The sequence below is a fragment of the Camelus bactrianus genome, chromosome 9 (genome assembly GCF_048773025.1).
Source record: "Camelus bactrianus isolate YW-2024 breed Bactrian camel chromosome 9, ASM4877302v1, whole genome shotgun sequence".
Taxonomy (NCBI): Eukaryota; Metazoa; Chordata; class Mammalia; order Artiodactyla; family Camelidae; genus Camelus; species Camelus bactrianus.
Window position 1 is genome coordinate 19,584,445 of NC_133547.1, and position 70,706 is coordinate 19,655,150.

Below are 70,706 nucleotides of genomic sequence, written 5' to 3' on the forward strand. Positions count from 1 at the left end.
GGGGGGGGGGGCGGAATTTGGACCAAGGAAGAGGGCCTAGAGCCTGGCACCTGCTGGAGCCTCGGGCAGGGGAGGGGGGCCCTGGTAGAAACCAGTACAGGGTGCCCACTCTGCACCCCTGAACTCCTGACCTACATACACTGCCAGAGGTAATACATGTCCACCTCTCCAAACCGTCACCCCCAAGCCCGCCTTCCCAGGGCCTGAACATTGGGGTGAATGGAGGCTCTTCCACCTGAGCTCCACAGGTGGATAAGCACTGATGGCAACCCAAGGTCGAGTCTCTGCTTTCCTAATATAAAGGGCGCCCAGCCAAGGGGCCAAATGTGTGCAAAGCAGATGCCTTTCCCCACGGGTTCCATCCTGAAGTCAGGATTGTGCTCCCCCGAGGCAGTTGACATTGCGCAGTAGGCAGGCAGGCTGTGGGATGGGAGTGGAGGGAGGGGAGGAGGCAAGACCCCAGAGACCCACCTCCCAGTGCTGTGGAGCCTCAAAAGAGCGCCTTGAATGTCAAGGCCCCTCTCTTCTCGGAGCTCCAAACCACCTGACTTGTCTTCCATGTTGGAAGATTCCCTAAACATTTTCCTCTCTGTTTTTCTCCATATTTGCAATGTATGTGTGTTTACTTGCCTTCCCCAGCCTTCAAAGGCATTCAGCACCCAATGTTCAGTGTCCCCGACCCACAGTACCCTCCAGGGGCTCCTCCCTTCCCTGCTGGAGAGTGTGCTGTGGGAAGAGGCTGGGAGGCCAAGAGGTTCAGAGCTTTGTTATGATCCTGTTACTAACAGTGTAACTGTGGGAAGTTACTTCCTCTCTGTGTTTCTTGGAGAGCCTAAGAAATCATCTGGAAACCCTAGAGCCTAGATGATCTGAGGTTTGTCTAGTTAAAGACTGTGACTGGGGATCCTCTGTTTTTCCCAGGGCCCAGGACTTGTCCCCCCATCAGTAGTTCTGGACCCTAAGCTGGAGAGTGTGTTTTACCAGGACTGTGTGGAATTGATGGTTAAACTCGAAGGCAGGGCCTGGCGATGCTGGACCTGTAGGCAGGTATCTGGGGACTTTCCATAGTCCTTAAATCCTTCCATGTGAAAAGGCCAACTGGGCCTAGAGCCCCACCTGACGTCCAAGACTTCAGAATCACCCTTTCCAGAGGCGAGATCCTCCTGCGGGCTGAAACCACCACATTGGAGTCAATAAACATGCTTCCAGACGCCGGCTCAGCCACACCAGCTGGGGACCTGAGGCCAGAGAATTAGCCAAGAAAAACTCCAGCCCCTACACTTCTCCCCTAGTGGGGCTACCATCTGAAATAGGATAATTGCCTGGCCTCACTGTGCCTGAAGTTTCAAGTTCTCTCTTGTCATTCTCAATAATATTATTTATTCCTTCTCAAAATATTAGTTTATTAACTTCATTTAACACAAGGGCTCTGGGAATTTCTTCAGCAATAATAATAAAAGTTATGCAGTGCTATGGACTGAATTGTGTGTCCCTGAAATTCACAGGAAGCCCTAACCCTCAATGTGACTGTGTCAGGAGACGGGATCCATAAGGAGGTATTAAAGGTTAAATGAGATCATAAGGGTGAGGCCCTGATGTGATAGGATTAGTGTCCACATAAGGAGAGACACCAGAGAGCTGCTCTCTCTCCCTGTGGGTAGGGAGACGAGGTCACATGAGCACACAGCAAGACAGCAGCTGCCTGCAAGCCAAGAAAAGAGGCCTCAGGATGAAACTGATCTTTGCTGATCAGTTTCAGCAGTTGCTGATCTTGCTCTTGGACTTCCAGTCTCCAGAACTGTGAGAAATAAATTTCTGCTTGAGCCACCCAGTCTGTGGTATTTACTATGACAGCCTGAGTCTAATGCATGCAGATATATATAGAACAACCTACATGACACTTTAAAAAAAATTCTGTGCACCACATTCAAAGAACAAACAAACCAACAAACACACACCAGGGGTAACTTCTCAGCCACAGCGTGTACTGGAGCAAAAGAAAACATTCTCCCATTGAACAAAATCCCAAACAGACTAAAGTTTAAAAAAAAAAAAAAACCCCAAAACCCAAAGCACCATTAAAGTAAAAACTATTTGGGAGAAAGAATTTCCATCCTATGAGCAATTTGAAATAAAAACTTCAGAATCATAATAGTGACTCTACCATAATTTTCTGTAATAAAACATCTATTATAACAGATACGGCAATACAATAAAAGTCCTATTGTTCCAGAAACTGTATAATAACCGAAACAGGATAATTATAGAAATACTTGCATGAGAATTGCATGTTCAACAGAACCACTGAAAATCATTCTTCTCAGACTGAAAATAAGTCTTCCGGGTACAGAAGAACTCTTCAGTGAGGTCTGAGATGGAAGAGAAGGTGGATTTTTTTTTTTTAAATCTTTTATAGCAGCATAACCTTCCAAAACCTCCTCAGGGCCATCTGTAACACATCTCTGAGGGCCCATCCGGCTCTGAGTTCCACACTTTATTTGGAATACTAAAATCTAATAGTAGATTTTGAAAGCAGGGCATCTCTATATTCTTTCAACAAACAGATTTTAGGGTGCATCTCAGTTCTGTCGAGTTCATTTTGTAAATCCTAACTTAGCATTTCTGGCAGTTTAGAACAGCTGACCCCCTGAAATGTTTTGCAGAAATCCAATCATATGTTGAAGGCACTGCTGGCACTACCTGCTTTGTGGTTTGCAAAGCACTTGTCCACTCTCTTCCCCATTCGGTCCTCACAGGAACCCCAGGTTGTTGAGATCAGGGATTCTTACCCTCATTTTGTAGTTGAGGAAACAGGGGTTTATCTGGATGGAAGCAGGGGCAGGGAGATTTGTCTGGAAGCCGTATTTGCACGGTAAGCACACCGTTTTTAACTTAGCTTGTCTGTTTATTTGATGTGGCTTTGGGGAAACTGACATAAATGACAGAGAAGCAGGGAGCCAGAGCGCCTGCAAGCCATCCCTTGTCACCCCTACTGACTTCTAATGTTCCATGCCTGGGAACTTGGCACTTGATAGGCTATGCACCTGGAGGAAATTCACACAGCGATGATGGCAGCTGAGGGACTAAGGGAGTGCGCCTTGAGGAAATAATAATAATAATAATAATCATGACAATGAGGATCACACACACTCAACACCACGGCAAATATGTAGAGTGGCGCTAAGTGATGACTAAAGGGATATGATAACTGTCTACAAATATTTGAAGGATGTAAACACCAAGGAAGAAGATGAATTAATTATTTAGAAGAACAACGATGAAGCCTGGGAGGAGCTCATTACCAGTCCCAAAGCCACCTTGTCCCTCAACAACCCTTTTGGAATTAAGCTGTCCCTAGATGGCCCCCCACACACAAGGCGTGGCTGAGACTGGTACTCTTATCATGCGTGCACGCACCACATGCATGGTCAGATAATCATCACAGCTGGCATTTGCTGAATACCTGGTGTGATGGAGTGAATTGTATCACCCAAAAAGACCTGTGAAGTCCTAACCCCTGGTACTCGTGAGCATGACCTTATTTGGATACAGGGTCTTTGGAGGTGTGAGTGAGTTAAAAAGAGGTCATTGTGGGGGCAGGGGAGGGACTTGACTCCAATATGACTGGTGTCATATAAGAAGGGGGAAATTTGGATACACACACACACTGAGAACATCATGTGACAAGAGAGCAGAGATGCAGCTGCAAGACAGGGAACACCAAAGGTTGGTGGCTGCCACCAGAACCTGGAAGATGCAAGGAAGGCTTCTCCCCAGCCAGTTTCAGAGGCAGTGTGGCCCTGCCAACTCCTTGGACTTCTAGTCTCCAAAACTGTTAGACAACACATTTCTCTTTCGAGCCACCCAGTTTGTGGTATTTTTTTTTTTTAAGGGGCACTAGCAAACGAATCACCTGGTATGTGCCAAAAAGTGTGCTGCCAACATCACAGGTGAAAGGAGTGGCAGGCATCCTGGGGGAAGGACTGGGGGCTAGGAGATCTCTGCCTTTGGGGCCAAGGACTCAGAGGCCCTTAGGAAGGGTGTCCTGGGCCCAGCATGTGAGGTGGACCTCTCCTGAGCCCAAACCCTGGCCCTGTGAGTGCCCTGGGAAAAAGGATTGGTTGCAAGGCTGGATCAAGACCCCATGGAATCCCTAAACACCACACAGACTATGGTGCCTCCTTAGAGGTAATTTAAAATAAAAAAGAGCAATCCCACTCCTAGGCATATATCCAAAAGGAACTCTAATTCGAAAAGATACATGCACCCTAGTGTTCATTACAGCACTATTTACAATAGCCAAGTCATGGGGGCTAAATGTCCATCGACAGGTGACTGGATAAAGAAGTTGTGGTATATTTATACAATGGAATACTACTCAGTCATAGAAAAGAATAAAATAATGCCAATTGCAGCAACATGGATGGACCTGGAGATTGTCATTCTAAATGAAATAAGCCAGAAAGAGAAAGAAAAATACCACATCATATCACTTATATGTGGAATCTTAAAGAAAAAAAAGGACACTAATGAACTCATCTACAAAAGAAAAAGACTCACAGACACAGTAAATAATCTTATGGTTAACAGGGAAAACGGGTGGGAAGGGATAAATTTGGGAGTTTGAGATTTGCAAATGTTAACCACTATATAAAAAAATAGATTAAAAAACAAATTTCTTCCATAAAGCACAGGGAACCATATTCAATATCTTGTAATAACCTTTAAATAAAAAGAATATGAAAATGAATATATGTATATATATGCATTAAAGGGACATTATGCTGTACACCAGAAATTGACATATTGCAACTGACTGTACTTCAATTTAAAAAAAAAAAAAAGAGGTTGCAGGGGTTTATGTGTGTGTGGCCTGCACACATGATCATCCAGCCCTTAGTTTGGGTGGGTTTATCCTGAAAGAGCTGTGTGAGTTAGGAGCTGGCTCACTCAGCTTCTGGAAAAGGGGAGGGTGGGGGCACTGGCCTCAGAGGACCCTGCCTGAGTTCTGGCCCCAGCTGGCTCTGTGAACACTACCTAGCACCCGGGGAGACTCAAGGCCCAACAGGAAGAGGGTACATTGTGAAGGCTGGAGTAGAACTGGATTTCCTGCCACACTGAGCATATGAGGCTCATATTTGGGACTTTGGAGATGCTGTTTATTTTCATACCCTATGATGTAAACAAGAATAATCTAGATTCCCACATATTACTGCTTTTAATCTTCACAATAGTCCTATGAGACAGGCACTATTATTATTGTCATTTCCCAAATGAGAAAGCTGAGGCACAGAGAAGTTCAGTAACTTTCCCAAGGTCATCCAGCCAGACCTTCAGATCGCTAGCATTATGAAAGCACAAGCTGGATGCGGGGCCAGTGCAGTCACCACACCAGCATGGAGACCCCACTGTGCACCTCGTTCCTGGGACTCACTTTGCAGAAGTCCCGGCTGCCATCATGGGGATGCGGTGCCTTGTGTTACCGTGATGGGCTTTGGTGTGTGCATTTTATGACTTTATTCATACCAGCATGAAGGTCCCAGGTTGCTGATGGGTTAAATGTTTGCATTACTTCTCTCAGCTAGCTTTCTCTAGAGGGCTTGACCTTGAAGTTTCCTTCCTTTCCAGAATCTTTGCTCCCTCCCTGTCCTCTCCCTCCCATCTCTGGGGAAGGAGCGAGCAGGCCCAGTTCTTTAATGTACCACCAGAGGGAGCTGCCTGCAGAGAAACAGGAGAACTTCACCCAGGCCCTGGAGACACCCTAGGGAGCTGGGCTATTCTTAACCTCAGTTAATTTTCACTCTTGAAAGTCACCCAAACTCAGGCAAATCCCCTATTCTGGAACAGAAGGGGTTATTTCACTCTAGCCAGGAGAACTCTGGTTCTTTTTCACAATGGGGACAGAGGGGAAACAGAAGTAACAAAATGATGAGAAAGAACACAAAGTTTCAGTTAAATAAGATGAAGTTCTCCAAATCTGCAATACAACATAGTGTCTACAGCTAACAATGTTGTATTGTACACTAAAGTTTGTTAAGAAGGCAGATCTTATGTTAAGTATTCTTACCACCCCCAGCTGCCATGCGCATGCGCACACACACACAAACGCTAATAATAATAGAGGCAGCAGGAGACATCCAGAGGTGATGTATACATTTATGGCCCTGATGGTGGTGATGGTTTTATAGGTATAAACTCATCATAAGTACAACTTTTGATATGTCAATCATACCTCAATAAAGTGGGATTATCTATCTATCTATCTGTATCTCACACACAGACAAACCCAAAGTACTTTCCCATTCAAAATAGATGAAGAAGAAGTAACCATATTGTTCTGGCAGTGTGAAAGAGGCCCAGCCCCTGGGTGCCCACAGCACCCCAAGAAAGCAAGGCAGAGCGCTGGTTATAAGCCGGGGCTTGGAGCAGGTGGACCCAGACTGGCGTCTGGACCTTGATACTTGGTGGCCTGGGCTACACCAACCTCTCTGCCACTTGGTGCCTCCCTTCTCCCACCTGTAAGATGGCAATGTCCACGCGGCAGGACTGCCGTCAGGATTGAGTGAGACAGTCCATGGAAAGCCACCAGAAAGAAGTCTTCTTTAAATTTGAGCTGGTTCAAGGCCAGCGTTGGGGAAGGGGGTTCGGGGAAGATGGGGGGACGGCTTCTAGGTAGGCCCCTTTAAAGTCTTCCCTGGCCCTTCTGTTACCCGCACCCCTCATGCCCCCTCCCAAGAGGCTCCCCAGCCTCAGCTTTGCCTTGAAACTGGACCTCCCCTTCCCCTGGAACAAAGGCGGCGCTTGGCCTTTTCAAATCTTTTCAAACCTTTCAAACCAGAGGCTGCTGGTGCCGCCACTGGGACCCGGTGATGTGTGATTCTGCCCCATTCACCGAATACTTGCCAAGACCCGCTGTGCGCTCTGCTCTCCGGCGCCGGGCCTAGGGAGAGGGAGGGGGTCCCCGGGTCCTGAGTGGAGGGTCAAAAGGAGAGAGGGTCTCCCGAGAGGCCCGCGGGCTTGAGCAAGGTCCAAAGGAACCCGACCTAAAACGAGTGTGGGGAGGTGGGGGGCAGGGGTGCGTGAGAAGGCGCGCGGCCTCGGAGCCCCAGTACCCGGGTCCAGGCACCCCAGCGGGCCGGCCGCTCCCGGAGCCGGGCGGGGGCGGGGAGCGCGGGGAGCGCGGGGGCGGGGAGCGCGGCGGCGGCGGCGGCGGCGGCACCGCCGCGACCCGGTTGGTGGGAGCTCCCGGAAGGCCCGGAAGGCCCGGCGCGGCCGAGCCGGAAGGCGGGAGGGTGGGGTCTGCGCCGCGGCCTCGTGTCGCGCGTCTGCCGGCTTGTGACCTCGCGGCGCCGTCCTCGCAGGTAAAGGGCCTGAGCCGGTTTGGGGGCGGGGCGGGGCGGCGCTGGGCTGGAGCGGCTGCGGGGAGGCTCGCCGCGCGCTTGGCCTCTCCGCTCCTGGGTGGGCGGGCGCTGTTAGTGCTTTCGTTTTTCAGATGAAGAAAGGGAGGCACTGAGAGGTGTGTGTGAGTGTCACCTCCCGCAGGAAACCGGTGTGCGTGCGTGTCATCTACCGCAAGAATCTGGGTGCGCCTAGGGCCGGGCGGCGCAAGGCGGGGCACCCCTGGCCTTGCCCTCTGATCTGGACGTTGGTTTAGAGATGATCAGAAAGAGATGTTACAGATTTAGAGGAGGGAAGGTCAGTTTTGTAGGAACTGGTAGCTTCTTTAGCCTTTTAAAAAAGAAATAGGAATAATTTGAGAGGTTGTGAAGCCACCTGTTCACGGGCCAGATAGGTAGGTCGAGGTGTTCTCCGCTAGGGCACTGCTCAGCTCTGGCCTGGGCTGCTGCAGAAGGTGGGCCCAGTGTGGCTTGCTCTTTTGCTTTTTCAGGAGAAACCAGAAATCTGAAGTGTATGTGAAATCTCTTGATTTAAACACTGGCACCTAACTTAAAGTGCCAGTCTGTGGGCTAATCTGACAACGTTTTGCTGATGGGATCTGCTGTGGACACAACGCGGCGGGTGAGCCGGGGATGGGCCGGTGGCGCAGATAGCTAAGAGAATGTACCAGAGATGAAGGAGAATAGTAAAGGCATTTATTAGGGGTACACTGCCCTTGACAACAGCGGGGCACACAGAGGAGAGGTGTCTGTGTGAGCACGGGGCGAAGAACAAAGGAAAAGTTTAATAGTTACGCTGTTGTAGGCAACAGCGGGCCACATAGGCAAGAGGTGCCTGAGTGAGCTCAGGGAGTCGGCTGTTGGGGTCTTTTATAAGGTAGGGCCTCAAGGTGCCTGATCCGGTTGTGCACAAGTCTCTGATTGGTTGTAGGTGAGATAAGAAGTTGAGGGTCATGAAGGGCAGTAGGGTTGATGACTCTGATAAGGTGGGCTGAAACAAGCCAGCCTGAGCAATTGTGAGATTAGGCATTACCTAGGGCTATCAGTTTGTTAGGGCAAACATGCCGGGTAAAGAATGTACTTTATCTATTGAGGGATTGCAGGCTGATATCTGAGAGCCCAGAAATGGAGGTTGTTGGACTTTGAAGGATGTCAGTTGGCCCCACAGGATCCACCTGCAGCATTTGCCCTGGAGAGGTGAGAAGACACGATTTATAGGAGCCACTGGGCACAGTGGAGTTTTGTAAATTCCACCAGAAAAGTATAAAGTACTGAGGATTCCAGGTGAGTGCGATCACTCTGATTCTTAACGAGGCTCTGCTTTTCTGATTGTTTAGAAGAACCGTGTTCATGGAGGTCTGTGTTAGCTCTGGAGCTTTCCTCTCCCTCATCTCTCACAATCTGGTCCATCTCAGAAAGCCAGGCTGCAGTCCCAGGGACAGGCTTATCTCCCTCTCCCCCAAATCCCTGCTGTAATCAAGCAGACCAGCCTGGGTGCTTGCAAGAAACCAGGGCTTCACATTGGCATTTGCCTTCCCTACGGCTGGCAGATGGGCTTCCTGTGGCCAGAGCCTGTTTCATGGACAAGTCTGATTCTGAAATAGGTGTGATATGTATGGGGGAGGGGGGGTGAGGGAACACCCCCACCCCTTTGAGGTCTGTTCCCCTCAGAGTGCTCCTTCTGCCTCCTCCCTCCTCACCCACTTCTCTGCCACTTACAGACAGAGGCAGCCGGAGTGGGAGAAGGAGGGGCAGGACTGGCTTCTCTGCTCAATCTGGCAAGCCTGGAGAAGTGAGGAGGGGAAGGGGCTGCAAACCTTTCTTTGACAACAAGAGTCTGTTGATGCTCCAACTTCTAAAATGATTCTTGCAAGGAAATTAGACCAGCGTTCCCTCAGATGGAGGCAGCCACAGTGGCTCCTCTTTACTCATGGTGTGAAACCATTGGACCCAGCAGGAGCTGGGCCACTTCCTCCCACACATCATGATACCTGCTGGCCCTCTGGACCTGCAGAGCTCTGGGCTTATACCTTGTGGGGGCCCAACTGGGGCTAAGTGGAGGTTGGAGGTAGCCTTTGCACAATAATGCCTCATTAGCCTCTGTGGGTTTCAACTTAGCCACTCAGAGCAGTTTGGAAGCTTTTTTTTTTTTTTTAAGACAGTAGAGGATGAAGTGGGTTTGTATGTATGTATCTGTTTCTTGCCTCTTTTACGTGCATTTTCTTGCTGTGCAGAAACTGTTTCGAGAGTAATTCTGCAGAAGGTTTGTTTTAGGGGTGGCGTCTGGGCAGAGTGCACTGGTCTGGAAGCCAGCCTCGCAGATCAAGCGTAGTGAGGCTCAGGGTCTTCATGCCCCTGGGAGTGGGAGGCTCATTGCAGCCTTCCCAGGACCTCAGCTGCATCTCCCTTTTTATCTCTCTTTTTTCCAGCATAATTGAGAATTAAAAAGCTGGATATAAACCAGAGCTAAGCTAGAAGGTGATCACTTTACAGAAAGATTTTTAGCTTTTTGAAAGGTTTTACTGTGAAATTAATTCCTTTGGTTTATCTTAACACATATTTGAAATTAGACATTTTGTTTGTGTAGCTTTACAAGACCAAGGCTATTGGGCAAATCAGGTTACTCCCCACTCCCCAATTTCTGAGTGGCCTCTGTCACGTGCAGTTCCTTCGCTGTTACAAGGCTATAATGTGATCTTGACGTTTGTGCCTGGACCATTCTTGACCTCTGGAGGAGTGGAAGGGGGTTCTCTTGCAGGGAGGAGGAGGGGTCATGCGCTCTGTCTGAACATGGTGACCACTGGTGAGCAGAGGCCCCTGGAAGCCAAGAGGCATTTTGGTACCTGGGAGCCAGAGCAAGGACAAGCACACCTGGATTCTCCTCCAGTCCCTCGGGGAACCCTGCAGGGCTGCCCCTCTGCTGCCCCTCACACCCGACTTGGTGAATTGACACATCTAGAGGATGTCTCTTTGCAATTTCTGAACTCGAGGACTGAGTAACAGGTGTCAAACATCTTGCTGTCCAAGGTGAGGGCAGAAGACCACCTGGGGGCTGTAAATACAGAATCTCACTCCATCTATACTGGCTGCATTGAGCAAGATAGAATCACTGATGTCAAGAATATCAAAAAAAATAAGGGGAAATTTACAGGGGCTGGAGCACAGGGTCCTTCTTACTTTTCCTGGGGCTAGAAGGAAGCTCTGACTGTGCTGATATGGGAGGTCCACAGATTCGTTCTCAGTGCTCAGAATTCTCTTGGGATTGGGGGAATGATTTTACATTAGAGACTAGTTCCGGATTATCCTTGGGTTAAAAAAGAAAGCTCATATATCCAAAAGATACTGAGCAATAGGGTCTGCTCCAAACTCCCACAGTCAAGTTCCTTTAGTGGATGTTTGTGTGTCTCAGCCTTGAATGAAAAGAGGAGTGTTGGTGAGAAAGAAGAGTGCCCATTGAGCCTTGGGTCCAGCTGAAGCCAAAGTGGAAGCACCCACTCAGTGCCGCTTTGATTTTACTTCCTACCCTTCCAGGTGGCCCGTCAGTGCCGGGGCTCTCCATTCCCACCAGCCCTGGGGCTGACCCCGCCCTGGCCTCACCCTTGCCCCTACCTGGCATTCTGCCAGTGGCAGTTCCCTGACCCCAGAGTACTGTTCTAAAGATTATTGTTCAAAAGTCCATCCGTCTGTCATCTATCCATCCATATGCACACCCCTAGAACTCTCTGATTTCTTTTATTCTCTGGTTGTTTCATCATACTATGTCATCCTATCTCTGCCTTTGGTGTCCCATGAGTAGAATGGATGGACTTTAGAAGTGGTTGCTTGTAGGAGCCAGTGGTGTGTGTTAGGAACAGAACATTGGTTTAGAGACATCGTATCTGAGAGTCTACAGTGTTCCAGGCTTGCTCCAGGCACTTTGTATCCATTCTAGTTACACTTACAAGAATCCAGCCTGTAGGTGGCTTATTTCCATCTGACAGGTAAGGAATCTGACACTCTGCTCGGGGTCAACCGGTGGATACAAGGCTGTGTGGTCGCAGAGTCCCATGCATTCCCCTTCTCTGGCTTGCCATGAGCTGAGGTGCCCTGTCTCACAGAAGAGGACGTGAGGCTGGAACTTTGCACGCTCAGCCAGGCTTTGTGCTCAGAGTCTGCCTGACCCGGGTGAAAGGCCACTGCACTGATGCAAGAGAGCGCGGACTTGCTTCACTCGTGGTGAACTGGTGGAGCATGTGGCCGGGGTTCCTCCTTAATCAGGCGTAGATCAGAAGTTAATCAGAGGGCAGAGAAGACCTTTCATCCCCTTGGCTGATTCTGTCTGCTTATTAACTGAACGCTGCCCTGCTTTCTCTGTGACAGAGAACTTGTCACGTGACTGTGGGGGTGCCGTCCATCGTGCGCATGACAGAGCTCCTATTTACCAACCATGGGGACCCTTCCTTGGAACTATAGGAAGAGTAACATTTGGGTGGATATACCCTTCACTCACTGAAAGTGCCCTTCGGAACGCTTCCTTCTAGGCCTGCCACAATGCCCGTCGTGGTAAAGGACATCATGAAACTGCTGTGTTCCATCTCCGAGGAGAAGAACATGAAGGCAACCATCAGGCACTCCGGGAGGGGCGCCCTGGTCGCAGGGGCCGTGGCCTTCGTTGGTGGTTTGGTTGGCGGCCCACCAGGAGTAGCCTTTGGTAAGTGCGAGGGTCCCGCAGGGACAGTTGTTGGAAAAAGGCCTTTGAAACCACAGGGACCTCATGAAAGCCTCTGCCCTGTGTGGGAAGTTTGTTGAGCTAAGGTTGCTTCTGAGAAATGGTCTTTGGGAACATATATAGTCCTGTTAAAAACACAGGCTTCTGTGTGAATGTCTCAGAAGTGAAGGGTGCCCTTGAAAATGGCATTTATGTCACACAGACCTGGAGGACACTTCTCCCCTGCCCCAGGGATGTGTCCCAGGGTCTGACGATTTCAGGGTGTCCCAGGTCCCTTGAACAGCCTCCCTCCCCCATCACCACTGCCCAGCACCGCAGAGGGGAAGCGAGAGGAACCCGGGACTGGCCCAGCACCTCCTTGGGGCTGGTGCTGTTGGGCCATTTTACATAAGCTCAGTCACAGAGCACTTCCTCGTTCTGAAAGCAAGCAGTCCGAGGTAGGAACAGCAACAAGCAAACTCCTAGAGGGGTCATCCCTGCCCCCTGCTTTTAGCACCCGCTTCTGTTTGGGAACCAGTTACTGGCAACAAATGAAAGTTTGACTGATTTTTTCGCATCGTTCCTTGGAGCTAGAAGTGATGTTGCTTTCTTTGGCTGAGGAGCAAGAAGAATTCCCGTGTGGCCCTGAACCACGGGCTAGGGGTGGTGTCAGAGAGCTGGCCGCTGTCCCGACCTGACATAGGGGAGGGGACAGATAAGGCCTCCCTTGAGGTGCCTCAGATGGACCCTGTCACACGGGGGCATCAGTGCAAAGCATGGGCTCAGCAAATATTTACTGAATGCCTCCTCTGTGCGGGGCAGCCTGTGCTGGGGATACAGGGCCAAGGAAAGCCCACAGTCTGGTAGAAATTCTTCCTTGCAGTCTTCATATGAGTACAGGCTGTTCTTCTGAGGCTGGCTTCTGTGTCCCAATGCACTGGCAAGGCTTCTTGCTCCCTTCTTGCTCTGTTCCTCCCTTCGGTAGCAGGATTGACGTTCAAGGATGTTTTATTAAGCTGAGGCCACACTGGGGAGAAAAAAATCAGTTTGGGGGGTGGCCCCAGACACTCCATCTGTACATTTCCATTTCCAAACTCTATGCATTAGTGAGTTCTGGCTTCCACTTCTTGCCATCCAGGAAGTGGCCCGTGGGGGAGGAGACAAGGCCATCGCCTTCTTCCTCGGTGACATCCCGTATCTTTGTCCTGCCCCATCTGGTGTGCTCAGGGAGGGCTTGCTGCGATCATTTATTGTATAGCTGTGCCCAGATGCCATTTGAGGGGCATATATTTTGTTCAGATTGAGGAAAAGCTGATAGAGAACAGGATATCTGCAAAGAGAACCCAGGGGATTCACTCACTACTTGCAGCCCTTGGTCATGGCCGGGAGCATCATTTTACCCAGAAAACAAAGGAATTTTCTCTTCTCCAAAGAGTTAGTAATTTGCTGGTCGATATTTCCTGGCGACTTTTCACATTAAGTGCTGCTCTAAATCAAATATTGATGTTCTCATAAAGGTTTAGTGCAGATGAGTGCAACTCTTGTCGGCTCTAAGCGTTTCACTGGTGTCATGAGGAAAAGTTCAGTAAAACTTGCAAATGACTGGCTCTGCCTCCCTGGAATGCTGCTTTCTTTCAGAGTGCGGGGCAGATGTCTGTCCAGGGGCAGTGTTCAGCCTCCGTGACCCGAGGCTGGCCAGCCCGGTCCCCACGTCAGAGGAGGTGTGTGCTTCCAGGTGCCTCCACACTTGGCTTTCTGAGATAGAGCAGGATTTACTGCCTATCGGCCGAGTCCAGCCTACACATTTGGGTTTTACCAGTTTTTGCATTAATGATCTTTTTCTGTCCCAGATCCATCCCACAATACCACGTTGCATTTAACGATCATGTCTCCTTAGTCTCCTCTGGTCTTCTTTTTTTTTTTTTTACAGCTTTGATAGTTTTGAGGTGTACTGGTCAGATATTTTGTAGAATGCCTCTCAATTTGGCTCTGCCTGATGCCCTTCTCATGATTACACTGGGGTTATGGATCTTTGGAAGGAGTGCCACAGAGGTGAAGGACGCTTCTCATAGCACATTTCAGGGCATCCATGGGACCTCCCTCGTGATGCTCGCCTTGAGCACCTGGTTCAGGCCAGTTTTGTCCACTGCAAAGTTACTGTTTCCCCGTTCCATACTCTCTTCCTCCAAAGAGAGTCACCAAGTCCAGCCCGGCTGCATCTTTTAAGTATCTGATTGCCAATATTTTAAAATTGTGGGACTTTTTAAAGATACAAATCTGGCATTCCACGTAGCAGCAGTTGGCTGGCACGGGGTAGCCACTGCTCCTTCGCACAGAGACCCAGCTCTCCAGGTCACCACAGGCCCATGCAGCCCACCTCACTCCTTTCGGTTACCTGCCCGGCTCCTTGAGTGTGAGACCCCTGCCCTAGGACATCTTTCTGTAGCACACTGTACCCGACCTGGTTAAATGGACCTTTCCATTGATACAAGGTCTTCAGGTCCTTAAATAGCACGCTTTTACTTTGATGATAATAAATTTACATTTAAAAATAATGCTTGTGCCCGTCTAGGTAACAGAGAGAGAAATAGTTTAGTACATTAAATTTGTTATCTATCATCGTACAACTTCGGAGGGGTTGTGTGAAAATGTTTCAAGAGAAGACACCTCCTCATCTGTCCCCAGGGTCTCTTCACCACCTGATTTCACTGGGAATTTCAAAGTTCAGGGCTGAGGAGCCACTCACTGGAGGGAACAGGCTCACCACTGAGATGGTTCTCCTTGAAAATGTATTTGCTTCTCAGCCCTCTCCTTTGAGATGAGAGAAATTTTTATGGGAGGCGTGGAAACCTTCATTTCAGCCCATGAAGAGGATTTTAGCTAGCACAGCTCTGAGGTGGGAGGTGCTTCACATTGCACAGTGAGTGGAGAGCTTAGGGGAGGGCACCTTTGGGTGTCAATTATCTGAGCCAAATGGACCGCAGACCACGTAAACCTTTGCCCTCCGCCTTCCTGGAGGAGCAGATACGAAGCCGAGCCCGTTCTGACTCGCTCATGAATGTGCCCACTCGTCAGGCCAGAGGACAGGTGCTCACTGAGAACCTGTGGCCATCATTTATGAATAAGGCCGACTAATTGACTAATCCTCTTTTCTAGGGGGCGCCGTTGGGGGTCTATTAGGCGCGTGGATGACGAGTGGACAGTTTAAGCCAGTTCCTCAGATCTTAATGGAGCTGCCGCCTGCCGAGCAGCAGAAGCTCTTTAACGAGGCCGTCGCCATCCTCAGGCACCTGGAGTGGACGGACGCCGTGCAGCTGACCATGCTGGTCATGGGCAGTGAGGCCCTGCAGCAGCAGCTGCTGGCGATGCTGGCCAACTACATCACCACGGAGCTCCAGGCGGAAATTCGGTACGACGACTAGGCCGCTGCTCTGGGGAGCGGGGGTCCGTCCGAGGTGATTCCCCCCATGGCCCTGGCTCATGGCAGGTGACCTGGGAGCTGGGGGAAGCCCCGCATCGTCAGTGTGTCACCCTAAACTGGAGCGAAATCTCCTGCTGGAGTGGCTGCTGCTGTGACCTGTCATGTTCTGGAAGTCATTTATGAAGACACTGTGTTCTGTGGCTGTGTGCTCCACTGTGCCCTGACAACCTTTCGGCAGGGAAGATGGTGAACGTCACATTGAGCCTTCTGATCTTGTGAAGATGACGCCTGTCCAGGCACCCTTTGCACAGCCAGCCCCTCTCAGGGCCTGGGTCTCGGGACCTCAGAGCTGGCCCAAGCTGGAATCATGTTTACCTCTTGAATGCACCTTCCCCCCCGCCCCTGGTCCCCCAGTGACTTCTGAGTGGCCTCACGGAGGGGCATTCGGCCTGCTGAGTGAAGCCACAAATGTCAGTGGCACCCAGCCCCTCCCCCACTAGCTGTCACCTGGGCTCTGGCCCCTCCCAGGGGCTTGCTTTCCCTATCTGAAAAATCACCGTACTTCTTAGGTTCTGCTTTTTAATTAAATATTTTCAGTAAAAAAGTACTGCTCTTTCTGATGGGGTAGGATCGTAAACTCTCTCTAAGAAATGTACCCACCCTAAATTTCCCCTAATACTGTTTTTGCTTTGCTCTCAGAACCGTAACTTGACTGACAAGTGTCATCAAATTGCAATAAATATTTTGTAACCAGTCCTTTTTGTACCTATTTTGTGTAAAGTATCTCTAACATTCGAAGTCATAAACAAGGGAAGGTATGGGATTTGTGGCTTTAAAGAATGAAAGAAAGCTCTGAGTTCCAGTGCCTGAGACCTGCCTTTCAGAAATGCTCTGGCTCCTGTGCTGCAGGTGTGTGGACACCGCCCTGAGCCTCCCCTAGCAACCGCAGAACATCTCTTGGGTCTCCAGGGACCAGGACAGAAGCAGCACTGGCCTCCCTGGGGTGCAGAGGGAGGCATGCCCGCTGAGGCGGTTCAATATCCCACACCTCCGTGTGTGGAAAGAAAACTTCAGGGTGAATTGGAACCCATGGTGATTAAGGAAGGATCGAGCTTTTATCTCAGAAAAGTTACTCTTCATCTGACTAGCACAAATCAGGTGTCCGGGCACAGGCCCCGGCTTGAGGAAGCCACTTCGGTCATTTGCACTGCTTGGGTTTGGGGAGGTAGGGCGAGGCCCATTGAGATGATTCTCCTGACTCAGAAGGTGACTGGGGGGTTGGGGGAAGCCCTACCCATTCATTTCTCGTGTGTTGGGTCCTACTATGCCAGGCCCAGGGGACACAGGTGGTCCCAGCTCAGAGGTCCTGCATCTGTGACCACTGGAGTCCCTCCCCTGGCCTGCCTGCCTTCCCCCCTGGGAAAACCACTCCAGGGAGGAGATGGCCCGACTGCTGGCCAATTTGGCATTGGACAGAGCAGGCCTTGCTGAATGAAGCCACTAGCTGGGTCCTGGGTGACTTGCAATGGGCTTTGAGTCCAGACCTCAAGTCTTGTCTCCCCCAAGAGCTGAAAGCACCTTCTTTGCTTTCTCCTTCAAACAGCTATGGCTTTTGTATTTCCATTTCTGTATCTTCTTTGAAATTCTTCATTTATTTTTGAATAGGTAATACCAACCTGGTACAAAACTTAGAAGATAACCAAGAGATCCAAATGGATAAGGAAGGTGTCCTCTTACCCTGACCCCAGCTCCAGCCCCTCCCCAGATGCAGCCACTGGACCAATTTCTCATGCACTCCTTTAACTATGTTTTTAGATAATCTTTGAAAACTATTCCTTTCCTTTTATTTGTCAGTGTTTATTGCTGAAAACACAGAAAAATCCAACAAAATAAAAACCACTACAAATTTCACTGCCCAGAAAACCACTATTAATTCATACAAACCAGGGGGAGGGTGTAGGTCAAAGTGCTATTGTGCACGCTTAGCATGCACGAGGTCCTGGGTTCCATCTCCAGTACCTCCTCTAAAAAATAAATAAGTAAATAAACTTAATTACCTCCTTCCATCCCCCGGAAAAAAAACTAAAAAAAAAATTCATGTAAACCTTTTAATGCCATGTATGTGTATTTCTGATGTGTTTGCATCCTTACTGTTCAGACCTTTTTGAACACTTTTACCAATTAACGTAAAACAACACTTGTGATTTGAACCCCCTTGTAAACGTGTGTAATGGCTTTATACTATTCCATTGCACTAAACCGTGTACCTGCTGTAGTTTCCTTTGTAGGCTTTTACTGTTACGGTGCTACAGTGAACACTTCTCTGCTAATATTCTTTTCCTATTTTGGGTTATGGTAGTCTTTAGGGTAGATTTCTCAAAGTGAAATTGCTGGATTAAAAACCATGCAGTGTTTTTTAAGGCTGTTGTTATATTCTGTCAAAACGATTTCCAGAGAGACAGTATCAATAATTTGCTCTCGCAACAAAAGGTTTTGGGGCGTGCTTATTTTGTCATATCCTCACCAAGAAGTAGTAGTTGGTGATGCCTGACATCTTAGTTTGATTTGTTTTAATTTGGATGGGGCTGTTAACAAGGCCAGGGGGAACTCCTGGTGGCCACCTGCCCAGGCAGTGCTGAGAGCCCCTGGGTCCCTGTGGCCTGGGCCCAGCAGAGGGAGAGGGGGCCCTGGCCTGAGCTGGGTCCTGGCTGGGAGGTGGCGGCCGTTTGGCCAGGGGACAGCAGGGGAGCACCAGGGGGGTAAGGAGGAAGCTGAGGAAGAAGCCTTTTGGGGGGGACCCAGTAATTATAAAAAGGAACCATCTGCTCTGGGCGGGTTATTAACCTGCTTTGGGTGTTGACATGACAGTGCCGAGCGAGATTTTTCACAGACAGATGGTGTATTTTTAGCTAGAATGAACTTCCTTATTTATTTTGTTTTTTGTTTTTGTTTCTTGAGAAGTCTGGCTTAGAAGTAAACAGGGCCAGGTGTGTTGCAATGCGGGAGGCTGGGAGGACTGGGGCTCAGGGTGTGGAAGGGTCATCTTCCCCATTAGTTATTGACAGGTGCCACCTAGTGGTCAAGAGGGCACATCCTTTCTCCTCTTCCCTCTGAGCCGGGCCCACGGGGCCTTCTCTGTGTCTCCAGCCAGGCCAGGATGTAGCTCTGCAAGGATGCTGTTTTATGCCCTCGGAAGGGGCTGGGGCCTTCCTGAGGTTATAAGAAGCCATGAACAGAACATTAGCCCTGTCTCCTGCAACCTTTTTGCATATAAACCAGAATGTCTCTCAATCCTGAACAATCGACATACGGCAATTAAGAAATGCCAGGATTCATCTAAACCACACAGGGCCAGGGGACTGTCTGATGTGTTTTCAGTTTGTTGGGAGGAGATAAATGGCTTTATTAGCTGGAGGTGGCTTCTCAGACCATTCTGATAACAAGTCAGGAGGCAAATCTTGGACCTGGCCAGTTGCATCGCAGCCTCGGGGCAGCTGCGGGTGCCCCAAATGCTGGCAAAGTCAGGGAGCTGAAACACATTTCTCTAAACTATAGAAGTGATGGCTATTTATTAAATTTCTGTGGGCTTTAAAGAGAGGACTTTACTCTTTCTCATTTGCAATTAAGCAAATGCAAGGATAATATCTAGGCGATATCTGTTACACACCAATTAATTAGTATAAATAAATAGAAATGATCAAACCCAGAGCTGGCAGGGCTGTGGGAAAACGATGTGTACACGTCCACACACACATATACTCCACTGGAGAAAATGCACAGTGATACGATCCCTTGGGAAAGTGATTTGAAGGAAAAAAAGTCACAGGAACCATAAAATTGTATATACTTTCCAGCCAACAATTTTCACTTCAGGGAAAACATTACAATAAAATAACTCAAATGGAAAAAAGATAGATATTCATAGCACTGCTGTTTATGATAGCAGGAAGACAGGAAAACAATTCCAACGTTGAACAACAGGGAAATAGTTAAACCATGTATGTGGGCAATATAATGAAATACTAATAGCCAATTTTAATAAGTAGTAAATGGGGGTGTGTATATGAAAGTCAGCGGAATTGCTCCATATGCATTATTTACGTTACAGCAATTTCATGCTTATGGGCTTGGGGGGGACACATAAAGAAAAAGACAAGCTGGAACTGGTGCTGGCGACCCCACAGGCTTTTGATGCCCTGAGGGTGTGTGAGGGAAAGGGGCACAGGCCAGGAGAGAATCTCAGACTGTGGGCATCTTGTGCTTGAGGGGATTCTGATGTTTAAAAATGTGAATTGCCTTCCTGTCCCCAAGCCAAACAAGGGCAAGCCTGGTCCCCAGCTCCCTGGGGCTGCCTCCCAGGGACCGTTCACGGCCACTTTGGCTGGAGGCAGCATCCTCACTAGCCTACTGTGGTCCTGCCTGCTCAGAGGCAGGGTCCACTGCGGCGTGAGACTCCAAAGCACAACACCTGCCCACCGACCAAGGCCGGAGGGCCAGCCCGGCTGGGGGCTGTTTGCATATAGGGTCTTCTCTCTAGAGTCTGTCCAATGGAGATATTAATACAAACCACAAATATAATTGTACATTTTCTAGAAACCACATTTTTTAAAAGAAGAAACAGATGAAATAAATTTCATAATATATTTTATTTAACCCAATATAGCCAACCTATTATCCACATGTAATCAATATAGAAGATTATTGAGATGTATAATTTTTTCGATTTTTTATATTAAGTCTTTGAAACTCAGTGTATATGTCACACATACAGCACATCTCAAATCTGACTAGCCACATGTCAAGCCACATGTGGCCAGTGGCTACCACATCAGGCATCATCACTTGACATATAAGATACATCATCGAAAATGTAAAGATGAAAGATTTTTCTTTTCCACTTGGGTTGCCAGTGATACAGACGTGTCCCTGAAGGGCCGGGAGCCTCTTCCTGTCCTGAAGTTCAACATCTGGGCTTGTTTGAAGTGTTTGTTAGAGGATGGATGGTGCTGTGGACTGAATTGTGTCCCCAAATGTGTATGCAGAAGCCCTAACCCCCACTGTGATGGCATTTGGAGATGGAGCCTTTGGAAGGTAAGCAGAGTTAGATGAGGCCATGGTCAGAGGGACCCCCATAATGGGATTAGTGCCCCCTTATGAGAAGAAACACCAGAGAACTTGCTCGCTGTCTCTGCAGGGTGAAGACACGGGGAGAAGAGGGCCGTCTGCAAGCTGGAGCCCTCACCAGAACCCGCCATGCCGGCACCCTGATCTCCAGCTTCCAACCTCCACAACTGGGCGTCACACATGTTCACGGTTAGGCTGCCCTGTCTGCAGTGCTTTGCTGTGGCAGCCCGAGCAGACTGCGGCAGGTGGGGAGCTGGGAGGGCTGAGGGCTTCCTGGGGACTCCCCTGATCCCTGCACTGTAAGCTGCTTTAGGGCCAACAGCATTTCTCTCCCTGCCTTGAGATGACAAGTTGACCTGGTGTGTGGAAGACCCCCTGGATGAGCCCGAACATCCTCAGAGAGGGGGCTGCTTGCTGCAGCCACTAAGAAGCAGCCCCATCCTTCTGCACTAGGCACAGGTGGCCCTCAGAGGCCTGGGAGGAGGGCACCCCGAATCTCCACTGACCTCCCTGCCTGCACCTGCCGAACTGCATGTGGCTAAAGAAGGCACCTGCCCACGCTGACCCGTATCACCACGGCTAAGCTCAGTGGGGCTGCAGTGCTGCTGGCGAGAGTCCTGTGTTTTCCAGTTCACTTCCTCTCCCACTGCCTCTTCTCCCTCAGCTCCCCACCCTTCCTCCTCTGTCTTCCCTCAGGCCGTGACCTTAGTTCCTGTTTCACTGAGAAAGGAGATTAATTGGAAGAGAATGTTCACTCCCTACATCTGTGCCCATCTTTCCTCCGGACCTAAATGTAGGAGCTAAAACTATGAAATTCTCAAATGAAAACATAGGAATAAATCTTTATGGCCTTGGAAAAAAAATTCTTTATGACCTTGGATGAGATAATGGTTTCTTAGATAAGACACAAAAACATAAGTGACAAAAAGAAAAACTAGATAAATGGGACTTCGTTAAAATAAAAAAATTTCTGTGCTTTGAAGGACACCATCAAGGAAGTGAAAAAAACAAATCAGAGACTGGGAGAAAATAATTGCAAACCATGTATCTGATAGGGGACTAGTATCTAGAATATATAAAGAACTCTCACAACTCAACAATAAAAAGACAACCCAATGGGTGAAGAATTTGAACAGACATTTCTCTAAAGAAGATATTCTAACAGTCAAAAAGCAGAGGAAAGACACACTCAGCATCATTAGCCATCAAAACCACAATGAGATACCAGTTCTCCCCTACTAGGATGGCTAAAATAAGAAAGACAAAAATAAATGTTGATGAGACCGGGAAGAAACTGGAATCTTTAAATGTTGCTGATGGGAATGTAAAATGATGCAGTCATTTGGAAAACAGTTTAACAGTTTCTCAAAATATTGAACATAGAGTTATCATATGACCCAGCAATTCCACTCCTAGGTATATAGCCAAGAGAATTGAAAGCATATGTCCTAACAAATGCTTGTAGGTGAATGTTCATTAGCATTTTTTAATAGCCAAATGTGTTAACACCCCAAATGTCCATCAGCTGATGAATGGATAAACAAAATATGGCACATGCATTGTATGGAACAAACAATGGACTATTTTATTATTCAGCAATAAAAAAGAATTAGAAACTGATATATGCTACAACATGGATGAACTTTGAAAATATGCCAAGCGAAAGAACTAGTCACAAAAAACCACATATTGTATGATTCCATTTATATGAAATGTCCAGAAGAGGCAAATCCATAGAGACAGAAATAGATCAGTGGTTGCCAGGGGCTGGGGGAGGGGAGGAATGGGGCATGACTGCTCGTGGATATGGGGTTTCTCTTTGGGGTGACAAAAATCTTTTGATGCAAGAAAATGGAGATGGTCGCAAAATCTGGTGAATATACTAAAAGTTACTGAATTGCATACATTAAAGAGGGACGGTGGGTTTTATGGGATGTGAATTATAACTCAATAAGGCTGTTTTAAAAAACTTTCTTTGATCCTGCACCCCTCTCTAGCCACTGCCCCATTTCTCTTTTTCCCTTTGCAATGGAATCCCCACAGGAGTTTTCCACGTGCGCTGTCACTAACCTGTCCCCTCTCATTCTCTCCATCCTCTCCAGCAGGTGTCTGCCCCTCCCACCACACTAAATGGCCTCCTAGCAGGGGCACCACTGCCCTCCATGTCACTAAACCCAGCTGTCAGTTCTCAGCCCTCATCTGACCTGACCCACGCGCAGCATGTGGCACAGCTGAGCACCGCTCCTGCCTGGCCTCTCTGACCCCATGCTCTCCCGGTCTTCCCCCTGCCTCCCTGGCTGTTCTTTCTTGATCTTTGCTGCTTCCACATCTGGTCCTGACATGCAAACACTGAAGCGTCCAAGGCTCATTTCCTGACCCCCCTTCTCTCTCCCTCTTTTTTTTTATTAAGGTAAAATTGGTATATAAAATTATATAAGTTCCAGGTGTACAACAATGTGTCCATTGCCAAGTGGTCATCACCAAAGTCTAGTTACCATCCATCACCATTCACTTGACCCATTTCACCCACCGCCCCAAAACCCCATCCTCACTGGTGACCACCAATCTGTTCTCTGAGTCTACGAGTTTGTTTTGTTTTTTGTTTGTTCATTTGTGGGGTTTGGGTGGTTTGGGTTTGGGGGTTGCTTTTTGTTTGTTTGTTTTATGAGGGGAGGTAATTAGGTTTATTTACTTATATTTGGAGGGGGTACTGGGGATTGAACCCAGGACCTTGTGCCTGCTAAGTATGTGCTCTACCACTTGAGCTATACCCTCCACCTGGTTTTTTTGTTTTTGTTTTTCAATTCCACGTATGAGTGATATCATACTATATGTTTTTTTTTTTCTTTCAACTTGTTTCACTTTACATATTGTCCTCAGTGGCCATCCATGTTGTCATAGATGGCAAGGTTTCATTCTTTTTTCTGGCTGAGTAGTTTTTCATTGTGTGCATATAGCACATCTTCTTTATCCAGTCTTCCATCGATGAACACTGAGGTTGCTTCCGCAGCCGGGCTCACCCCTTCTCTTTCCTGTCTGCACTCACTCCCCTGGGGCTCCCATCTCACTCACAGCTTGCTCACTCATTGAAGATTCCCAAGCGTGTTTGCCAGCTCAGTGTTTCCTCCTGCACTTGAGTCTCTGAAGGACAACTGCCCACTCAGTGTCTCCGACTTTCCATTCTGAAACTGACTCCCTGATACCCATACTCCCCACTCCTCAAAAAAAGCACAACAAACAAGCAACACCGGCAACAAACAGCTTCTGGATCCCAGAAACCAGGAACCTAATGCCTCCTTTTTCCTTCTCTCACACCCACATATCCAACCCATCAGTAAATCCTGCTGGTTCTTCCTTCAAATACATCCATAATTTAATCTCTTCTCAGCACCTCCACCTGGGCCCTGGTCCACACCATCATCATCTCCCCCTCCACAGCAGTTTCCCAGCTGCCCTCCCTGCCCCTTTGATCAAGCTCAAGGCAGCCAGTGATTCTGCTAAAAGGTGAGTCCGATTGTGCCACGTCTCTGCTGAAAGCCTTCCCATGTCTCCCACTGTCTCAATCCAGCCCAAAGGTAGAGAACTTAACGGTGTCTCCAGGGCGCTCCATCCCCACCCCCTCTTACTCTCTTCATCTCTTCATCTCTTGCTCCAGCCACACTGGCCCCTCCACGCTCCTGGACCCGGCCAGGACATTCCCACCCCAAGGCGTATGCACTTTTGCCTCCTTCTCCCAATATCGGCCTCATTTCCTTCGGGTCTTGACTCAAACTGACCTTTTCTGGGAAGCCCTTCCTGGCCACTGGATCTGAAATTGTAGCTGTCCAGCCCTTGCTGCCCCCTCCCCGGCCTTGCTAATCATCTACAGTGCTGGATACCTACCATAAAAATAGACTCCATTCAAAAAGACAACCTACGGAATGGGAGAAAATTTTTGCAAATGAAACCGACAAAGGCTTGATCTCCAGAATATACAAGCAGCTCATGTGACTTAATAAGAAAAAAACAACCCAATTCAAAAATGGGCAGAAGACCTAAACAAGCAATTCTCCAAGGAAGACATACAAATGATCAATAGGCACATGAAAAAATGTTCAATATCAGAGAAATGCAAATCAAAACTACAATGAGGTATCACCTCACACCAGTCAGAATGGCCGTCATTCAAAAGTCCACAAATGACAAATGCTGGAGAGGCTGTGGAGAAAAGGGAACCCTCCTACACTGCTGGTGGGAATGCAGTTTGGTGCAGCCACTGTGGAAAACAGGATGGAGATTCCTCAAAAGACTAGGAATAGACTTACCATGTGACCCAGGAATCCCACTCCTGGGCATATATCCAGAAGGAACCCTACTCCAAAATGACACCTGCACCCCAATGTTCATAGCAGCACTATTTATAATAGCCAAGACATGGAAACAGCCTAAATGTCCATCAACAGATAACTGGATAAAGAAGATGTGGTATATTTATACAATGGAATACTATTCAGCCATAATAAAACCAGGACAACATAACGCCATTTGCAGCAACATGGGCATTCCTGGAGAATATCATTCTAAGTGAAGTAAGCCAGAAAGAGAAAGTAAAACACCATATGAGATCGCTCATATGTGGAATCTAAAAAAAAAAAAAAAAAAAAAAAAAGAACATAAATACAAAACAGAAACAGACTCATAGACAGAATACAAACTTGTGGTTGCCAAGGGGGCCGGGGGTGGGAAGGGATAGACTGGGATTTCAAAATGTAGAATAGATAAACAAGATTATACTGTATAGCACAGGGAAATATATACAAGATCTTACGGTAGCTCACAGAGAAAAAAATGTGACAATGAATATATATATTTTCATGTATAACTGAAAAATTATGCTCTACCCCGGAATTTTGACAGAACATTGGAAATTATAAATCAATAAAAAATGTAAAAAAAAAATAGACTCCATTGCATGGGCGTTTTCCCCAGTTGAGAGGATCTGTATCAAGGAGAAGAGGGTTGAGATAATCTTTTCAGAAAACAGAAGGAAAAGCACATCGGCAGAGCTCAACTAACAATGGGCAGGCATGAGCATTTCCAAATAGTGTGGCCCCTCCTGGCTGGGAATCTTCCTAGTATCGGAAAAGACACCAGAGATACAGTGTAACATACTTTTAAATGGGAGTTCGAGATTTTCAGATACTGACAGGTATATATAAAATAGGCAAATAAGTTCAAACAAGTTTATACTGTATAGCACAGGGAAATATATTCAGCATCTTGTAATAGCTTACCGTGAGAAAGAAGATGAAAATGAATATATGTATATTCAAAAAAATAAATAAAATGTGTAAAAATTGGGGGGAGGGTATATCTCAGTGGTAAAGCACATGCTTAGCGTGCACAAGGTCCTGGGTTCAATCCTCAGTACCTCCATTAAAAGATAAATAAGTAAACCTAATTACCACCCCACCCCCCAAAAAACCAAACCAAAACAAAAAAAATTGAAGGAAAAAAAAAAAAGAAAGAAAATTGTGTTTGTCTCTCTTCACTAGAATGTAAGGTCCAGGAGGGGAGGAATTTTTGTCTGATTTGTTCAGAGCTATATGCCTAGTGCTTGCAGGTAACAAATACTTTTTTAAAAATAGACTTTATTCTTCTAGAGCAGTTTCAGATTCGCAACAGAATTGAGCAGAAAGAAAATACGGAACACTTCGCAAATTCGCGTGTCATCCTTGAGGAGGGGCCATGCTAATCTTCTCTGTATCGTTCCAATTTTAGTATATGTGCTGCCGAAGCCAGCACCAGGTAATAAATGCTTGAATGAATAAATAAAAAATTTAAAGCTAGCTTTCTGGGGTTCCTCCCACTTCATTTTACACCCCATATGCACCCTGACTGCTTCTCACAGGCCAGGCTTAACTCCCACACCACCTCCATCCCACACACCCACTCCACCCAAGTGAGAAAGGAAAGGCCACCTCCCGTGTGCCTGGCGAGGCCACCTCCAACGTCAGGGCAGTGTCTGAGGCCTGCATGCCAAGTAACCCCCCAGAATGACGGCAGAGAGGAAGACAGACCCCACCAAGTGCTGGTGTGGGGTGTGGAGCAACTGGAACCTCACCTACTGCTGGTGGGGGTGCAAACTGGTTTAACTCCGGCCGAGAACTGCTGGGCAGCATCCGCTAAAGCTGTGAGTACATAGGTCCCATGTCTCAACAATTCCTCTCCTCGTTATGTGCCTACGAGAAATGAGGGCTTGTGTCCATCAACAGCCCAGCGGTAGGACAGCTTATGTATCTTCATTCATGACAACGCCAATGCCTGGCAACAGAATGGATAAACAATTGTGGCGGCGTCCCCAAATAGAACACTCCACCACAATTAAAAAAAAACAACTACAAAGACCCACATGGGAGAATCTCACAAACATAATGTGGAGCAAAGAGATCTGAACAAAAAGATACATACAATGTGATCTATTTATATCGTTGATGAAAAATGAATCAGTTGATCTGAGAAAGAAATGGAAAATTTTATTCGAACAAAATTGAGGATTATAACCTGGAAACAGCCTCTCAGAAAGCTCCCAGAACTGCTCTCTACTTGTTAGAGATCAAAGCACAGTGACATAAATTTTTGAGACAGAAGCCTGTACATTTAATGACATATTGTTAACAGTCTACACAACTCGATCTACGTGTACAAAGCCAGTAGTCGTTCATGGGTCATCCTGGCCCCTTGCAAGATTAAGAAGGAAGATTATTATCTAAAGAGCTGTGACCTTTGATGAGGTTAAGAGGGACTGTTATCTCCTCAGGAGGTCTGGTTAATGCAACTGCACAACACACACTAATGGGAGGAGGCCCAAACAGGCGAAGAGCATTTTTATGTTTAAATTTTTCTTGTCTTGCCATAAAATCTGAATTTTGTTTCATCAGTATGAAGTTAAAAAAAAAAAAAAGGAAAATATTATGGTGACAGAAAGCAGAATGTCAGTTACCCTTGGAGGCAGGAACTGCTGCGAGGGGCTGAAGGAGTCTTCTGGGGGCTGGAGATGCTCTGTATCTTAATCTGGGTGGTGATTATATGTGTGTGTGTGAGTGTGCGAAGTCTCACTGAGCTGCACACTTGAGATTTGTGCACTTTTCTGGATGTAGGTTAGACCTCGATTAGAAAAAGAAGAGAAGTCTTGAAGGGTAACTCAGACAGCTGACTGCTCGGGTTATGTATCCAACCTCGCGCCAGCTTCCTCCTTGTAACGCTCTGAAGACTTGCTGATTTCCCTCCCCGCTCACTCCTTGACCTTTGGAGAGGAGGCTGATGTGCAGAAGTACCCTGCACCTGATCCTGGAGGACACGGGTGTTTTCACAAAGCACATCCTTGAAGAGCTTGGTCTCTCTGCATCATTGCTCTCCGAACTGGAGGAGGGCTGGGCAGGCTTTGTTTCTCCAAATCAGATTTTCATCTGAATTATGTTTGTTCTTCCACTCATGTGATAATCAGCTTGTGAGACAGCAAGACTGCCTGCGTGAGATGTCGCCTTGTTTTTGACTTGAATAAAGGAAAACAATTGCTGTGAATGTTCTGTTTTCATGTCTTGGAGCTGTTCATCGTCGTGTGGTTTCCTCCCTAATTGAATTGAAATCTGCAGTGTCTTGGTGACAGTCTCATTCTGGGGGTGAATCTGGGCTCCAAGACCCTCACCTGGCCCCTTTCCCTGGACTCTCCTGGGAGGTTGGGCTGAGACCCCCTGTCACATGACTCAGGACCAATCCTCTCTGTGCAGGTGGAGGAAGTGGCTGTGGACCCTTGCAGTCCTCAGGAGGTCTGTTTACTGAGTCCATGATTGCACTGCTTGTTCCAACCCATGTCCTATGACCATTTCTAGAGCCAGAATGTGGGTGAATGAGCTGTATCAAAGCATGTGGCTGAACGTAAAGAAAAGGGCTTCCCCAGGGGTGTGGGAAAAACACTCCACGATTTCATTTGCTCTCATGCCAGTACACTCACAACACTCCTGACACCAGATGTGCAGGGTTTCCCTCCTCCGCACCGAGCGATTCTCTGTGACACCACCTGGATGTCCTGCAGTTCAATTCTATTCTGACACTGACTGGTGTCGGTGCAGCCCCCATAGGTTGCGAGCTCAGTCCCACAAGGCTGCGCCCGGCTCAGGTGCCAATCTCATATCCCAGGTCGTCACTTGTACTTCTGATGGACCGACTATATATAATCAGGGTTCACAGGATCCACTCCTTGGGTTTGATAATTTGCTAGAACGTCTCACAGAACTCATGTTTACTGGCTTATTATAAAGGGTATAGTGAAGGATACAGACGAAGAGACGCACAGGGCGAGGTGAGTGGGAAAGGGGCGTGGAGCTTCGTGCCCTCTCCAGTGCGCCATCCCCCCACCCACCCCAGCACCTCCGCGTGTTCACCAACCTGGAAGCTCTCCAAACCCTGCACTTGTGGGATATTTATGGAGCTTTCAGCATGATTGATCACTAACTCAGTCTCTCCCCTTCCTGGAGGATGGCGAGGGCAGGGGGACTCTAAGTTCCAAGCTTCTCATCTTGGCTTAGTCTTTCTGCTGTTGCCTCATTATGAAAAAAGACACTGTCCAGGAAATCCCAAGGGACTTAGAACCTCTGTGTCCGAAATGCTCCTAGCGCTCTTTTGTTGTTGTTGTTTTAATAAACTTTGTTCTTTTAGAGCAGTTTCAGGTTCACAGCAGAATTGAGCAGAAAATACAGAGAGTTCACACATAGCCCCTCACCCCCCACACATACATACTCCCCTACCCTCAACATCCCCCATCAGTGTGGCATGTTTGGTACAATCAATGGACCAACATGGGCACATTATTATCAACCAAAGTCCATAGTTACATTAGGGTTCACTCTTGATGTTGTACATTCTGTGGGCTTTGACAAATGCATAATGACATGTAGCCACCACTACAGTATCATACAGAATAATTTCATTGCCCTAAAAATCCCTTTTGCTCCTTCTGTTCATTCCCCCCTCCCTCCCTCTCCCCAAACCCCTGGAAACCACGATCTTTTTATTGTTTCTGTAGCTTTGCCTTTTCCAGAATGTCATTTGGTTGGAATCGTACAGTTTGTAGCCTTTTCAGACTGGCTTTTTTCATTTAGTAATATGTCTTTTAAATTTCTTCTATGTCTTTCATGGCTTGATAGATCTTTTTTTTTTTTACTGCACATATATGTTTAAATTTACATGTATGTACTGTTTATTGTTTCTAAGACCATTTAGAGCTTTAGCTTTTTAAACTTACATAGTTATCAAAGGAATAGAGCCAACCACAAAATAATAATTAACTGAAAAAGATACATACACCCCGCTATTAACGGGAACATTGTTTATAATTGCCAAGATATGGAAGCATCCTAAATGCACATCAATAGTTGAATAGATACTAGAGATGCAGAAAATATATATATATATATATATATATATGTAATCGAATACAACTCACCCATAAAAAAGTATATTTTGCCATTTGCAGCCCTTCATTCACTTTTTTTTTTTTCACTTCAAAAACCAGAATTGTATAACTGGCAGAGACAAGAAATGCTCCTAGTGCTCTTATGACTTAGGAAATTACAAAGGTTTTAGGAGCTTTGTGCCGGGAACCAGGGGCAAAGACATCTATATGTGTGTGTGTGTGTGTGTGTGTGTGTGTGTGTAGTTTTATTTCACACCAGGGAACACCAGAGTGTGACCACAGAGGGAGGAACACGCACTCAGGTGAACCACAGGTGCCCACCTCCCCATGAACTCGCTCCTGCAGCAGGGGGCAGGGAGTTGCGAGCAAAGTGGTGTTTCCAGGTGAGGACACAGCATGAGTGCAGAACAGAAGGAGCGTGGGGAGCCTGGGCTGGTCCTGGGGGTGATGCTCTGCACGCCCTGCCCCTCCCAGAGCTGGGCCCCCTGCAAGCCCTGCATCCACTGTTGTGCTCCTCGACAGCCCCCTGCCTCTCACTGAGCACCTTTGCTTCAACTCCAACTCCTGCTGCAACTCCGGTCTTGGGAAAAGAAGTTGTCAGCAAGTGTCTGGCTTGGCCCAAGGCTGAAAAGGTTCTTCTGCTTCCTGGGTTGGGGGTGGGGACTCCAGCAGGCTTGGTTGGGATACAAAGGAAGGCATTTTGGCATTTTAGAATGTTGGTAATTTGCAAACTGCATAAAGTGTGTGTGTGTGTGTTCCAGAATCCTGGAACGTTGATTTCCACAGCCCTGGGTATTGCTGTGGGCAGCCAGAGGGTCATGTCAAGTGTGGCTGTGCTGAGGAAGAATGGGCCCCATGGATGGCTGGCCTTAGGCCCCCCACTCCCATCACTCCCTGCTTGGTGCGCAGGAACCAGTCTCCGGAAAGCCTGTTCTTTGGGGTCAGACGTCTGGCAGGATCCCTTAGCTGACGCTCCAAGGGTTGAAATTTCCCCTTGTTTTTGCCCAGAAACGTCTGGCTCCGGCTGCCCATCCCCTGTTCTCCCCCTCCCTGCCTGCTTGCCTTTCTGTTTTCAGCGCTGGAACATTCCGCTTAGAGCTGGGCTCTGTGGCAGGGAGGGGAGCCAGCAGGCGATTAGATCTGGAGGACTCAGGACAGTGCCCTGGCCACGGCGGCTGGGCTGGCACTGACCCTGACCTGCCAGTGTCAGGGACATGGCTGCCCGGGGACCTGTGAAAGGAGAGGGGAAGAGCCCCCAAGAGCCTCCTGTGGGCTTCACTCTCCTTCCCGGGTGCCACCGCCCTGTTCCCACTCTGTTCTTCCCTTCTAGACTGATCCAAAGCCAGTCTGAGGTTTTGAGATGGGGAGTCCAGGACGGGGAAAGTGAGAGGCGGGCCGAGAGGGGCTGGAGGTGTGTGTGTGTGTGTGTGTGTGTGTGTGTGTGTGTGTGTGTTCAGGGCTCACTCTCCTTTGGGTGAAGGACTCCACCTTGCAGTGTCCAGTACAGACGGGTCTACACCCACCTCTGTGGGCCTCGTTGGAACTACTCCCTCCATGGCCCTAAGGAAGCTCCTTTGGGGCCTCGGTGCACCACAGACTCCCTCAGTTTGGACCTGGGTTGCCTGGAAGGGCATAGGAGAGTGGGGGACAAGTAAGGGAAGGGCCAGGAGACACCCCAGTATGTGGCTAGGAGCCTGAGTGCAGGCACCAATGGAGGTCAGACCAACAGGTTAGGAGAAGCAGGTCAGGGCAGCTGTGGATGCAGGAGCTGTCCCTGTGAACCTGGCATCTTGCCAATGGCCCCCAGGAGCTAGGGGAAGTCACAAGGCCACTTACTCTTAGAAAAGAAGCATCCGTGGAATGGCCGTGGTGCAGGGCCTGGGTTGGGACCTGTGGGGGCCACAGATGAATGATGACTGAGCTGGCCCCTGCCTTTGAGTGACTTGGACTTGAGGGCCAGCTTTGATGGACACAGGCCCCCTCAGGCACCTCCTGGAGGACAGAGGGTGGGGAAGCCAGAGTAGGAGCTGCAGGTGCTCTGGGAGCATAAATGGGACAGCCATGCTGACCTGGGTCATCCCAGGAAGGCTACAGAGTGGAGGTGGCAGCTGCACTGGGGTCCACAGGAGGGCCAAATTCACGGGCAGAGGCAAAATGCCAGCCAGAGTCAGCCCAGAGCCCAGCTCTGTCAGGCTTAGTGGGGCAGGCCTCTCTCCTCCCACCTCTGGCATCCACCCCACGTTCTGCCCTCTGGGCACAGGCCCCCTGAGTCTGCTCAGGGCTGAGGTCGAGCACCCACGTGCTCAGGGGGGCCTTGGCAGATGGGGGCCTGGGCACAGAGAGAGGCAGGAGCCAGCCAGCGAGCACTGAGGAGGGAGGCGTTGGGCAGCCTAGACCCTGCTGGTGCCACGTGTGAAAAGCCCCAGACGCAGAGGCAGCCCCTCCCGCCCACAACAGCCCTCAGGAAGGCCACTTCCTGCTGGCTCTGGGGCAGAAGGGGGCCAGCGGAAGCGGCTGCCTTATTTGTGAGTGTGGCCTAAGAGACCCCGGGTCCTGGCTGAGAACTGGGTCAGCCTCGAAGTCCCACCCTCCGCGCCCAGTGGCTGAGCCCAGGAGTGGCCCTGCTTCCCCCTGCAGCCTCTTTCTGGTTGAGTCCCAGACAACAGACAGGGGCAGGGGGGAGGCCAGGTCAGCAGAAATCCTCAGATGCCAACCTGGATGCCGTCCCCAGGGAAGCGACTGGACCCCTGCAAACTAGTCTGATGTCATCTTTCCAGAAAGCTCTGCCTAGGTGGGTGTCGGTGGGCACTTCCTGCCCTGCCTGAGAGGGCAACAGTCAGTGTCTGAGGGAAGGGGCTGGTCCCCAACCTCCAGATAGAGGCCAGGGTTCTCATCTAGCACACTGCCTGCAGGCTCCTTCCATTTCCTTGCCATCCTTTCTGCCCCAATGCCCTCAGTCCATTTCTTACTTGATTCATTTATTCAGTCAACAAATATTTAATGCCAGGGACAGGAGGGGATGATTAACAAAAAGACCCAGGCTTCCAGGCCTCATTGCAACTCCCATCCTCTCTGATAAAGTCCTGCCGTCCTCTGAGGCTCAACCAAACACCACCTCCTCCAGGAAGCCCTTCGTCTTCACACAGCTGTCCCGGGAGCTCTGTTTACTGGCTTTGTCTATCCCCTTCAGCCTGAGGATGGTCTTGTGTGACCTGGCTCTGCCTCCCTGGGACCAGTGCACAGATGGGTCTCAGGAAGTGGCAGCCACTGCCCCCATCAGCACCAATATAACCCCTCCCCCATCATCAAAGTGGGATAAGATTCATTGGGTCCCGTGAATCCCTTGCCTGCCTGTGGCAGACAGCACCCAAATGTTATCAGCGCACATGTGGTGGTCCCTGTTTAAGAAAACTCAGTATCTGAAAATCCCAGCAGCCAAAACTTACAGGCTGGAGCCACTGACATACCCCCGAGTAGTTCTCCCCTAATATCTGAGTCCTGCAGGAACTCTGCACTCCTGCCCAGGGGTGGGCTAAACTTGAAAGGGAGGCCTGCCTGTCAATCAGTCCCAAAGCGCCCTGTGGTCACCGCTGTGAATTCATCCATCTGGCCTGATTCCAGTAAGAGTGCTTCAGGCAATGCTAAGGGGCTGGGGGGCTCCACTGCCCCTCAAATGCTTGGGCCTGGTCCTCAGGCTCTCACACATCTGCATCTCAGAGAGGAAGGGCCTAGGCAGGCCCCTCCCAGGGCCCAAAGCCTGTTAGCAGCCTCGTCCTCTGGCAGGGACATGGAGTCCATGCCCAGCTGAAGGGAAAGATTCCTGGGTGGTGGACAGGAGCACATGGCTGGCAGGACAGTGAGTTCCCGTGCCCTTGCCAGGCCTTGCAAGTGAAGCCCCAGGAGAGGGTGTGAGGGCCTGGATGAGGCCCTGCAGACCCAGCCCTGCTGCCAGACCTTACGCATCATTTTGGGGAAAACGGAACACCCACAAGGAGTGAGGCACTGATTCGGCCTAAAAATGCCTGACCTCCTCCAGGTGTGAGGGCAGCATGGTGGCCAAGGGCAAAGGTCAGCTGTGTGTCCCTAACTGGGGTAACTCCACAGAGTCCTGGATGACAGCACCTGTTAGGGAGGTGGCAGAGGTGAGTGCAGACTCGTGAGGCCTGGTTGGGCAGCAGGCCCCTTTTGAGAACAGCAGGGGGCTGTGGGTGGAGGCAGGACCTGGCCTGACCCTTGACCCAAGCCAGGCTGGCGAGGTTGTCTCTGAAGGGAAACAAACCCATAAGGACTCAGAGATGGATCTCCCGAGGCAGCACCTTCCTTCCCTGGGCCCACTTCTTCCACAGTGGGGGGTCCTGATTCCTCCCTACATCCCTCTCAGTGGCCAGGGGCAGTGATCACCGCTCCACCTCACCCTCAGTCCAGGGCAAATGTTACACCCATGGCATTAACTTTGCTTCCCAGCCCTATCTGCTGTCATCAGAGTGTCTCAGAACAAGGCAGGGGCCAGCCCGCTGGGGGAAGGTGACAGCAACTAAGGCTTGCCTTCCGCCACCCACTGCGGCAGGCAGATGTGGCCTTAGTGGAGCCTAGGTCCCACCTTGGGGATCCCAGGGGGAGCAGGAGGCTGCACAGCCACTTCCCCCGCCTCAGCCATCTGTACACAGCCCTGAAAGCAAACAGAAAACCTGCTACCCTGCTGAAGGCTCCGGGGGCTCCCAGTGCATCCAAGCGGCACCCCCCCCACCTCTCTGGTCTATGCCCAGCCATGCTGCTCAGAACACTCGGGTTCCTCCTCTCCTCGAGGCCTTTCACTTGCTGTCCCCCGGTCTGGAACACCGTCTCCCCAACTGGCCTCACTCATTCTCCCCATTCAGGGCAAGCTCTCCTCTGTGGAGCACTGCCCTCCACCTGCACCCCCCATGCCCCAGTCCATGCCGCCGTCACAGCCCACACCAGGACCACGCCACCTGCTCCTGTGCCTCTGTGTCTCCCCCACTAGGCTGTATGTTCCTTGAGAGCTGTGACCTCGTGGGTCTGACTCCGGCTGTGTGTCCCCAGCCCCCAACCTGGCATATGGCAATGAGTGAGTCTGCATGAATGAAGGCTCAGGGATGCCACAGCCCTGTCCCAGCCCTTGGGGTCAGGGTGTGGGGAGTGAGGGCGCGAGGGAAGCAGCTCTGAGGATCGAAGGCTGAGGACTGAGCCAGCCCTGGCAAGGAAGGCACAGCCTTCAGCCAGCCTGCCCCACCTGCCTCTGGTTCTGTGCCCTGTGCCCCTCTGGCAGGCAGCCATGGAGAAGGCTGGTGGTGCCTGGGATCAGCTGTGGAAATCGTCTCTCCTGTCCCAAGGAATGCTGTCCTAGTGCTTCTAGTCCCCCTTCCCTGGGCAAGGGAGGTTCCAGGGCAGTGGGGCTGTCACCAAGAGGCCAGTGGCTAGAACTGGGCACTCCCTGCTCCGGCACCAGGCCTGGGTGAAGGGACAGGGCTGCCTGGCCCGGGCTTCCAAGGATGCCTGATCTGGCTGTCTTCAGTAAGTTGCCCTGCACCCCACAACCTGCCCTGACCTGAGTCCTCTGCCCAGGCAGAACCGCATGAACCAGTTTGTGTGGCTCAGAGAGCCCAAGGGCTTGTAAATTCTTGGAAGCACCTCTGATCTTCCCCACCGGGTCCCTCTGCCCTGCAGGTTAGGCCACAGGCCGGCCCGAGGCGCCTCACACTTTGCCCCTCCCACCCTCCCTCAGGGGGGTGGCCCAGCTTGCTGGGTCAGCACTCCAAGGAGATCCTCAGGGTTCTGCCTGCATGTGAGCGTTGGAGAACCGGGCAGAGAGGACAACTGTTCACCCAGAGACTGGAGCTGGTGGGGTTTCAGGCAAGTGTGGGCTGGGGAAGCTTTCCTGGCCCCAAGGTCACCAACTCTAACTGGCAGTGATCCCTCTCTCTGCCAGTCAGGTGAGAGAAGGAAAGACTGGTGCAGGAGACCGTCCTGAAGGACCTGCAGCTCCGTGGCCAGGTGTGGGCCATGCACCGGGAGGCTGTCATTCAAGCTCCAGCCCCAACACACACTTGCTCTGCACTTGGGATGCCCCCACTCAGTGGCACCAACCCTGGGGGCAGGCCTGGGCCAAAGGCCACGTGGGAGAGCTTTAAACCCAGACGGCCCCGGCAGAGCAGGACAAATTTCTCCTTATTGGCTTTACTTGCTGTCCGTCCGTTTAGATAACTCATACCAGGTGAATGGGGCTGCAGGTGCCAGCCCATGGTCAAGCATCTGGATGGACAGAGCTGTGTGCTTGGGACCCAGCCAGGGTGTGGTGAGAACATCTGACCCCACTGGAACTGCCGGTGTTCCCAGGAACACCCAGCATGGTGGACGGTTGTTGACATTTGCTGTTCAGCATGGTTTCAATCCCCAAACACAGAGCTGTGTCTGAAGCAAGAACGCTCCTAGGCTTTTCAACCACACGAGACAATAAACTTTCTTTTTATTATTAAGTCAGTCTGGGTAGGGTTTCTGTCGCTTGCAATTAAGAGTCCCAATGGAAAAATACTGCTTTCCCCAGCACAGGGAGGGATGAGGACAGGACTGAGAGGCCTCAGGCACCTGGAAAGATGGGAGATGGGGCCAGTGGCCTTGGCAGGCTTCCCTGGACTGTGGGGAGCTCAGGCTGCAGTCCCTGGGCCTCACAGGCACCCACAGCATGGCAGCCTCTTGCCTGGCTCTGAGTGAGCCCACATACCTGACCTGAAAGGAGGGCAGGGAGGCGCTGGTTTCCCCGAGGTCTCTCAGGGCCCACAGTCTTCCCTGCAGGGGGGCAGGGCCAGGTGCTGTGGTTCAAGGCTTCAGAGAGGAGGGGACCTCACTCCAGTCCTATCTTCTCTCTGGTCCCTAAAGGTGCCTGGGGTCGTCTGGAGCTAAGGCTCATAGGGCTGAGAAATGGCGTTTGTTCCCAAGAAGCCTAAGTGTTTTTGGTTTGCTAAATGAAAAATTACCTGGAGTGGAACTAGAAGGACGCCCATGTCCAAACAAAGGCACTGAGGGTTCAGGGAAAAGGAGCCACTCCCTCTATGCCCGCCACCCATGGGTTGGGTGCCGTGGAGTAGTCTTAAGGGCACTAAGTGGCTTCGGGAACTCTGCCCTCTTAGGGGCCTGGGCAGTGGCATCTGCTTAGATGCCAAAACGCATAGGGGAGCCCTCCCTCAGGTCTGCAGACCCGGCGTCAGCTGTGGAAGGATGACCAGGAGACGCCGGAGGCGTAGAACTCCACGCGGCTGGGCCAGTCTCCGTCCCCACTGCCCTCCTTGTCCTCGTCCGAGTCGTCATCTTCTCCGCTGGACGCCCCGCAGACGGCCCCTGCCAGGTAGGCTGGCTGCCCGGGGGACCGGGAGCCCTGCTCCTCCTCCTCCTCCTTCCGCTTCTGGGCGGCCAGCTCACGGAAGCAGAGGCTGCAGACGCGCAGGGGCTTGGGCGAGAGGCGCGGCAGCAGGAAGCGCTCGCGGGAGCACTCGGCGCAGACCACGAAGCCGCACTTGCGGCAGTGGTGCCGCCGCGTGAGCGCCGAGAAGCGCGTCTGCGTGCAGCGCATGCAGATGTCCGTGGCCTTGTCGGGGATCCAGGGCGCCGCGTGCTCCGTGCTGGGCTGCAGGCCCGTGGCCAGCAGCTGCCGCCGCACGCACTCCTCAATGTGGCTGATCCACTCCTGGCGCTCCGTGGCCGAGGCGGCCGACACCACGAAGGACTTCTTGGCCGTCTTGATCATCCAGCGGTTCTTGGCCTGCAGGGTCTCGGGCAGCGGCTCCAGCGTCACCTCCTCCAGCGGAATGATGTGCTGGCTGCGGTACTTGCGCTTGTTGAGCACGATGCTGCCGTACACCAGGATGTCGTTGAAGAGGAAGAAGATGCGCGGTTTGGCCTTCTTGCGGCACTCCTTGGTCAGCACGCCCTCGCCCAGCAGCACCCGCCCCGGCAGTGCCAACGGCTGCCCCGACGCCCCGAAGCAGCTCTCCACCGCGGCGATGCGCTGGCTGTTGATCTCCGTGTTCGCCAGGTAGTCCACCATCTTCGGCCACTCGGCTGTCGGAGGAGCAGCAGAGGAGGCGTCAGCTGGCCCAGGCACTGCCAGGGTCAAGACCACCTACCAACCCCCAGCTCACTAACCCATCCGCCAGAAAACCCACTTACTATCCCACTACGACCCAGCAGGCCTAGATGGCCACTCAACACAGGAAACTTGCTGTCCCAGAAGCCCACCTTAGACAAGGAGTTACTGGGAGATGGGGGTGGGGGCGACTCCCCAGCGAGACGCCTGTGGAAGCCAGCCAGGGATGGGGATGGGAAGGCAGCAGTAAAGATGTGTAGCTGGGCAGTGGGGGCTCAACCTCTGGGGAACATTGGAAGACAGGGTAGAACACACCTCAACACCATCTATCCAAGGGGGAAGGCTATTGAGCCCCAGCTCCCATCAGGGGCTCCTGGGAGCATGAACTATCCAGCGCTCTGGGCCTGCGCCAGGCAGAAGGGCATAGGTGTATGTACCCTGATGGTGAGTGCTGGATAATGGGGTGTCTGAAACCCCAACCCATCACTGACTTCCCCATTCCCCGAGCCAAACCATCACAGACCCTGCAACCGCTCACTCAGCCATGAGCCCAGAGCCCCGCCCTGTGGTCACCACCCCCATCATCACAGGTACCGTTGCTGAGTGTTTCTCCGTGTCATGCATGCCTATTCATTCAGTCTTCACACCAACCCTAAGTAGAACCCCCTTCTTGACAGGAAGGAAACTGAGGCTCTGCTGGTAAGTAGGCAGCCAGAGCTTGCACCTCCCCCTGCCCCCGGAGACCGAGCTGCTCAGCGCCTTCACCCCTGGAGCATGAGGCCCACTCTGTCCTCCTCTGCCAAGTGCTCAATGCTGGTGACCCCAGATCTCACCCGGGCCCCCTATGCTCTGTCCACACCCACACCCTCTGACCAACCAGACTCACAGCTTAAAGACCACCCAAACACTGCTGACTCCCCAAGTCAAGCCTGCAGTCCCGGCTTCTCCGCTGCACTGCTCCGTGATCTCCCACCTGCTCATCTAAGGTCTTCAAACTCAACATGCCCAACACAAACCCGGCTTTTCCCTCCAGCTCCTCTCCTTTCCCGGAAACAAACCATCCTTCACCCAGTTGATGAAGCTTAAATCTAGGACTTACCCTTGAATCCCCTCCCTCCTGTACCCCCAGCTTTCAACCCCTGAGCAAGCCCCATCATTTTTCTGTCTCCCACCCAGCTCCGTCTGCCCACTTCTCACCACACAACTACCAGTGAACTGAGCAGGGCGCCACCACGTCTTGCCTGAAACTGACTCTCTCCCTTTCAGGAAGGGTCCCTTTGACAATCTCAGTTCAGGCAGCTTCTCCCCCTACCCAGGGCAGGGTCAGCCAACCATGGCCTCAGGGTCACATCTGGCCTATAGCCTGGTTTTGTGAATAAAGGTTTATTGGAGCACAGCTCCACCATTCACTTGTGATTGTCCACGCCACTCTCCTGCTGCCATGGCAGAGCTGAGAGCTGTGACAGAGACCACATGGCAGCAAAGCCTAAAATATTTACTGACTTTACAGAAAAAGCTTGCTGACCCCTTCTCTGGGATATTACCCTATTTTGTTTTTTTCTTCACAGGGACCTAGTCTTTGCTTTTCTACCCATCATTTGTGTGAGTGTTTTCTACTCTCCTCACTCAGTTCTAAGCTCCCTCGGAGCAGGAGCCTTTTCTCATTTGCTGCTGTACCCCCGATGCCTGGGACAGTGCCGAGCACACAGTAGGTGCTTCGTGAGTGGTTAGTGAATGAATAAGCTGAAGCTCCCAAGGACCCACTGTGGGAGGAAAGAGCCACCACCTCCTATCTCTGAAGAGGAAGCAGATGAGAGCTGACCCACAGCCACAGCCACCACCACCACCATGTGCACACAAGTGTACAGGTGCACACAGCCCACCGCTGGCCAAACTGATGACACACATGGTGTTTCTAGGTCACTGCACTGCAGTTCTGTCAGTCAGGCCACCTGTGGGAAGCCGATGTGGGGCTCAGCACGGGGGCTGGATGCATTATACAACAGGGGTGCCTGGCCCCGAGTCACATATCACTTGCCGCTTTCAGACCACAAGGCGTCTAGATAAGTGCTGTGCACACCACCTTATGTAAGAACCGCTATTTTTAGGTTGCTGATCTTGGCTGCATGTTGCAAACCTAGCTCATTATCGGTGACAGCCCTGAGCCATCCTGCTAGGACCGGTCACTGGGTCCTTGCCGTGGACAGTCTGGGAACATTCCAGAGGTCACCCCAGGACCCCCTGGGCTCAGTGCTGGGCCCCAGGCTGGGCGGGACGAGGGCTCTGCTGGAGAAGCTCAGAGTGTAGCAGAGGAGGAAGACACATAAGAGCAGTGACTTTGGGACCTGCAGCAGAAACAACAGAGATCTGGGCAGAGGCGGGAGGGCAGAACACAATGGGCTACTGTTGGTGGTCACCACGACTGCACCCAGTCTGTGCGCGTCAACATGGGCTGACAACAGACCTCAGGTGCAGAGTGGAAAAAGCAACCTGCACAACGGTCTGTGTGACACTGTGTGTGCAGAAATGATGCAATATCTGAAAAGTCTTCAAGAACTCTATCTGTGAATAAAAATGGATAGGATGGAACCTCACATCCATGAGGATGGCTACTCTCAAAACCCAGAAAATAAGGGGGGAGGGCATAGCCCAGTGGGTTAAAGTACATGCTTACCATGCATGAGGTCCTGGGTTCAATCCCAAGGGCCTCTGGTAAAAAAATAAATAAATAAACTTATTACTACCCCCTCCAAAAAAAGCCCCCTGGAAAATAAGAGTTGGCATGTGGGAAAACTGGAATCCTGGAACCTTCTTGCACTATTGGTAGGAATGTAAATTGGTGTAGCCAGTGTGGAAAATAGTATGGAGGGCTCTCTAAAAATTAAAAATAGAACTACCATACGATCCAGCAATCCACTTCTGGTTATTTATCCAAAAATATCAAAAGTAGGATCTCCAAGGGGTATTTGCACACCCATGTTCATACCAGCATTATTTACAACAGCCCAGAGGTGGAAGCAACCCAAGTGTGTCCACCGATGGATGAATGGATAAACAAAATGTGGTACAGACATACAATGGAATATTAGTCAGCCTTAAAAAGGAAAAAACCTCCTGTCTCATGCTGCAACATGGATGGACCCTGAAGACATTATGCCAACTGAAATAAGCCAGTCACAAAAAGACACAAATACTGTGTGATTGTACTAATACGAGGTATCTATCGCAATTGAATTCATAGAAACAGAAAGTAGCAAGGTGGTTACCAGGGCTGGGGGTGGGGGAGGAGGAAGAGAGGGGGAAGGAGAGCTGTTACTTAATGGGTGTAGAGTTTCAGTTTAGCAAGATGGAAAGAATTCCAGTGATGTTTCACAACAATGGGAATATACTTCACACTACTGAACAGAATGTATGCTTAAAAACGGTAAGACAGTTACAAAAAAAAAAAAAAAAAAAAAGACACTAACCAAAATCAGGAGAAAAGTGGCCTGGGGGAGGCGACCTGAAGGTAACCAGGAAGTAGGGCTTAAGTAGGATTTCACCTTTATCTGTAATATTTTATTTCTTTTATTTAAAAAAGGCAGCAGCAAATGTGATAAAATCCCAATTCTGGGAAGTGGGAACATGAGCTTTTTCTTTCTCTCTTTCTAAATTTAAGGTCCTCGAAAAGAAAAGAATTAAGGACTTTGCCTGGGTCAGGAGCTCGGGGCTTTCCCGGCCTCGCAGTGGGTCACCGCACAGCATCAGGGCCCGGGGCCTCAGGAGATGCAGGAGGAACATCTGAGGTTGGAGCTCCATGTGTTCTCTCCAGCACACCTGTGTGTCAGCCACCTGGCAGAACTGGATGATAACCCAATCTTGCAGCCACAGAGCCCTAACAACACATTCCATGCTGAGACAGATGGACTGAAAGAAAAGCAGGTGGCCCCTACCCAGCCCTGTTGGGTTGAGTGAGCTCTGGAGGCTGACTTGCCCAGGTCCACCCCTGACTAGATGCTACCCAGGTGGGCAGCATGGAGGAAGTGAGGAGCAGTGCTCAGGGAGGGGAAAGCTTTGAGCAGGGGAGCTAGCCCCCCCCCCCCCCCCACTGACAGGTAGAGGGAAGGCTCTTGTGCCCCTCCTTCATGGGCCTGCAGTGGGGAACCAGGTTGAATGAAGGACCGGCAGACAGCATTCTCCTGGGGACTCCCCCAACATCTGCCTACCAGATCTGCCACGGCCAGAAATTCACTCCTAGCTTAACATGGCCTGGAGATTTTCTTGGGAAATGCAACAGCAGTCCCACCCCCCACCCCCCACCCCTTGCAGCTGATAAGGAATCTTCTTTTTAATTGTTCTCACCAGAAAAGTAAACCTTCCTCCCTGAGGATGGGGGAGGAGAGAGCTGAGCCCCCGCCCACTCTTCTTGGCGCCGTCTGCCTCAGGACAGCCTGTGCTGACCCCGTGTGGTACCCTAGGTGCTGTCAGAAGGTGGACACTCCCGAAGGGCCAGCATCTGGGAGTGGGCAAGTGAACAGATCTGCTCTTTCTTGGAGGGTTCAGAAGGGCGACAGGCTCCTGGGCTAGCCCTCCTGAACACGAGTGCTCCCATCACCTGAGCTGGGCCAAAGTGCTCTCGGTGAATGAGCCATTCCTCGAGTGTCACTGGGTGGCCAGGGTTCTGTGCCTGACAGTCAAGGTGTCACATGTGATCTACACCAGGGCTGGCAAATTTATACCAACTCTGAACCATTGCCAGGCTTTCTAAATACAATTTATTGGAACAGAGCCACACGCGACAGAGGATGGTTTGCACAGCCTAAAATATGTACTGTTTGGCCCCTTACAGAAAAAGTTTGCAGACCCTGATCTATACCACCACACACTGTCAAATGCATAACGCATCCACTCCAGGGACGTGTCTGTCAAGAACACGATTCTTTCCTCTGCTTGGACACAGACTTTGGGATTTGAAAGAGATGTCTGGAGCCCCAAAGTAGGGGAACCCTGTAAAGTAGGAGCTGAGAGGGGCACCCAGGTCTACCCTTCTATTAGAGTTACAGCTGGGGACATTGCCTATCAGAGAGGGAGGGACCTGGCCAAGGTCACAGAGGGAGTCAGGATGTTGGCCCTTGGGATTATACCTGGCTTCTCCCGATTGGGGCAGGGTTGATTTATCACCCACCCCTCCTTCCCTCTAGCTGCAACCAGGCCCACCCAGCTTCCATGCTTGCTTGATTTCATCTTAGGAGTATTTACTAAGGTTCTACCATGTGCCAGGCACAGTCCTACTGTGCTAGGCACTGGGTTATAGCAGGAGCTAGGGACCACACCCTTCAGTACCAAACCACCTGGTGTGAAAGCCAGACTACGAAGTAAATCAGCAAGGTGATTTCTGATCGTGAGTGCCATGAAGAGAAAGGCTGATGAGCCGGGCAGGGCTGGGATGAGGGTGGTGGTCAGGAAAGGCCTGAGGACGAAGTGACCTCGCAACAACCTGAATGTGAAGGAGCCAGCCATGCAAAGGCCTGAGGGAACAGCTCAAGGACTTGCCTGTGGAGGCATGAGGAGTAAGAGTAAGGAGCCAGTCTTGCAGGCTCATGGGCCAAGAGGAAGATCTGAGTTTTTCTCCGAGTGCACTGAGAGGAGAGCCATGATCCAAGCGTCCTCTCTGCCCAGGTGGGCTACCCCTCAGCCTGTCCATCCCTATGCTTCCTGGAAGGCCCTCCTCCATGAAAAGAACGGTAATAAGGAAAACAAGCCAGAGGCGCCATTAACTGAGAACTTACAGCTCACCAGACACAACAGTAAGCACGTCACAAGTATTATCTCACTCAATCTGCACAAAAGCCCCACTGGGAAAGGTGCTGCCTCCATCAACAGAGTCACTGCCCAAGGTCCCAGCTCCAAGACAACCATGAGCTGCTGAAGGCTGCTCTGGACCAAAGACAGAATCAGAAACCTCAAATTCAGAGAACAGGGCCCCTCTCCAAATGCCTGACCTCTACCACCCAGTCCCCCTCCCCAGGTCATGGGGCCCCTTGCGGTGGCCTGAGCAGGTCTATTAGCTTGGCTGGGCTGCCTAGCCCTCTTCCTTCCTTGGGGTGGGCCGGATTGGGCAGGTCCCTTATCTCAGCTGGGCTGCCCCAACTCCCTGTCTTGGCAGCCCTGAGGGCTGATGTATGCAGGGACACAGGCTGAAGTTAGAGTCAACTCTCAGCTTGCACAGACCCTAGTGGAAATTACAGGCCCAGGAAGACATCAGCACTAAGTAGAAATTATGTGCCAAGAATGACCCCAGCAAAGATCCTCTCATCCTCCTTGGCTTCTGACCTTCTCTGGTGGTGAGATAACAGTGCTGTTCAAATTCCAAACAAAAATATCCCTAATCAAGTTTCAGTCACTCAGAACGTCCATTTTCCCACCTGAGAAAGGGGCTGATGACAGCTCTCCCCTGCACAGCTCTTTGGGTGTTCGGGGAGAGAGGGGAGGAGATTCCAGGTGATTCCAGGCTGGGAAGGAACTGCCACCTCTCTCTGGGCCTGCCTCAGTTACTCCCTCTGTGAAAAGGGAGAGTAAACCCAGCCCTGTTTCCTTTGACAACTCCCATCGAAAGTCATAAAGTCAAACGCTTCAGGGGCCAGGCGGTTCCTAAATGAGGGAGATCAGAGAGAACCCAGGCCACCCGGAAGGTGCTGCCACCCTCCCTCTCCCACCCCCTTCGCTGGGGCAATTGTCCCAGCCCACTTCTCCAGACCCCCACAGACTGGGACCAAGGAATGAGGCCCCAACGACGGAGGAATCCGTCGAACTGGAGTCGGGAATCTCCGAACCATCTTCAGACTGCGGGAGCGCTGAGATCCCTGCAGCCCCAGGGCTCAACGCCCACGGGAGCCTCCAGACATTTTCCGCCCTCACGTCGCGCATTCCCTGGGGACCGTGCCTCGACCCCCGCCAAACCCCCTTACCTGTTCCCACCCCGCTGTCCCTGGAGCCCCAGCAGACCCCACCCCGCCTCCAGCCCCGCTAGCCAGCAGGAAGCGCCCTGCTCCGCGCCTCTGCTTGGGGGCAGAGTCCGGGATGGCCCGGGCTGCGCGCCCGCCCCGCCCGAGCCCGGAGGCCACCTCAACGGGGCAGCCCGGGGAGCTTGAGCGCGGCCGGCGGGAAGCCCGCCTGCTCCGCTCTCCCCAGCCCGGCCGTGGCCCCTCACCTCCTCGGCCGGGGACCCGCGCGTCCCGCGCTCCGCCGACAGTCGGTCCACCAGTCGGCACTCGCCCGCCGCGTTTCACTAGCCCGCGGGGTCCAACTCGGGTCACCTCAGCCGCCGCGTTCCAACTCTCCCGGACACGCCCCTCGCGGCGGCTCCGCCAATCGGAACCCCGGAGCACGGCGGGGGCGGAGCCTGGACGCCAACTCCTGGAGCCCAAGTTCCCCAGAAATGTGCGCAGGCGGAGCGGCTCGAGTTTGAGTGGGTCGGCTGTGTGCGCCCGCGTGGGCCGGGCCTTTAACTTCTCGTTCGTTCCTGGGGCTGACTCTCCAGTCTCGAGCCCCGACCCTCCCAGCGTCCCTTTCTGTTACCGTGCTCCTCCCGCTGGCAGCTCTCGCCCCACGGGAGACTTCGTCCTCGCCCGACTGGGGCCTGCGGGCCAGGGGAAGGGGAGGGAGGCGGTGGCTTTTTGCCTTGTGCCGCCTCTGGCGGGCTTCCCTGCTGCTAGCTGGCATCGTCATCTCTCTGCAACAGAGAGACTGATAATCATAATATTAAAAATCAGCAGTATTTTATCTGCTTTGTAATTTAAACTTTTTACAGTGGAAACTTTAAAACATACGCTGTAGGAAAGAGACTAATATAATGGACTCCGTGTACCCATCACCCAGCTCCAACAATTACCAGTGAGTTATGTTTCCCCACCCTTGACACTGAAATCAAAGTCCAAGCCGCAGCGCTCCGCGGCTCAAGGGCTGTCTCAGCCTCCCTCTGGCCTCGTTTGAACATTTCATCTCCCGCGAGCTTCTTCCTGTTCTTCAAAACCCTAAGGTTATTTTCACCTCCGGGCCTTTGCACTTCCTTTTTGCCTCCAGATCTTCCCATGGCTGCATTTTTGGCATTTAGGTCCAACTCAAACTGTTACCTCTTCAGAGGCTTCCCTGAGCCACCCCATCACCCTCATCTACCTCACCCCATTTTATTATTTTGTAAAGCACCCTCTCAACCTGAAGTCATCTAATTAGGTCACTTGTTTATGTGTTCATGCCATGTCTCCCCGACCTAGGCTGTGAGCCCCGTGGGCTGGACTGTATTCATCTTGTTTGTTCCATTCTCTCCAGTGCTGAGAACTGAGTTCAGAGTTCAGTGAATGTCTGTTGCACAGATGAGTTTGTCTTGCCAAATAAGGCAGACCTGGGCACTGTGAAGAGGGGCTGGCTCAGGCTAGGGCAGTGCCTGCTGGGCCAGGGCCAAGGCAAGAGACAGCAGCAGGAGGAGCGCTGATCCTGCTCCGGGTGCCTCGGTCCAGACCTCTGACTCTGCCTAGGGCTCAAGCCTGGAGGGCCGGTGCTGGGAGGCATGAGCTGAGCAGTGGTGACCTGCTCTGCTGGGCGGTGTGGGCAGAGGCTGTGAGGTGGGGCACGCAGCCCAAGTGGAGTGGGGCCAGGACATGGGCACATTCCCACAAGGGAAGGGGATGGGGCAAGACAGGAGACAGCAAGGAGAGGCCAAGAGAAAGAGGAGGGATGGAGGCAATAGGCAAGTGAGGGGGCCACCAGCCATGGCCTTGGAGAGTCCACATCCCCTGCCATCCCCCTACCTCCACCACTTTCACGGCTATTACCCTCACCCAACAGAAGCCTCAGCCTCACAAAAGTATCTAAACGTTTGTAAAATGCATTGTCAACACTTCATCTTGAGAGATGACACACAGATATAAGGATTTTCAGCTTCTCTTAAATCAGAGGACTTCAAGATTCTGGTCCCCTATCTTCACACAGAGTTGTCCCCTTTAGATGGGACACATATTCTCCCATTCACCACAGTCCCCACCATTCTCCGTGGTTTTTCTCTCACCCTACTTTACCCAGTTTTGTACCTGCAGTTGAATAAGCATTTGAATTTATGAATTCCGATGGTATAACGGGGCCTATACACCAGACAGAGGAGAGAGAGACAAGGCCCCAGGATGCCAGAAGCTGAGTTGTAGCCAGGGAGGTCACTTGGGACATTGAGACACTGGGAAATGCCATCCCAAGTGTACACATGCTCATTGTGGGCAGGGGGAAGGGGTGGGGGTGGGGGATGGAGGGGGACTTAGAGCCTAGCCTTCAAGGCCATGTTCCAGTGCCAGATCCCCCACCTATCTAGCAAGAGGGAGCTTCTCCAGGATGGTAGGCCCTGCCTGGGGTGAGGTGGCCATGGGAAGGAAGCTGGAAAGCCCTGTGAAGGCTTGTTCAAGACAGCTCTCTGGCATCTAACTCTGTGCCTGGCATAGACCAGGTATCCAGGAAACAGAGGCCTTTTCATGGTTCTGGAAAATCAGAGAGAAAATGCATACCTGTTGGTCCTGGAGTCAGAAGACCCCAACTAGCTTTGTCTCACTGCTGGTCCAGGGCCCACGGGGGCCTCCGTCTCCTCGTCTGTCCTTCCCTCCGGGGCTGACATTCTATGGAAGTGGGTGGAACTCTGGGAAATCCCCTGGAAGCAGCGCAAGTCTCACCCTCGAGCCATCCACCCCTTCCCACCAGAGACCAGCCGTGGGCGGAGAAGACCTGGGTGGAGGGCTGTGCTCCTCCAAATAAGAGGAAAAACTCGTGACTCAGGGAAAGGCAGAAGTTGAGTCAGCCAAGCCACAAGCTGTGGAAAAAATGAGGTCTCCCTGAGGCTTTTTCTGTTCCTTAAGTAAGAAGCCCTATCTGAGGGAAAACTGGTTTCCAGACTTTGGGAACCAGGCTCTCAGGAAAGCTCCGAGGCTCAAGGTTTTCAGGTTAGAGGTTCCAGCAATCACCTCTGTGGAAAATGCCAGAAATTTGTACTGGATTGATTGTTACCTTTCTGCCTGAGTGCTAAGCACTGTATGTTAAAGATTACGTATCATCTTATCTCTCCCCAGGCTAGACCTGTCATTTCCAGCTCTAGGCTTAAGACAGTGAGACAGATGCTAAAGCACCTGGGGTGAAGTATTGAGACCAACACAAATGTCTCAGCAAGAGCAGAGAAAACGGGGAGCGGGGTGCGGAACATTAACAGTGGGTGATTCTAGGGCAGGGGTCAGCAAACTTCTTCTGTGAAGCAACACATAGTAAATATTGTGGGCTTTGCGAGCCAGGATCTGTGCGGTAATTACTCAATTCTGCTGTTACGGAGCGAACGGGGCGTAGACTGTGTGCGGGCGCTCGGCAAACGGCACTTTGTTTTCGTGTGTCATGTGAAAGCTGCTTCTGAGTATTTTCAACTACTTAAAAATGTGAAAGCCCCTTCTTGGCTCATGGGTCCTACAAAAACAGATGGAGTTGGCTGGCCCCTGACTTACAGCTTTTCATCATACTTTTTCTTGCAACTCTTCTGTCAGGTTGAATGTATTCAAAACAGAAGTGGGGAAAAGAAAGAAAGAAAGAAGGAAAGAAGGAAAGAAAGAAAGAAAGAAAGGAAGGAAGAAAGGAAGGAAGGAAACAGGCCATCCTACTTACAATGGGCAGATCTTGAACTGGTCACGTTCCCATGATTCCCCATGCTGCCTTCTTGGTCAATTACACACCTGAGGCTGCGTCTCAAGGCCTTGGAAATGTGGGACATTGGGGAAAGACGTCTATCTAAATGGTTACGAAGATTAGTTTTAAAGGAGGACATCTGAGATGATTGGAGACTGATTTCAAAAGAAAAATCTTTCAAGATTTTTAGATTTTGGATTGCTCAAGCATTGGATTTGAAACCAAGACCACATCTATACTCTGAACCATGAAACTGCAGTGGCTCCCCCTCCCCCTGCAATGTCAATATTTATTCCTTCCCCTGGATATGTTTGCTCCCATGTTTGTCATTCTAAATCTGCACATCCTTTTCGTGTTTGCGGGCATTACTGTGCCTGTTCCCATCGTGGGAGTCCCCATGAGGCTCTGAGTAGGCCAAAGGCAAGAACAAGAAAGACAAAAAGAAACACTGCCCTTTGAAAAATGCTTCAGGTGGATGAATAAATATTTGTATCTAAGTATAACCTTCACAATGATTTAGACACACCCAGATAGGGTAAATAAAGCCAAGAGGCCTCTGACAGCACTGGTTTGACAGGGTTCCATTTGAGTCATTCCTTCATTCATTCAACAAACAGTTATCTGACATTCTTTGTGCCACTGCTGAGCAGCAGATGCAGAGATGAATGAGGCACTGTCTCTGCCCTTGTGGGGCTCACAGCTGAGCAGGGCGCAGACCTGTGAACACATGCTTATCCGTGAGTAGCAAGAACAGCTCACCACAGCAGAGGACAGAAGACAGCGCAGACGTCATCTCTGGTGAGAATGGTCTTGGTTGGATAACACATCTCGGAGCACCATTTTGGCATTGAACAGTCAGCCTTTGGGGCCTGGCTGGCGGAGAACTCTTCACCTGCTGCATTTAAGGCAAGAACAGGAATTTTAAGGGCCAGGAACAAGCAAGCAAGCTAGAGAGAGAAAAAGGCCCAGCTCATGGTGTGGGAGAGGGCCAGGGGAAGCTCTCTGGCTGAGGAGTGCATGGAAGAAAGTTTCAAACGGCAGGAGTGGGTGATATTCCATTTTGAAATATTTGCTGAGTTGCCCGAGATGCCCCACATCTTTGGCCATTACCCTTCAATGCTTCATAAAATCCATGCTTTTGCTGTTGGGGGAGTCCCACAATTGTCCCACTCAACCTCCGTGGCAGGCAATGCAGCAACATCTACCACATTGAAAGATGCCCAGAGCCTTCTGTCCAGCTGGTCTACTTCTAGACATTTATTCTGGTGCAAAAGGATATATGCTCACATTTATCCATTGCAGCTTCGCTTACAGTAAGGAAACAGTGGGGGAAACCCAGATATCCATCACAGAAGTCCATCGATGGCAGACTGATTAAATAAATTATAGCATATCCATGCAACGGAATGATTGAGCACACTTAAAGGGAAGCAGGCAGGTCTTCATGTCTAGATGTGGAAGGATTTCCAAGATACATTGAATGAAAAAAGTAAAGTGCAAGATTGGAGTAAGTGTGAGTTCCTGTGCGAGTATGCATGAAAAATATTGCTGGAAGAATTCACAAGAAACTGGCCCCAGCAGTTGCCTCTGGAGAAGAAAATGAGCAGCTCACACACGTGGGAAGGAGGCTCACATTTTATACCCCTTCGGTGTTCCCTCCACCTCCCAGTCCCCTCCTACACTGGAAACAGTGAACCTCCGTAACTCACGGGATATCGTGGAAGTGACAGAGTGTGACTTTCCAAAATATGTCATAAAAGACATTTTGGCTTCTGCTTTGCTCTTGGATCACTCGCTCTCGGGGAGGCCAGCTGCTTAGTCATGAGGATGGTCAAGCAGCCCTGTGGAGAGGCCCACGTGGTGAGAAACTGAGGCCCCCTGCCAACAGCCAGCACCAGCTTGCCGGAGTGTGAGGGAGCCATCCCAGAAGGAGGTCATCCAGCCCCAGAGAAGCCCTGACATGACCAGCCCAGGCTGACATCTTAACTGCATCCTCCTGAGAGACCTTGAGGCAGACCCATCCAGCCGAACCACTCCCCAATTCCTGGGCCGCAGAGACCGTGTGGCATAAAAAGTGTTTATTGTTTCAAGCCAGTAAATCTCGAGCTAGCTTGCTCTGCAGTAACAGATAACTAATATATCTTTTGAACTGTGTACCTTTTGCATGTATGCATGTCCAAATAATGGTGGTGGTAATGATGTTAAAACTCATAATCATAACCACATCCTAATACACACCGTGGACTCCGTGTGCATCATTCATGCATGTTACCACTGGGTAGATATGGGGTGGAGAGATGGGAACACTGCATGGGCAATGAACTCTGGACTCAGAAAGAGCTCCACAGGAGTGCTTGGAGGAGGGGAGGAGGGGAGGAGGAGCCTGGCTTCCAGGTGTGTGTGTAAGGGGTGGGGGGCACCTGCACAGGCAATGGAAATCCCTTAGGTGCAGAAGTTTCATAGTAGCTACCCGCAGACCCTTTATGTTTGGTCAGCACATTGGATTTTAAAATCCGAACTTGATGCCACCAGAATTGCTAAAATTATAAATATCGACAATATGAACTCTTGGTGAAGATACGGAGTGACTGCGTGCTCGTATGTTGCTGAAGAGAGTACAAATACTTTGGAAAATCATCTGAGAGTGTCTGCTGAAGCTCAACATATGCTATCGTATGGTCCAGACATTCTACCCCTAAGTACATATTCAGGAGAAGTGAGGGCACATATCCGACAAAATAAATATGCAAGAATGTTGTAAAAACATTGCTCACAATAGCTCCAAAAATGAATACAACCCAAATGCCCACCAACAGTAAGTGGGCGGTGTATTCATACAATTCATACAATACTTCTCAGCAAAAGAAGACTGCTACACAAAAGAACATGTATCTCATAGGAATGAATCTCACAGACCCAACGTCGGGTGAGGGGAGTCAGACGTTGAAGGGTATATGCTGTATTATTTGAAATGCAAAAAAAGACAAAACGAATCTACAGTGATAGAAATCAGAACAGTGGTGACCTCGGAAGGGGCTGATACTGACTGGGACAGGGTGGGAAGGAGCCCTCTGGGGTGCTGAAAGTGTGTTATAGAATCTTATTTATCTTGATCTTGGAGATGACTCTGTATGTGTATGCATCTGTCAACATTTATAAACCAGTTTGCTTAAGATTTGTACACTGTATTGTATGTGTATTACATCTCAAAATAAAATAAAAGTAGCTTACATATGAGCTGAGTGCATATAACAGGGCGAGCACATTCTGGTTCCCTGCAGACCTCGATCCTCCCCAGCGTCTGGACTCTAAGGCTAGTGTGTTTCCTGCAGGACGTGCCCTCTGCTGGTGTTTCGTGATGCTGCTCCCACAGTATCTTGGGAGACTGGGTGGGGTGGGCAGCTGGGGACGGAGGAGAGCATATTACTGGGATTTTCTCCACCGCATTGTAGCCAGTTCCCCTACTGTGGAGGCTGAGTGCAAATGCATGTGATATTGTGATTTATAATAAATATATATTTGGTCTTGCCCCTGTTCCTGTCACAGAGCTTCTAAAATCCTTGGAATTTCCTAAGTGGTGTCTCTTTTCATGTTAAATGAGGAGACCTTTGGGACACATCTAAGTGTGGGTGCTGGTTGCGAAGAAAACTTGCCACTTGATTGTGAGATAGGGAAAAGGGTGGGGCACAACCTTTAAAAGAAAGACACAGCCATTGAGGATGCGACAAAAACTGGTTAGGACCAACTAGGCCCAAGATGGCAGAAGATTCAACTTCCAGCAGACCTTGAGCCTCATTAGGGGCTCATTGTAATATATTAGCATGCTAAATGGCACGCCCACAGGCTCCACGACAGTTCCCAAGCTGGCCATAAAAGGCCCCAAAATGCGCAGTGGCCCAGTTCCTAGAAATCCCCACCCCTTCCCCCAAATAGTTGGAGTAATCCTCCCACTTAATAGCATATGAAATTATCGAGCCCCTAAAAACTGAACATCCCCACAAACTGTGGGTGCTCTCCCTTCTAAGGTGGACGGCATTCTGCCTGTGGAATGTGTATCTCTCTAAATAAACTTGCTTTCACTTTACTGTGGCTCCCTCTTGAATTCTTTCCTGAAAGAAGCCAAGGACCCTCACTTGGTGCCTTGTCCCATGGACTCACTGGAGACCTGGGACATGATCATCCTCTCTCGCCACTCTCCCCTCCCCCGCCCCCACCATTCTCCCGCAACATTAGAGGGTCAGAACTTCAGTCCCTCCCTCTCCCCCCATCTCAGGGCAGGAGAGGGGCTGGAGATTGAATTGGTAGCCAGTGGCCAAAGATTTAATCAAGCATGCCTGGGTAATAAAGCTTCCATAAAAACTCAAAAGGATGGGGTTGGGAGTCTTGTGGGACTGAGCCCTTAACCTGTGGGATCTGATGCTGTCTCCAGGTAGTGTCAGGACTAGATGCAGAATATTAAAGCACTGCTCAGCCTCCTGCTGCTTGGGGCGTGTTTAGCTGATAGCCCCGGAAGCTGCTTTTCTGATACCACTCCTTTCGTGCCAAAGCCCTACTCCCTCTAGACTGCTCATAGCCAAGGTCTGAGCACACGGGAGTGAAAATACTGGCCCGTTCCTGTGAGATGTGGGACCTTGGTCAGTGTCTTAGTCATTCTGGCCTGCTATAACAAATTATCACAGACTGAGGAGCTTAAACAATAAAAACTAGTTCTGACAGCTCTGGAGGCTAGGAGCCTGAGATCAGGGTGCCAGCATGATTGGGCTCTGGTGAGACATTCTTCTGGGTTGCAAATGGCTATCTTTTCCCTGTATCCTCATGTCAGCTGAAAAAAAAAATGCACAACCGATAAGTTCAGATAAACATTTTGTGCAGTGGACAGACTGAGGATTTAAGCCCAGGAGACAGGCTCTCAGATAGCTCTGAGGGACTGTGCTGAAGTGGCAAGGAAGGAGCCAGGATATATAAGAGTTTTTGTGGAAAAAAAAAAAAAAAGCCCCTTCAAAATCAAAAATTCAAAAACCAAAACCCAGGTAACCAAATAATAAAAAATTACTGCTAATTAAAGAAAAAACAGGTATCTCAAGTTATGAATTTAGTGCTTTTCTAGGTATGGGAAGACGTAAGATTCTGGGCTTAGAGAACTCATTCCTTTAACATGCACCTTATCTGTCTAAGGCCAGTGTCCTGTTTTTCTCTACCCCGAGTCCCTTCTGGGTGCACGGTTGAGGGTGGCTTCAAAGGCTGGTGTCTTGATGGCCACAACATCCTTTGTTTTCTCATACAGCCGGCGACATTCTGCATCCACACTCCTGTGGAGAAAGGAGAGAGCTAGCTAGCTCTCCAGCCTCTTCTTATAATCCCATTTATGAGGACTCTACCCTCATGACCTATGTACCTCCTAAAGGACCAAATATCATCATATAAGGGATTAGGTTTCAAAATATGAATTTTAAAGGGCAGTCAGTCCATGACAGACAACCCCGGATCAAGGGTTCTCCACTGGCTGGGAATGCTTCCTTGGAACTTCACTGCAGTTTGAGACTCTCTACCCAATTCTGCTTTCTCCTCTCTATCCAGGTGTCAGACTGGCATGGCAGTCTGCAGGCTCTCCCCGCTTTTTCTGGCTACCTCTTCTTTATCCTTCATAGGTCTTCCCTCCAGTACATCTCCTGCAGGTCTGTTCCTGTCTTGTCGTCTGCTTATGAGAAGACCCCAACTAAGACACAGATGTACTTACCAGTGGTCCTCTTCTCCCACTACTCAACAAGACCCCATCTCCAGACACCTTTAAAGTGTCTAGACATCCCGCCTCTGCTCTTCCCTCCCTTTATTTCCTGTCTCCCAAACCATCATCTCTCTCCTCTCCAGCTGAGGCGATGGTAGGGCTTTAATTCACCCTCTCTTTACATCTTAGGGAAATGTTCTTATTCTTTTTTAATTAAAGAATCTAATTCAATTTTTAATTGGGATATAATTGACGTGTAACATCAGTGTCAAGTGTACAACATCATGACTCAATGTTTGTTTTGAACCGTGGTCTGATCACCACAGAAAGTCTAGTTAACATCCATTACCACACATTGTTACAATTCTTTTCTCTTGGGATGAGAACCTTTAAGATCCGCTCTCTAGCAATCTTCAAATATACAATACAGTGTTATTGTCTACTGTCACCACGCTGTGCATTATTTCCCCAGGGCATTATAAATAATGTTGCACCTTTTGACCCCCTTCACTCCTACCTCGGACAACCACCAATCTACTATACTCTGTATCTATGAGTTCTTTTTTTATTAATTACACATATGAGTGAGATCATACTCTTGACTTACTTCACTTAGCTTAATGCCCTTTAGGTCCATCAGGTTATCACAAATGGCAAGATTTTTTTCCTTTTTTTATGGATGAATAATATTTAACTGTATATATACACCACATCTTCTTTATTCATTCATCCATCAATAGACACTCAGGTTGCTTCCGCATCTTGTCTGTTATAAATAATGTTGTAATGAACATGAGGTGAATATAGCTTTTCTTTTTTTGTATATATATATATGTGTGTTTTTTATTGAAGTATATTCAGTTTACAATGTTGTGTCAATTTCTTGTGTACAGCATAATGTTTCAGTCATACATGAACATATATACATTTATTTTCTTTTTTTTCTATTTTCCCCTTTTCAGTTTTATTAGGTAGAATTATTATAGTTCGACTGCATGTACACATTATATTGCATGTAAATACATATATACAGTATATTCTCCTTTATTTTAGTTCACATATATATACTGATTATTGTTTCTAAGAACAGATTAGAGCTTTAGCTTTTTAAACTTATGTAGTTATCGAAGGAATAAAGCCAACTACAAAATAAGGATCAATAGAATGCAGTAATCCAATCATAAAGGACAGTCAAAAGTGCTCACACATCATACGTTCATTTTCATATTCTTTTTCACAAGTTACTACAAGATATTGAATATAGTTCCCTGTGCTATACAGTATGAACTTGTTGTTTTGAATATATATTTCAAGTTAGTGTTTTTGTTTCCTTTTGATAAATAGCCAGAAGTAGAATTAGTGGATCATATGGTAATTCTATTTTTAATTTTTCGAGGAAACTCCCTACTGTTTTCCATAGTGGCTGCACCAATTTATATTCTCACCAACAGTGCAAAAGTGTTTCCTTTTTTCCATATCTTCACCAACACTTGTTATTTCCTGTATTTTTGATAATAGCCATTCTAATAGGTGTGAGGACATCTCATTGTGGTTTTGATTTGCATTTCCCTGATGATTAGCGATGCTGAGCATCTTTTCATGCATCTGTTGGCCATCTGTGTGTCTTCTTTAGAAAAATGTCTTTTCAGATTTTCTGCCCAGTTTTTAATTGAACTGTTTGTTTTTTTTGTTGTTGTTGTTATTGAGTTGCATGAGGTCTTTATATTTTTTGGTTATTAACCCCTTAACAGATATATAACTTGCAAATATTTGCTCCCATTCAGCCTTCTCATTTGTTGATGATTTTCCTTCCTGTGCAGAAGCTTTTTTAGTTTAATGTAGTCTCACTTGTTTATGTTGCTTTCATTGCCTTTGTTTTTGGTGTCAAATCCCAAAAAAATCATTGCCAAGACCTCTATCAAGACGCTTACTACCTATGTTTTCTTCTAGGAGTTTCATGGTTTCAGGTCTTACATTCACTTTTTTATTCCACTTTGAGTTAATTTTTGTGAAGATGTGAAAAAGTAGTCTAGTTTGATTGTTTGTATGTGGCTGTCCTGTTTTCCCAACACAATTCATTGGAGAGACTATCCTTTCCCCATTGTACATTCTTGGCTCCTTTGTCATAAATTAATTAACTATATATCTGCTTTGGTTTATTTCTGCACTCTTAATTCTGATCCACTGATCTGTGTGTCTGTTTTTAGGTAAATACCATATTGTTTTGATTACTATACCTTTGAACATAGTTTGAAACCAGTAAGTATGATCCTTTCAGCTTTATTCTTCTTTCTCGAGATTGCTTTGGTTATTACGAATTTTTCTTTAGTTTTTCTTAGAAAGAAAAATCATCTCTGTTACAACACGTTCTATTCTTGTTTCTTGAGACAAACACCAGCAGCGTCTTCATAAATGCCCCATGAAACCTCCCCACTTAGACTCCTTAAAGAGGAGAAGGAAGGACAGTGTTTTCAACAAATGATGCTGAAATAACTAGATATCCATACACAAAAAAAAGAACCTTGAAAAAAATATAAAAAAGCAAACAAACGAAATGAACCTTGACCTACATCTCATAACTTAAACAAATATTAACTCATAATGGATTGTAGACCTACGTGTAAAATGTCAAACTATAAAACTTTGAGAAGAAAACGTTAGAGAAAATCTTTGTAAGCTTGGGTTAAGCGAAGAGTTCTTAGCAGACACCAAAATCATGATCCATAGAAGAAAAAGTGATAAATAGTACCTTATCAAAATTAAACTTTTGCTTTGTGAAAGACACTTCTAAAATAAAAAGAAAAGCTTCAGACAGGGGGTAAATATTTACAAACCACAGTCTGACAAAGGGATATTGATCCAAAATATACAAAGAACACCCTAAACTCAAACAAAAGGAAACAAACAGCCCAATTAAAAACGGTCAAAATATTCCAGCAGATGCTTTACCAAAGAACATATATGGATTGCAAATATGCACATGAGAAATACTCAACAGCACCAGACATTAGGGAAACGCAAATTAAAACCACAATGAAATGCCACCACATTCCTATCTGAACGGCTATAAAAACCAAACCAGAACAAAAAACGGTAATGCCTGATGCTGAGGAGGGTGTAGATCAGCTGGAACTTTCATACCTGCTACTAGGAATGCAAACTCGTACAACCACTTGAGAAATAGCTTGGCAATGTCTTAAGAAGTTAAACATACTCTTACCTGTGACCCAGCAATCTCATTCATAGAGAACTCTCACTCAAGAGAACTAAAGACTTTTGTTCACACAAAATCTACTAACAAATGCTTATAGCTGATTTATTCATAAAAACCAAAAATGGAAGTGGCCTGAATGTCCTTCAGGTGGTGAATCAGTCATAATAAGGAATAAACTACTATAAATCCAGCAATGAGGATGAATCTCAAACACATTATGCTAAAAGAAAAAAAAAAAATCCCAGACTCAAAGGCTACATATTGTATGCTCCAATTTATGTGACCTTCTGCAAGGGCAAAACTGTAAGTATGGAGAACAGATCAGTCTCGCTTCTGGTTGTGGAAGGGGTGAATACAAAGTATGAGGGGAACTTTGGGGATGAGGGAAGCACTTCTGTATTCTGATTGTGGTAGTGGTTATGTTAGAGCAGCCAGACAGCCAGATATGAGCAGAGAAAGAGGGACACAGGCCAAATGGCAGGAACTGGGCAAAAAGGAGGAGAACGGGCCAAATGCAGGAAACCACACATCATGAAAACAACAGGGGTCCCTGGGCAGACGGAAAAAAGCAGGAACCTCTGGGCTGATAAGTGGTCACACATTTTGGGATGATGAGTAGCCTGGAGGCCAACAAAGAAAGGTGGGAAAAGGCAGGAATCTCCAGTGTCCGACTGTAATCTTTTGCTCATTATGCTCTCATTTCAATAAAATTAGCCTTGCAGATTTGAAGTACCCATCATGCACTGATGCCATGACACTTCTGATCCAGATTAAACAAGGGCAAAAATCCCTCCTCCCTTTGGGAAGGTAGAGTTGGTATGAAAATCAGAGAATATGACCCCAAACTCTTCCCTCTCCAATGAATATTCCTCCCATTCATTTTTACACTCTGTGTAAGCAACTTGCTAAAAAACCTCAGCACAGTTGCTCACCTGAGCCTGCCCGCTCTCCCCTGGAGAGTGTACTATCCAGCCCTTCATAAATACCCATTTTACTTTCTTAACCTCCACATTCGGTTTCTGAATTTTTCCTTTGATGGGACAAGAACCCAGTCACCACCGGCAATAGTTACACTGTATACATTTGCCAGAACGCGGAGAACTGTACACTGAAAGAATGACATTTACTGTAAACTAAAAAATTATGCAAATATTAGTAAAACACACAATTAGATAACTTGTAATTTGAAGTCTCATAGCACGTATAGCATTTTCTACATTTGTTTTGTACATGGTTGCCAAGTAACTGGAGTTTATGTGGGTACAGGCGTTTCAAAAGTTTAAAGTGTTGGATTTTCAAAAGAAATGGCCAAGTCTGGAGTTAGGGTTTGGTGGCCATCCAGGCATTAAAGGAAATCATGCTGGAAAACTTCCAGGTGACCTATTGTTAGGAGAGGAGGAAAAAACAAACAAGCACAATTTTTCATTGCCAAGGACTCTGTCCCAATATGCTTGCTTTGAGGGGAGGGGGAGGTAATTAGATTTATTTACTTATTTTTAATGGAGGCACTGGGGATTGAACTTAGGACCTTGTGTGTGCTAAGCATATGCTCTACCACTGAGCTGCATCCTGCCCCCATGATATGCTTTAGGTAAAAGTCCTTCTTATATTCTCCTAGGGAATTTTTCAGCTATTTCCTGACTGAGAGGCCAGGGGTCAGAACTTCCCTTCCCTTTTCCAAAGTCACAGGAGGGAATTTCCCAGGTAAGAAGTCAAAGTTTCCCTCCCCTAAATCTTAACAAGCTAAATTCTGAATAAGTAAAAATAAATCAGCAAAAACAAAGACACACAACAGCAACAACAAAATGCAAAAAACTTCCATATCCAATGACATAAAAGACAACTAAAAACAAAAACAACAAAAACACAATCTGGGCATAAAAATGGCCTTATGAAGCCCAGAGCAAAATATTTTGCCAAAAAATCTTTCTAAAGGTACATGTTTCTAAGACAAACAAGATTTCAGAAATGAGCCTGGTTCTCAACACTCCCCTAACCCCTCACCTCCAACCCCCAAAGCTGTGAGGGAGAAGAGTGAGAAGATACCATTCTAGCAGGACAAATAACACCTTCCAATTAGCAAAAACTAGACAGGAGTTATCAGTGACTTTGGGGAGAGAAGCAGAAATTATGACTATCCTCCACATCCCCACCATCCCCTGCATCTCTCTGGAGGCAGGATAAACCAGCTGGTCGACCTCCTTGTTTTGACTTTTCCTGGCTGGGCAGCACTGCTAGAGATGGAAGACAGAACCATCATATCACCATTGCTCTCATTTTCTCCAGCCACAAACTCCAGAGGGATTCAGAAAATAGATGACTGCTGTTGGGTTTAAAAAAACGTAGGAATGAATGCTTCCCCACATAGAGCTGCACTGTACTTTGACTTCCTTTGACTGCAATGAAAAAACTGCCTAGATCCCAGGGCAAAAACTGCTCCTATTTCCTATTTAAGTCAGTACCAGCTGTATGCAAGGCCCGTGTGCTCGTCCCCTGCCCTCCTACTGGTGGCAGGCCTCTCATTCCAACTGCTTTGCCATCCAAAGTGGGCACTGCCTATTTGATGACTGGGGAGCAGACCTGGGAGCTTTGCCTGGAGCCTATGGCCTGGCTCCTGTAGGAACTCCGGGGCAACAGGTCTACCTAACAGAGAGCCACTAACCCTCCCTTCATTCCCCCTCCCAGGCTGGAACAGCACACTGGGCTGTCCTTAAAGTCTGGTATGAATAAAAGAAATCACACAGAGAACTAAACAGGGCCAGTGTCAGGATTGGCCTTTGCATTAGCTAAGGGCCCTTTAAAATGTGTGTGCATGTGTGTGTGTGTGTGTGTGTTGCTGAAACGGAAAATATGTACTGTACAACAAACAACAGACAAAAAACAACAGCAACACAAAATCCAAATGTTTCATCAAATTAGATTGCAAGATTTAAAAAAGCAAACAAAACAGTGCCCACAGGTCTATCTTGATGTCTCTCCCTCATGTCTGCTACCCTCCCCCAAGTCAGCCACTTTGATCTCTCACAGCTGATTTATCCCAGCCATCCAGGCTCTTTAAAATCATTACAGTCAGCCTCAGACAGGGCTGGGGGTTTCCTAGTACCTTGAGACAGGGGACTGTGCATGAAGTTAAGGACTGAATCCTCTCCTTTTGCAAGGTAGAGGTCAGCCAAGCTCAGAGTGAGTGAATTAAAGCACCAGAAGTGTCTGTTGCAGTACAAACACACAGCTGGCCGTGTGTAAGGATGAGTTATTTTTATGGCTGCTTTCTGCATTGTGACCAGGGAGTGATTTGGGAATATCTATTTCCTGTTTAAGAAAGCGGATCCCTTCTGCTTTTCATTCTCTGGTATTAAGACTGTCTTGAACCTCTTGTTCCCTTCCTCCCTGCCAAGTTGAGCATCATAGTCACATGGCCTCTGGATATAGTTAGTGTCAAGGCAGGGTTTCACCTGCCCAAAGGCTAATTGAATATCTAGAGTCCAAACCTCCTTACTCAATTTATATGTTTTTTTTTCTGAATTCATCACATAAAGCTTACAATAGACTTTCCCAGTGGGATGTATTGCATCTGACTAAAATCCAGAATGTATTTATTTCCCTTTGGTTTTGAATATTCCACAGTTCTGAGCCCAAAGAGGAGCTTTCTTTTCATGGCCACTGCGTACAGTTGGGCTGGTTGTTCACTGTACAAAGATTCTCAGCAGAGATGGGAGGGGGCTGATATCCAACCTTCACTCCACTTGCCAAGCTGTGTCCTATAGGCTGCACCAGCCTAGAGGGGGCATCTTTTCTTAAGTTTTAGGTCTAGAAGGAGAGCTTGAAGATTATGGAGACCCCCCTTTCTTTTTTAATCTACTGCCCACAGTATAACCTTCTTTGAATTCTTATAGGACCTCTCATTGAGCAAACCAACCCTGCAGGCTTACATGAGCAGGTCAGGTACCTGGGTCTCTTGAACAGCTTGGAGACATTCCTCATAAGATTCATGTTTAAATCCAACAGTTTTCAACCAAAAATAGACTTACCATATGATGCAGCAATCTCACTCCTGGGTGAATATCTGGAGGGAACTCTAATTTAAAAAGATACATGCACCCCGATGTTCATAGCAGCACTATATACAATAGCCAAGACATGGAAACAACCTAAATGTCCATTGATAGATGACTGGATAAAGAAGCTGTGGTATATTTATACAATGGAATACTACTCCGCCATAAAAAAGAATAAAATAATGCCATTTGCTGCAACATGGATGGACCTAGAGGTTGTCATTCTAAGTGAAGTAAGCCAGAAAGAGAAAGAAAAATACCATATGGTATCACTCAAATGTGGAATCTTAAAAAAAAAAAGAATTTATTTACAAAACAGAAACAGACTCACAGACATAAAAAACAAACTAATGGTTCCCAGGGGAAAGGGGATGAGAAGGGATAAATTGGGAGTTTGGGATTTGCAGATACTAACTACTACATACAAAATAGATAAGCAACAGGTTTCTTCTGTATGGCACAGGGAACTATATTCAATATCTTGTAGTAACCTATAATGAAGAAAATATGAAAATGAATATATGTACATATACGTATGACTGAAACATTGGGCTGTATACAGAAACTGACACAAAATTGTAAACTGACTATACTTCAACTAAAAAAAAAAACCAAAAAAACCAACAACAAAGGTTTTCATTTGTGGGTAATTTTCATTCCCAGGGGACATTGAAGAATGTCTGTAAACATTTCTGGTTGTCATAACTGTGGGGAGGTATTCCTGACTTCCAGAAGGTAAAGGGCAGCCCCCATAACAAAAAATTCTCCAGCCCCAAATGTCTGCAGTGCCACAGGTGAGAAACTCTATCCAAAGTGAATGTAACAAAGCTGTCAAACAAAGCGGGTTGTCCCGTTGCAGTTCTGCTGTGTGCCCAGCTCATCAGCAGTTCCAGACCAACCGCAACAATTGTCATGACGGCTGTTTCTACGCTTATTTCCCTTTTGTTCCTGCCCTGCTTTGGGGAAGGTCTCACCGCAAGGTCGCAGCCTTGGCCGGTGTCCATTCTCAGGTGAGAGTGCAGTGGGTGACCATGGTCCTTCCTGACTTTGGTTCTTTGCATAGAGGGGCTGCGGGAATCAGTGAGGACCCTCAGGGGAAGGGGAGTCCCAGGCAGGAGATGCAAGGTCCATGCGCCTCCGCCATGCAGGGCTTCTCCCCGGGTACCACCTTGGCTCTCCAGGTTTGGACAGCCAGGGAGAGCTGTGGTTCCCACATAGACGTGCGGCCCCTGAAGCTGCTCCTTCCTCAGCCCTCAGAAGCTTGGATGACCAAAGGTCTGATGCTGGATTTGGGGTGGTTCTTCGACATTACCATCAACACCCAAGGCGTCAAGTTCTTCCCCAACATGCAGGCTGCCAGCGTCTCCGCAAGAAGTGTTCAGCCTCTCTCACGTCTCTGAATCTCTGCCACTTCCTTTTCTGAAACACTCTTCCCTCTGAGTTTCACCTGGGAAATCCAGCCTTCAGGACTCAGACGGACTGTCCCTCCCACGGCAAAGGCTCCCCTGATCCCTGCTCTTCTTCCTCCCTCCTGCATCACCTCTGAGCCCCCTCACTGCTCTGCCACCCAGGATCATGGTCTGTCTGTGATTCTGCCTCTCTGGGGACTAAGACCCTGAGGACAAGGGACCTGGGCTCAGTCCCCCTGTGCACACCCATGGTAGTTGCTCACTGCTGTAGCTGACTCTCCCCGAGGAGCACAGGCTAGAGTTAGGGAACGGACTAGAAATGCTCTGATGCCAACATGTTGACCTCTGGCCGAAGTTTCAGCCACGCTCATTATATTCACAAGCTGTTTCCTCTAAGAGGGCTCGGCCTTGACAGTTAGTATCACAGTTGAGTTTGAATATGCTTGCATGTGTTTGCTATTTATGAGCCCTCTTTCCTTCAGACATTTTCTGATGGAGGATAAAATTTAACCTTAGAATATATCTGGACCTCTGTTTATTACACACGCAGGGAGTCCTTATTATCTGAGGACGACCACGATCGGAGAAAAACCCCTCAAAGTCCATCAACTCAAGACGGGAACACAACAAGATAGAAAATTTAAAAAAGAAAAAAAGTGCTTTGATCTCCAAAAATGAAACAAAATTATGAAAATGTTTACCTTCTATTTAACAAATTGTAGGTTACGCTTGCGACTCCCCAGACATTCTTAGAATGAACAGAGCTTGAGTTGTGCTGGTCTGGAGGAAGCACAGGTCTTCAGACACAATGTGACCGCTTGCTATGACATCCTCCCCTTAGGACTCTTGCTTCTTGGTCACAAGAGTCAGTTTTGGAAAAACATTTAATTATTTTACCAGTTTTCTTAACCCATTGGAATTCATTCTCTTTTGAAGCACCTGTCATGTCATTAACCTAGTAATTTTCTCCAACTGTTAACTGGTCTATTACGTTTTCTTTGATAAATTGTTCATTTTGTCAAAATGAAACGTCTTTTTAAAAGCATTTACCTTGAATTCTATTTTCTTAAAGTTAACATCATTACACTCCACCTCTCATAGTGTTAGCGTTTTGTAAACAATCTTTAGACACACAAATATTGCGTCTGCAATCTTTTCCCATTGCTTTGTTTTGGAATTTTTTTCTAGCATGAAAAGATACAATGAATTTCTCATCCAAATTCACCTTCTTCTTCCCCATTCTCCACTCTGGTACCACAGAGCGCAGGACCAAAGAGAGGGCTCTTCCTAAATCCATCCTTCTCCAGGGGGAGTCAGGAATGAGGCTGTGGCTTCTGAAGTCACAGAGGTACGACCTCTGACCTGCTAATCAGAGTTCTGGGCCCTTTAGAAATGCTGTTTAAGCGGGATCATCTTAAGGCATCTGCAGCTTTCAAGTTAACAGTAGTAATTCCAGCGACCACTTGTCAAGTGTTGACTGTGTGCTTGGCAGCCTGCTTAGCACCTCTGCAGAGGGTTCACCTGAACCTTACAACATCCCAGTCAAGTTAGTTCCGTGATTAATCCCACGATTAATCTCATTTTGCACATGAGAAAAGTGAGGCTCAGGGAGTTTAAAGGACTTTCTCAGGTCACCCAGCTGGTAAGTGGCAGACCTGGCACTTATACCAGGGCGCTCTGACTCCAGAGCACTTACTCTCGGCTATTCACGTGTGTAAACATGTCCTTACCTTACCCGGGTGCACCTCTGCTTCTCTCTGGCTACTTCCCATGTTGCCATTCACGTCTGTCTTTGTATGGAAGCCAGTCTAAATCCTTGTCCTCGGGACTCCTCTGCCTGGCCCTCCTCCATTCTCTAGGTCCTCCCAAATCTGCCTTCCATCTTGTTAGTGTAACCCAGATATCACTGGGGTCCCAAGTAGCTCAGCCTGTGCACATGTTGTAGTTAAAAAAGGTTAGAACCACGGCCACAAAATGATTTAAAGGACTTCTAAATCTATACTCAGGCTCTCGAGGAAATGCCACAAGAGAAACTACATTCTTAAGGTGCAGCAAATGTTTAAAATCCCTTCCTTCTTCTCCGTCACTGCTAATTCCATCCTGCTAGTCAGAGTGACAGCTCTCCATGACTCCCTTTCCTCCTCACTCTTGTCTCCTGGCCCTCCAAATTCTCCCTGGCACTCAGCCAGGGCAGCTTGATTATTATTTTTTTTTTTTCCTTCCTCATCTTTTCCCATTTCAGCTTTCTATTATGTAGACCAACTTCACCTCTCTGTCTCTGGTTTTCTTTTTCTTTGTCGGTTATCCAGACTCAGCACAACCAAAGATATAGGTTAGCATACAACCGAGAAAGCAAGAGCTCGTTTTCCTGGGATGCTAGAGAGAGAGGAGTTGGGGGAGAGAGAGAGAAGAGGGAGATGCTTGAAAATTAACTGATATTAATACTTTTAGTCTCTATAGCGATGGTGAGATGCATTGAGCTGCTCTGGGAGTGAGGATGGCTTGCTGCTCCTGGAAGGAGAGGAGAAAGTATCTCAACGTGAGACTTCCTTGTATCTGCACCACTCCCCCCGCCCCCTTCGCCTTGCTTCCCTGTTGACACATGCTATTCCCGCTACACAGGGACCCATTTATTTTGAGAGCTGTTAGCGTCACCCAGCATGGTGGGCTCCACCATTTGAGCAGGTGTGCTGAGGGAGGGGGCAGGGGCAGCTCGGCCCTGATGTCACCCTGATGTCGCCCTGACAGCCAGAATTGGCGTTTTCACCTTCTCCAGGCAGCAAAGCACTCTTCTCCCCTCCTGCCTGCGGACTTTTATAACAGTAATAAGACAACTCTGGGGAAGATCATCTTGTTCTAACTCCGGGGAGTAATCATCTAATCACATTGCAGGCTGATTTGAGGCACTCATCTGGACCAAATGCCTCCCCACACCCCAGGAGCAGCTTTATGAAGCGGCAGCCGGGCCCCATCGAGCCTTATTGCTTAATTAAAAACAAATTCCCGAGTAATTTATTTTTTTTTCGTTTTTTATTATTTTTTTATTTTTTGTCTCTCCATAAAACCTCCATCCGCACAAAGGGTGTGGGAGAGCTCGGGAGTTGGGAGAGGAAGCGGAGAGTTACAGCTCTGGCTGCTGTCCTGGCCGCCTGGCGCCTGGGTTGACGTTACATGCAGGACATCCCATGGGGCCAGCCTGCGGGCTGTAGAGGATGCTGGGGCCACAGGGAGGCACGTGAGTGGGACACACGGGGTAATCATACAACAGCAACCCTCAGCCCCTGGCCGGACATTAGTATGCCAGCTCTGGGCTGTGACACGCCCTCCAAAATGCCATCGCCTTAACTGGGGTCTTAAGCTACCCGCCCAGGGCTGCTGGGGGAGCCCTGGGAGCCACCAGCCCCTGCTCCAGCCCCAAAGGTACACTCTGTGCCCAGGGGAACCCGGTGGGCAGGGCCTGGGCACCCACAGCTCCGAGGATGCCTCTGGGCCACTTGCTTTTCCTCTCTGGGCCTCAGTCTCCCCAACTGAACAGGAGGATGGGTCCCACCTGCCTTACAAGGCTAACAGTGGTGCTGGAGAAGCTGGGGCTTCCCTCTCGCGTACAGGGGGTGAGGAGGACAGTGCGAGTGCAGGCTTGGTTTATTTTATTTATTTTTTATTTTTAAAAATTAAAAAAAATTTTGAGTGGGGAGGTAATTAGGTTTATTTGTTTATTATTATTTTTTAATGGAGGTACTGGTACATGCTGGGCACGCACTCTACCACTGAGATATACCTTCCCTCTTGCAGGCTTGGTTTTAAATGAGGAGGTGAGGGTCCCAGCTTCCCAGATGAGGTGACTTCTCAGAGGGCAGAGGCTTCTCTCACTGTCTGTGCTGGGACTCACCGGGAGGCGGAAGAGCCTGGGGAGTGGGCTTAGTGTGTGCTCGTGCGTGCCGGAGTGCTGGTGGCGCATGTTTGTGTAGTGGGCATGAGTGTGTCTGCAGAGGCCCGAATGTCTCCCTGGGCCCGTGCATTTGTCTGTGAATGGAGAATAGCATTAAGGGGCACATAGTCTGGGGCCAAGCTGCCAGCATTCAAATCCCAGCTCTACTTTAGGCAAGAGACTTAATTTCTCTGTGCCTCAGTTTTCTTATCTGCAAAATGGGAGTAATGATAGCATTGACCTCACTGGATTGTCGTTAGGATGAAATTAGTTAATACATGTAAGGTGCTCACTGCCTGGCAAGTGCTTTGTAAGTATTCCTGCATCTATGAGCATGTGTATGTGACTGTGAAAATTATTTGTAACATGAATTTCTCTGCTTAGTGTCACATTTTCCCATAAACTTTAATTTTAAAAATTAGGGATGAGACTTCTGGAAATAATTTTGTTCCTATGATAAAAGAAAATCACCAAAAGATGGCAAATCTTTACATGACAAGTCACGATTTATATAGGAATGAGTGTGGCTTATATTGAAGTACAAACCAGGGAGAAACTGCACAAACAGAGAAGGAAATGGAGTTCTCTTCTCTACCTTATGAACCTGATTCCCTAAAAAAAAAAAAACTGCCTCCTGAGATTGCAGCTCCTGTAGGAGAGCTGAGCCCCAAAACCTGTCTTCTCCTCAGTTTCGTCTCCTCCCACCCACCCCCCTCATCACTTCAGAAATAAGAGGCAAGTGGCCAAAATCAGCTCTGGGAAGATTGCAATCAAGAGCGGAGATCTTAAGCCACTTCAAAAAGAGGCAGCCTTTCCTGGGAAATTTAAGGGTCATTGATTAGCATCTGCAGAAAAACCTCCCTGAAAAGAGACTCTGGGAGGAGCGGCTGTCGCAGAAGTGGGGGTCTTGACTGCTGATCACAGTGGGTGCCCAAGGGGCCCAGAACAGGGCCTGGAGAGTGACTATTGGTAAAGGCAGGCCCTTGAGAGTCTCTGAAGTGGCTGCTCAGTTGTCCTTCTCTGACAAGTTGGCAGAGCCTGGCGGTGGCCTAGAATAGCCCTGCTGGATTTGTGGGGTCCGCGGGGAAAGCAGTGGCTTCAGAGCCAGACATCCAGGATTCAGATTCATGCCCTTCCATCTTGCCAGCTGAAGGCCAGTTCCTGAGGCCCTTTGGTGAACGTGGATGTTGAAAGAAACCTACCTCACGGAGCTATTGCCAGGATTTGACGTGGTTACTTGTAGTGCACGCAGTGTTGGCCTTATCAGTGTTCGTTCCGTGGCAGACACACGGTGCCCTGCCCGTACCCTGTGAACTGAAGGCTTACAGCCAGTCTCTGCTTCTATTTACTTGTGGGCTTCCTCTAAAGTTCCAGAACGCACTGGTGTCCACCTGCAGGGTGGTGCAGACAGGCCGGCAATCAACCCTGGGACAGCCCTCACCACTTGGCCTTGGTGGATAAATGCCCCAACTCCCTCCCCTTTCAGGTGGGCTAACGCAGAGGTGGAGTCTCCTGCAGGCTCCATGTCCTCCAGTCGCCCACAGCTCTAGCTGCCTGGAAACACTTTGTTGGCTGCCTTTCCCTTCCTGTCTCACTCCTCCTTGCCAGTGTTCGTCTTTACCTCCCAAATAAACCACTTGCATGAAAGTCCTTGTCTCTGGCTTTTTCCTGGGAGAACACCAACCAAGACAGTTCCTTCTCCCTCATCTTATGCTGGACTGGCAAAGACTTGACATAACAATCATCTTCCCCCCCCGACCCCTGAGCCCAGCCTTCTCATTATAACCAAGTACAACAGGTCTACAAAGACATCTTCATCCACTGTTTGCTCCTGTGTGTCATCCTTTCTCCCTTCTGGCAGAAATACCTTTTTTTCTTTGGGAGAACTGCAACCTTCTCTCCCTTCACGCCTTTGATTCAGAGAGGACTGACCCCAGTCTTGGCCCTGAAGGTCGCTGTGAGATGTGAGTCTGCTGGACTAGAGCTCTGTGCTCTCCAGCTGCGGTGGGTGCAGGGGTGTGCACACGACCCCAGCCGGCCAGTGAGGACCTGACTCCTGGCTCACTGCTGTGCTTCTGGGAAAGAGGTGTCCCTGCACTGGGAGGTTTAGGCTGATCAAATGTGAACCCACACTCCCCCGGCGCAGTTGGCCAGAGGGGAGAGTAAAACTGACATGGAAGAAAATATGGTTAAGAGGTAGGGAAAGGCAGATTCCTGACAGCATCTTTGGGCCCTGAATCCAGCCTTGCCTCAAGTTCCAAGTGACTCCATCCTTCTCAGTTACATCAACTATTGCATTCTGCACCTCTCTCTCTCTTTTTTTTTTTTTTAAACATAGGCTAATTTTGCATTTGGTTTCTGTACTTCCAACGGACTATGCTTAATTCTGCTTAGCTTTCTGATTGGGAGGAGAGGGTATGTGGCCTTCATTGAGACTTTGCACCTTTCTGGGTATAAGTTCTTCACGGGTAAAGCTGGTTTAAAACTACTACCTGCAAAGCTTGCCTGAGGAAGAAATGTGTCCACGCTATTTATCCGCTGGGGTGTTGTCAGCTGCAAGTAGCAGAAACTCCAACTCAAACTGGCTTAAACAAGAAGGAATTCTATTATTTCATGTAACAGGAAGTCGAGAAGTGAGTAAGTTTGCGGGGCTGGTTGACAGTGGCTCGGCCACGTCCTTACCACTCCGGTTGTTGTTGGCAGCTGTGCCAAAGGGGAAGAGAGCTTGGAAGGTCTCACACCAGCAGCTAAATGCTCTGTCTCAGAAGTGACACACGTGGCTTCCTCTCATGACTGGCTGGCCAAGGTTACTGCTATGGCCCCATATGACCACAAACGAGCCCAGGAGATAAACATTCCCCTGAACTGGGGAGAACTGGAAATACTAGTGAACAGTGCTAACAATTGCTCTCATTGATCAGAATAGGGTCATTTCTAAACCAGTCCCTGGCAAGGAGACCATGACTGGCTTAGAGCAGCCATTCAATCGGGGCATGGGTTCTGGCCAGTCAGCTGCAAAGCCCTCTCCATCCTGGGTCCCCATCTTTAAACAGCGAGGTACACACAGTGAGGGTCTTTTCATTGGTAGAAGCCAGGGGAGGGAGGTGGCAGTGGTTGTGGGGAAGACAGTCGTAGTCCAGATGACCCTGTGCCCTGATGGGGTGACTCTAGTCCAGGGTTTCTACCTGAAAGCTTCTTCCAAAATGGACTTGGGTGCCTGGCTGAAGTGGACCCACTGGTGGTGCCTGGGGTGACCCGAGAGTCCTCATAGGCAGCAGGGAGAAGGCTGCTCCTGGCCCTGGTCCTAAGTACCACAGCAGCTCCGGAGCTGTGGTGCCAGGGGTCCATTGGAGGAGCAGAACATCTAGGAGAGTGTACACCACAAAGGATTTATTATAGGGACTTGACCTCATCCCATTGTGGGAGCTGGTTCAACAGATACATGAAGCTTTTGCTTCTGTGTCTGATCCTGGAACCTGGAGCCCGAGGAGCAGGCGACTGGAAGGGAAGATGC

The 70,706-nt window shown here is 49.0% G+C and overlaps 2 protein-coding genes and 1 non-coding gene across 15 annotated transcripts; 1 reads left to right on the plus strand and 2 right to left on the minus strand.

Moving 5' to 3' along the window:
• Window positions 1–7,227: 7,227 nt before the first annotated feature.
• On the plus strand, window positions 7,228–16,260 carry C9H19orf12 (chromosome 9 C19orf12 homolog). 12 transcript variants are annotated; one of them, XM_074369867.1, is made up of 4 exons: window positions 7,228–7,361; window positions 7,889–8,681; window positions 11,918–12,087; window positions 15,241–16,260. In XM_074369867.1, the coding sequence occupies exons 3-4, from the start codon at window positions 11,928–11,930 to the stop codon at window positions 15,504–15,506; spliced, it is 426 nt and encodes a 141-aa protein (XP_074225968.1). In that variant the 5' UTR covers window positions 7,228–7,361; window positions 7,889–8,681; window positions 11,918–11,927; the 3' UTR covers window positions 15,507–16,260. The 12 variants fall into 12 exon arrangements, with proteins under 12 accessions (XP_074225968.1, XP_074225969.1, XP_074225979.1 ...); XM_074369868.1 differs by having other exon boundaries at window positions 8,492–8,681; XM_074369878.1 differs by having other exon boundaries at window positions 8,492–8,594.
• Window positions 16,261–26,306: 10,046 nt separating this feature from the next.
• On the minus strand, window positions 26,307–26,413 carry LOC123615378 (U6 spliceosomal RNA). The gene has a single exon (XR_006722955.1). It is a non-coding gene; the product is annotated as a U6 spliceosomal RNA (small nuclear RNA).
• A 10,137-nt stretch (window positions 26,414–36,550) lies between these two features.
• Window positions 36,551–47,888, minus strand: PLEKHF1 (pleckstrin homology and FYVE domain containing 1). 2 transcript variants are annotated; one of them, XM_010950018.3, is made up of 2 exons: window positions 47,709–47,888; window positions 36,551–38,156 (listed from the first exon to the last, which is right to left on the minus strand). In XM_010950018.3, exon 2 carries the CDS (start codon window positions 38,140–38,142, stop codon window positions 37,303–37,305), a length of 840 nt encoding a protein of 279 aa, XP_010948320.2. In that variant the 5' UTR covers window positions 38,143–38,156; window positions 47,709–47,888; the 3' UTR covers window positions 36,551–37,302. The 2 variants fall into 2 exon arrangements, with proteins under 2 accessions (XP_010948320.2, XP_074225980.1); XM_074369879.1 differs by lacking the exon at window positions 47,709–47,888 and adding an exon at window positions 45,371–45,671.
• Window positions 47,889–70,706: the final 22,818 nt, after the last annotated feature.

Coding starts and splice junctions, on each gene's coding strand:
- PLEKHF1 (XM_010950018.3), bottom strand. CDS start 38,142: ATGGTGGACTACCTGGCGAACACGGAGATCAACAGCCAGCGCATCGCC.
- C9H19orf12 (XM_074369867.1), top strand. CDS start 11,928: ATGCCCGTCGTGGTAAAGGACATCATGAAACTGCTGTGTTCCATCTCC. Junction 12,088..15,240: donor CCCACCAGGAGTAGCCTTTG/GTAAGTGCGAGG, acceptor CCTCTTTTCTAG/GGGGCGCCGTTGGGGGTCTA.